Source organism: Balaenoptera physalus, assembly GCF_965194825.1.
Source record: "Balaenoptera physalus genome assembly, chromosome: 5".
NCBI classification, from domain to species: Eukaryota; Metazoa; Chordata; class Mammalia; order Artiodactyla; family Balaenopteridae; genus Balaenoptera; species Balaenoptera physalus.
The window spans coordinates 30,121,039-30,193,127 of NC_138884.1; the positions used below are offsets into that span (position 1 = coordinate 30,121,039).

The 72,089-nt window shown below is 38.7% G+C and overlaps 1 protein-coding gene across 1 annotated transcript; it reads right to left on the minus strand.

Annotated features, from left to right (window-relative positions):
- Nucleotides 1-1,015: 1,015 nt before the first annotated feature.
- On the minus strand, nt 1,016-28,176 carry GYPA (glycophorin A (MNS blood group)). The gene is made up of 6 exons (XM_082463492.1): nt 28,115-28,176; nt 24,759-24,824; nt 9,880-9,975; nt 7,865-7,903; nt 6,001-6,086; nt 1,016-4,522 (listed from the first exon to the last, which is right to left on the minus strand). Exons 1-6 carry the CDS (start codon nt 28,149-28,151, stop codon nt 4,454-4,456), a joined length of 393 nt encoding a protein of 130 aa, XP_082319618.1. The 5' UTR covers nt 28,152-28,176; the 3' UTR covers nt 1,016-4,453.
- Between the last annotated feature and the right edge of the window lie 43,913 nt (nt 28,177-72,089).

Here is a 72,089-nt window from a genome sequence, read left to right on the forward strand (position 1 = left end):
CCATGTCTTTATATATATGTACATATGTGTACGTATGTATATATGTATGTATGTATGCATGATGCAAGGCATTTCCAAGCACAAGCTTTATTAGTGTGACTAAACATCATCATCATTAGTGTAATACATACCTTGCCTGTTCAGCAATGAAGGAAATAATAGCATTTCGCTGTCCTCTTAATTTATTCAAAACAATGAAAATAGACTTGGAAGTTTAGAATGAGAAGAGAACTTAGATTTTATCTAGATGTTACAAGCCTTTCATTTGACAGCACAATCATTAAAATACAAAAGAATAGAATGTTAGTCTTAAAGAATTGTGGACGAAGCCAACTAAAGTTTTGGATAAGAATTCCAAGTTACTTAATTATAAAAGTTATGCTAACACACAAAAACAAGCATGAAAGAAAATATTTGTCACTGGACTCATTACAATGAAATTTTCATCCTGAAATTGTACAACTTTGGAAGGTATACAATTTATTGGTTTTTTTACATGCTCATTTTTCACTTGACCAAAATTTACATGTTTATTTTTCACTTGACTGAAGTCTTGTCTTTGAGTTCTTCCAAAACTTGGCTTGGTGAACAGATTCTCATCGATTACTATACTGTAGAAGGATTATAGAGAAAAACAAAACAAAACAGTAGTATAAAACATAGTTATATTTAAATACAACAGGAAATTAATGCATACAAAAATTTCAGGATTCTATAGTCTATCAGAGTTGTCCTGGAATACAATTGTTAAGAAATGAAAGGCATTTCTTTTCATATTAGCTCTATTAGAGTTATGTGAAATGAAAAAAAATTTCTTAGGAAATCTATTCTAAAAACCTTAGGTAAGGAACAAACATAATCACTCTGTTTCTAGTTTCTGCAGAGATGAGCAACTAACAGAGAACTTGTGTAGGGGTAGAATAGAGTGGGAAGGCCGTAAATGATATGTGAGTTGAATTACAGATGTGTGTTTGAATTTAAGACAAGTAGTCTTAAAGTAGCACACACATCTTAAATCTCTTTTAGGAATAATTTTTTTTTTCTTAGACATAAGCAAGGGCAAGTCTGTACAGAAACTCACTGCTAAATTCCTCTCTGATTCTAGCATGTGAAAGAAGGGCTGATCTCCTGCACCAAATCTGACATTCCAACTTTGTTGGCTGGTAGGTTGGATTTATGTTACTTCCGGAGACTGTGTGAAAGGGATGGGACGAACTTTTGCTGTTATGGAAGCAGAGCATTCTTCACAGTTTCCTTCTATTGGGGAATTATAAGAACTGTGCAGCTCAAAATTCTCCCATAAGAAATGGGCTGGCAGGGGTCACATGTGGCCGCCACTGTGGGCAGCTAACTCAGATTCACTTATTCTCATTTCCCACCAACCATTCATCGTGTGCAAGTTCAAGGAGGTTAAAGCAATTCATTCTTTATACCCTAACATCTCTAGTTCTCATTGAGATGGTACGATCACTCTAATCTCTTATTGCCTTTGACTTGTAAGTTACTTTAGAGCAGTATTCTACAAAAATAGGGCTAAAGCATTTTTTTGGAATCTTATGTGTTTCCCAAAATTTCCTGTGAGGTGTGGGGATCAGATTTTATCACCTATTTTGTTAGAGCAGACAGGTAGCTAGATAAGAGAAGAGAAAGGGAAGCACAGGCCAAATGGTAGGAAACCATACAGCTTGTAAACAAGGGGGTCTTTGGGCAGACAAAAACCCCCAGGACTGACAGGAAACCACACATTTTGTGGTAACAAGTGTCCAGGAGGCAGACAAAGAAAGGTGGGAAAAGTCAGGAATCTCCAGTGTCCAAATGTAACCTTTTGCTTATTTTGCCCTCATTACAATAAAATTAGCCTTGCAGATAAAAAGTTGCCATCATGCACCGATGCTGTGACACTTCTGATCAAGGCTAAATAAGGACAAAAATCTCTCCTCTCCTTGGAAAGGTGGAGCTGGGATGAAAATCAGGAAATACAACTCCAAACTTTTCCCTCCCCAGTGAATATTCTGCCCATTCATTTTTGCACCCCATATAACCGGCTTGCTAAAGGAATTCAGGGCAGCTACTCACCTGAGTCTGCCCGCTCTCCCCTTGATAGCATACTATCGCTTAATAAATCCTCACTTTATTTTCTTGACCTCCGTGTCTCGTATCTGAATTCTTTCTGCGATGAGACAAGAACCTACTCTCCAGTAACAATTTCATTAACTTACTAAGACACATTTAATAACTTCATTTGCACAAATATGGGGAAATGAATTGAGCCTAAATCTGATTCATCTGACTTCCCACTGCCTTTACAAATATTTGAGAAATGAATGGCGACCTGAGGCATTAATCTTGCTAATGTGGAAATGCACCCAATTCCTTGACTACACCATATCCTGTCTTCTTTTATGCTTTTGCTCAAGCTCCCCTTTTGCTTAAAACTGACTTTCCCCCAGAAATGTCTCTCTGTCCCCTAAGACTGCCCTCTGGTAATTTCATTTCCAGAAGCCTTTGCTACCTGCCCCGGTCTTTTTTGGATGCTAACGCCTCTGCTATCTTAAAATTTGTTGCCTGCAATGACCACAGTCTGTTTCCCCAACTAGTTTCTCAGCTTCTAGAGGACAGAGATTCCTATTTGTATATCCAATGCGAGTGCGGTGCCCAGCCCACCGTAAGCATGTGTTAAATGACTAACAAGGATATATTAATGCACTTTGATGGATTAAATTGTCCCAAACTTTTGTGGGCTATTCCACAGAGAGGCTCAAGATTGTATGGGAAAAAAAAAAAAAAAAAAAAGCAGACAAAACCCTAAACACTAAATTTGTCACCAAAATAAATCAGTAGTTAAAAGCATATAGAAATTTAGGTAACAACAACAAAAAAGGTTTTGACTGGTAAATTCTCCATTTTAAAAACAGCTTCAAAACATTTTTTTGAAACAATGCAGAATGTAGATAAAATAAATACTTAATGCCTATTTGTTCTAGCTGCAAGTCCTATAACGAAGTAACCTTAGTAAGTGAAGTGAATCTGGTACATGACTCAAAACTTTTGTTGTTTTAAGTATCTGCAGATTGGGTTTTATTAATCCTGTTAGCTGAGAATTACATGTAGGCCATTCAGCCTACCGAGCATGCATTTCCTAGGACTAAACAATTATATAACGATCATCGTTAAGCTTTAAGAAGCTATAAGATAATGTGATGAGGCTAGTTGTGCATACAGGTTATGTGGCTGGGGGTAGAAGTTTAAAACTCTCTATTTTTTGTGACCCCAAAGTCCTAGCAAGTCCTTTGAAGATAGGTGCTAGGTCTAGGGTTAAAACTGGAATCTAGAAATTTACAGCCCTTGTTAATTATGGGACAAACGTCAATTGATTTTGTAGAAGGCAGAATCAGTTCCCTTTTGCTTGAGCATTTAAAGCCCATTCCACAGAGACTTGTTCTTGGTGGACATCTCCCCAAATAGATGTCACTTGGATTTATGTCTGAGGCAAATTTTAATAGAACTATATACTCAATTAGTGAGATTATACAGCAGGCCATATTTAATAAAATTGGCTAGGTATTTAAACACATAGTAGAGGCAGCAACTACTACACAGCTCTCATGAATTGCTCTCATGCTGGTATAGATGCTCCAGAATTGTTAGAGTTTACTTTTTTTTCTTTTCTGCAAGAGAGTACTAATATCTGGATGTTTTTAAATGTAAAAATCTCACACTTTTTAAGGTTGGCATGAGCGCTCTTTTTGGAAGACACTGGGTGAGTCAATACTATTCTGGGTGAGCAAGATACACCCGCTATTTTCCCCATGTTTGTGTACCCCTTCGCACCTGGGAGTGGAAATGAGAACAGAGCCAAGTGACTGGCCATTTGTGCAGAAGTCATTTGGAAATGGAGCCTGCAATATTTATAATAGCTACCAGGTACTTACTATGGCCAAGCACTGTTCTAGGTGCTGTACTTGTGCTGGTTCATTTAATCCTCATGAAACTCTATGAGATGAATGCCATCATCATGTCCATGTTAAATTATCTCCACATTCACTATCACTATCTCCACATGAATAGCTGGCTCAGGGTTACACAGCTGATAAGTGTTGGAGTATGTATTCAAATCCAGGTCTGGCTCCAGATACAGGACTATTAAACTATACCCGCTGGAAGGTCTCCTATACACAACTTTGCAGTTTGGAAAATAAGAAGTACACAAAATAACTTGGTTTTTACTTTACTTATCGTATTTGTTTTACTTTTTTCTTTTTTAAAGATGCATTATGCCTAAGGGAGAATTTCATTATGCTGCAGATAAACATTCACAAAAGAAATTTTTACAGAGGCGGCATTGATAAAATAGAATATAAATGAATCCTAATTGGGTGCACCCTTCCCAACTCAGAAAGAAGTAAGTCATTAATTTACTTCCCTTTCAAGAATGCAAAAGGCAATAAAAATATTAGCACCAACCTGTTTCTCCTATTTTTACAGAAGTTAAAGGATCGCTTGTTCCAAGAGTTGGATTTCTCTATGAATAAAAACCAGAAGAATGTTAATACCACAGTTTTATAAACTTAGACACAATAAAGAAAAATACCTCAGATTAAAAATATATATTTTTTGGCTAAAGTTTGTTTTCTTTTGATTAAACTTCACTTTGCAGAGTTCTTTTGCGGGAGAAGTCGTTATTCTGTAGATATTTACAAACTTTGATTTAAATTTGTATTTCTAAATAGTATTTGTTATTTCTATAAGTGAATTATTACCCCAAACGTTGGCTCTGTCATATTTCCCTGCTGTAATGAAAAGCTGAAATGGAAATTTTTAAAAAAGAGATAAGTTCTTTTAGTCATATTAACCATGACCCAGTTCTTCTATATCCATATAGAAGATTTTCTCTGAATTTTGCCAACTAAGTATGTCATTGACTTTTTCAGATTTTAGATCATCAACCAAGAGAGAAGACAACTAAGTTTAAGTTTGCCATCTATGCCCAAACCCAAGGAGATGACTTTTCCCCCAACATTTAAACTGCAAACGAGGGGTCATCTCCCACTCAAGTCATTACAAAATCTCTCACATTAGAGTAGATACTCTCAATTACTTTACTTTTATTTAGAGAAGATACGTTGACATGGAGTAATGCTAATTAATCATAGATTTGGATGATTATCAAAATCACCTAATAAAAATAGTTAAAAAAGAAAAGGGCAAAGGAACTTTATGTAGATTTACTGTCAATCTTGTTATAGCCCTGCCATTGCAATATTGTTATCTATCTAAACAAGCCTTTTTAAAAGAATATATAGTGTTTATAGTATGGAGATCACAAAGAGAGGTAAAAAATAGAGTGTGAATAAGAACTCAATTGTACCATTCTTTTGTGACTAGGGACTTAATGATCTATGATTATAGTTCCAATTACTAGCATTATAATCACACACACGAATGTTGTGTCCCAACTGTCTTATAAAGAAAGTTACAGTAAAGGTTGTGTGCTTTGGAATCTGTCATACAGACTCAAAATTAACTTTAGGGGTGAAAAAAAAAATCACTCATGCTGGAAAATTCATAGGTGGAGTTTGAAAAATCTGTCTCAAGAAATATGAGAATAAAAAAAAGCAAACGTTTTAAACATGCTTAAATATATCATGTTATTTTAAATATTTTTCATACACAAATTAAACTAGATACTATAATTAGAAATTTGACTATTTCATCCATATCCATCAAAATGTATTAAATCAAGTTAGACAAAAACTTTGGAGGATCTTTCATTGGAAAAGGGGGATAGATTTATATTTGGGGTTTCTTTATAGGGCAAGTGCAAAAAAAAAAAAAAAAAAATTCTGTTAGAGTAATGCAGTGACTTCTATGTGTCCGGTTGAAAAAGATGAGTTTTACCCAGTTTTGTTTCTCTTTGAGTTTAGTTGAACGCAAAGGACTAAACCCTCCTAGAGCTCTTGACACCAGCATTTACAGCAAAATTAAAAACTGAGTCCTCACCTTTATCAGCAGGCCAATAAGCTTAGCACTTATGAGGATAATTCCAATGATAACAGCCATCACAGAAAAAATAATGACTGTTATTACTATGAGAGAAAAATAAAGCAGCAAATTACAAAAGTGTGAAGTAAATGACATAGCAATTGAAAAGTAAAGCAGGTAAAATCAGGGTAATATCACTTTGTCTTTTTTATAGAAAGTACATTAATAAACTTTTATGTATATTTTATGTTTTCAAAAATTAGGTTTTTCACAGTAACCACATGGGAAACTGGGACTTTGAGTGGTAAAATCTTTTGTCCAAGATCACACAACTAACGACAGTACCAAGACCCAGGGGTTTCAACTCCAAGTCCGGTGGAGTTTACAGGACCTCAGAGGTATAATTACGGGTAAGAGTTATGTGGACCTTCTACCCAATAAGGGAAAAACCACAGACTTTTTCATAGTTTCAATGATACGGGAGAAAATAACGTCTTGATGTATAAAAGAGTATTGGACAGAACATAGAATCAAAAATTTGGAAGGAAACTGGTATAATCACGTTATAAAAGGAAAAGAAGTCTAATGAGTTCAAGTTATACTAGGTGAGATAACTAGTTAGAAGTAGACTGGTAACTACTATCCAGCTCACCTATATTCTAAGCCTCTGTTCCCTCCACAGTATCCTTATATGTAGTCTATAATAAAATCACTAAAAATCTTTTTCAAATCTTTTACACATTGGGAGTGAAACAGAATTTAATTTAGAGGTACTCTCACATATTCACGGCATATTTGCAGTGCTTCCAAATGAAGTAAATAGAACTGAGGGCAAGACATTCAGGGAAAAGAGCATATTTATTTGGCTAGTTTATATTTAAAAGCCTTATTACTGGTAAAAAAGTAAAAGTAGCTTTTCCTGTCGCTGGTATTGTCCAGCCTTCTTCTCCACTTAGCTTTAATTTATGAGATAGTGACTCAGTTATACAATCCATTTTTCTGGTGTGAAGTATGGACACAGGCCAAGTGGGAAGGGAGGCCTAGAGATGCAGAATAGTAAATAAGCACATAAATGAACCAGAGCCAAAGCGACAGCAGCACGTAAGTGGGGAAGCGACAGTCCCCAGATAGAGAGGATTGGGAAGATAGCTACAAATTGGTAGCACAGGGCCCAGAACGAATCTGGATGGAGACACGAATGGTCTGTATTTATTCTGGATTGGTGCCAATTAAGTAGATGATTTTTAAGCCGCTTGCTTTCTTTATAGTAGGGAGGGGAGAAGTTCCATTGTTTTATAAGCTCTTAAACTTTTCTCAAGTACCCATAGTTACTTAGAAAGCTAAAAAATATCTAACTTAAAAGAAAAATGATGATCAAATTACGTATTGCTGTTTCCAAAATGTTTAAGGAAATTACAGATGCTTATTTTAATTTTGAAAAGAGCATATTTTGTTTGCCTTTACAATTTTGTCTGACTAAAGTCAATAACATATACTCTCTTGTTTTTAAAATAAACTAGTGGTTACCAGTGGGGAGAAGGAAGGAGGACGGTCAATATTGGGGTAGGAGAGTAAGAGGTACAAACTATCATGTATAAAATAAGCTACCAGGAAATACTGTACAGCACAGGGAATATAGCCAATATTTTACAATAACTATAAATGGAGTATGACTTTTAAAAATTGTGAATCACTACGTAGTACACCTGTAACTTATATAATATTGTACAGCAACTATACTTAAATTTAAAAAAACAGCAAAAAAAGAAAGAAAATAAACATAAAAAATAAAATTGACGCTTCTATTTTCATAGGCATTTAAAACTAGCAAAACAAAATTTAAAATGGAATGATCATCATTCCACTTCAAATATTAACATACCTGGCTGTGAGAAATTGTGTGGATATCTTTGTCTTGTGGCTAAAAGGACAACGTTTCAAAATAAAGTTAGAAAACATAAGGCATGTTTTAAAAATACCATTTTGGAGTCAGACTGTCTAGTGGATTTCTTTTTCTTAACTGTGCTTAGAGAGCTAATGTTCAACTTTCAGCAGTGAGCTAGTAAAATGTATGAGGCAATGCCAGTCTTAACATTAGTAATTCCAATATCTACTTTCAACTACCTAACAAGTTTTCATGAATCAGAAATTAGTAAACCATCTCATGAACTAAAGGGATGGGTATGAAAAAGTGTTGGAAGAACCATCCGTGGACTTCCACAGGAAGCAGTGCATTTTTAAAAAACGTAAAAACGGTGATCGGAAAGGAGACATATTAAGCCATCATCCGGCATGGACATCAGTCCAACCCCAAAAGAGGCCACGTTGCTCTCAATTTTCCAGATTTATGCCACAGCCACCATGAGGATCCAAACCCTTACTGTGTCTCAGCTGAGTTTTTGCCAGCAGTCCCACTGGATTCCCTTTCTGTAGAAGTTTCTAATACGGTTGCTTTAAGGCTCCGCTAGAGTTAACCTCCTCCTTATCAGTCCACAACTAATATTTCTTTTTCTGCTGTCTCCAAATGTCATTTCATGTCAAGAAGCTGCCTTACTACTGTAGCCACACAATTTTCTTGAATTTAAATATTACCAATAACATATCACACTATGTTGTATGACATACAAATCAAGGACTTGGTTATATGTGGTCATTCTTTAGCACTTATGCGTAAAGGTTAACTGGGCTTGTCTTCTCTATCTTTGTGGCAGTGGATAGTTGTGGCTGGTGTATGAGCTCTGGAATAAAACAGATAGGGTTTCAGTCATCTGTATGCCTCTTACTCATTGTGTGGCCTTGATGAGTTACTTAGTTTCTCTGTGCTTCAGTATTGTCTTGGCAAATGAAGATTATAATACCCATCTCTTTGAGTTCCTATGAGGATAAGACCAGCTAATGCATGAAAACACTTAGTACAGTGCCCCACCCACCATGCCATTCATTATTTATAGGATTCAAGGCATGTAGCACTATGTGTGTCTGGAGTTGGCCCATCAGTGCTTTCTGGTTTGACACTAAAATGTTGGCTTCAGACTGCAATCACTTTGAAAATTAGATTATTTAATTGGGCCCAGAAGCCTAATAATTAGTTCCAAGCACTCAGCCTAATTTTCCTCTCTTGCTCTCTGTCCTTCTCAAAATCCACTGTTTCCATTTATCTCAGTGTATTTTTTCAATGTTTCTATTAGCTAATGATCCGGTAGCCACGCTAAGTCTTCTTTGAGGCTTTGTTTTAAATCCAGAGGACCCTGCCTAAACCCCACCTACAAAAGACCCTCTCCCCTTCTACTTTCAACCTGCTCTTGTAAAGTCATCTTCTTCTCCCTAGAAAAATAACCAGAGAGAGAGTGAATGCCACCTGACCGTTCTTATCTCAGCACCCAGATGGCTTCTATTTTACTGGGCGCTTATGATGTGTCAGGCTCTGAGTCAAGCAATTTTACACACATTTTTAAATTTAATCCTTAGAGAACACTGTGAGATAAGTATAATGAGCCCCATTTTAAAATTAAGAAGACAGAGGTCCTTTGGGGAACTCAGGGTTCAACTCACTCAGGGTCAGCACCTGGGACAGGGCCAAGCCCTTGGCTGAGTCCAGCTGGGTTTAACCCCAAGCCCCCCTCACCACTGCACTACTGGATCCCTTTTATCTGGCCCACTATTTCATGGTCACATTCGTTGTTTATGTGTTTTGCTAGATTGTTTTAATTTTTTTAACCTACAGTATTTTTTCAGTGTGACATTCCAGAAGTGAGAATTCCTCTGTGGGAGGGACTCTGTCACCTTTGCTTCCATTTCTCAGTCTTTGTCACAGTTTCCCCACAGTGGTAGGTCCCATTAAACAGAGTTGCACCATAACTATGACTCCAGAGCAACTGTTTTAAAATATGAACAAACCTTCTTCCTTTATTGTAGTAGGTACAGGCCTACTAGGAGGGGTTGTCTTTGGACCACTAGGAGCGGTTGATGTTGAGCCGTTGGTGGAAAACGAAGCTGTGCAAAAGAGAAATTAAGAAAGGAATCAAGAATGAGGTGATGAGTGGACCAGAGAGCGCGTCACAAAAGACAGATTTATCCCACATCTCTCCCAGTGGCAGCTCCAGAATTTGTACATCACAGGGCCTTACAGAGTAGGAAAGTGAGCCTTGATTTCCTCACCTGTAAAATGATAATACCTGCCTCAGAGTGACAGCGTGAGGACTAAGTTAGTTAAATACATACATGTGTGTGTATTCACACACACATCAGTTAGTACAGTACTTGGCATGTAATGAACGTTACATTCAGGTTGGCTATTATTATTGTTCTTATAAGGGGGGCGACTTGAAGTTGCGTTTGCATACCATTTTACATAACTTTGGAAAACTGTCCATGTTAAAGAAAGATGGAGACTCATGGCAATTATACAAAGACCGAAGTTCTGCCCCATGCCTCCATCTTCCCAGTACAATCCTATTTCCCCAGTAAAAACTAAAACAAAGACACTATTAAATTTAGTTTTCTTCTAGCTTGATAGAGGATGAGTCACTTCTAAGGTTCTCCATCCATTCTCTCTTTCAAAAGTAGAATTTCCGAGCTCTAATAGAATTGCAGGAAATGCTGGCTCCGATCTAAGATTACTGGCTAAGGATCCAGATGACCAAGTGATGTAATGAATTCTAGGTCATGGTTATTCTTTACCCCAAACATACATGCACACAAATATAAGTACAGAACATGTATTCTCATGTATCTTTTAAGATCTCATTGAATACATAATAAATTGGTTTTTATAATTAAGCAATTATCCATTTATTTTAAAATAAGTTTTATAAATTTATAAATTCTTTTATGAAGTTTTATTAATTAAATAAGATTTTTTATTGTAAAAGCAATATAGATTGAATAAATTAAAGTTGGGAAATACAAGAAAGGGCAAAGAAAAATACAAAAGTCTTCTATCATTCCACCACCGAGAGACAGATACTTTAAACATCTTGGTATATAATCATCTGAACTTTTAGCTATTGCATCTAAATATGGAATAATTGTGTTTAAATATGTAAATAGCATTTAAAACATATATACCATGAACATATGCCCTATATTTTGAATACTCTTCTATTACAAGATTTTTAATGGCTGCATAGTATTCCATTGTATGAATACTGTAGTTTACTTATGAATCTCTGACTTTGAACATTCATATTACTTTTACTCTTATGAGAGTTAATACCATTCTGAGATAAACATCAGTGCACTAAACTCTGCAGAGGTATCTCCGCTCATTCTTCTGAGACATTTTAGTGAGGGAACTGGTACCCAAGTATGATGGTATGGGGGTGGAAGGACCCCTGCAGACACTTCTCAGGACAGCATCACCCTAGCTTCTCAGCTAAGTGCTCAAGGTTTCCTGGAGAATCCACAAAGAACTGAAAATGCCTTTGGCACTTCTGCTCAGTCTACTGAAAGACAGATTTCCAAGACCTGCCTCTTTCTACCAGCTGCCAGCTACTCAGTTCACCCTCAAATTGTTCAGACAAGAACCTAAACTGTCTGAAATATTTTCTCCTCTCCTATAAATCCTATTTTCACCTTGTTCCTTGACTTGTCATACTGCTTGATTCATTACTTGTATGTAAACAATTGCCACACAAATTAGACAAATGGTGTGACAAATAACTTGTATCTCTAAGTTATCCTTCAACATTCAGGGATGATGGTGTAAAAGATAATATAAGAAGAAGAGTGTTTTTTAAATTGTTGTGTACTTGATTTTAAATGTTGTAAGTATACAGCAAAGGAATTCAGTTACACATATACCCATATATCTATTCTTTTTCAGATTCTTTTCCATTATAGGTTATTACAAGATATTGAATATAGCTGCCTGTGCTATACAGTAGGTCCTTGTTGTTCATCTATTTTGTATATAGTAGTGTGTATCTGTTAAGAACAAGTGTTTTTAAATAATAACCAGATGATAGGAATCTTGAGGTTTCATAAACTACTCAGATTAAAATTATGGAAAGAAATATTTTCATTAAGAATTAATGAAAGTATGTAAAAATTATAAAAAAGGATACGTAATGAACAAAAATCATCTATCTCTCTTAGTTAGTGTTACATCTCCTTTACTTTAGTGTTACATCTTTCAGTTAGTGGGCTCCTAGATCCCAGGGCTGGCACATTTTGAATTCCTCAGCACTAGAACAGGGCTCTGTACATAATAGGTATTCAGTGAAATACTAACAATTGTAAATGTTTGGCCAGTTTCTTTTCTGGTTTAAAATTTTTTCTTCCGGTTTTATTGAGATATAATTGACATACAGCAATGTATTGTTTCGCCAATTTCTTACAAAGAAACACATAAGTGAGTTTCCAGATTGCATCTAAAATGAACATAACAATGAATTAAACAAGTCACATGGCAAAGTGGCATGCACAGAATGAGTGTAAGGATAGTGGAAGCCTGCATCTACAGAAGACCAACAAAATATTTTTGATATTTCGATCACACACAATTTTACAACTAGAAGAAAAGAAATCCAGAAGTGAAAAAGCAAAACCATACCAAATTTAAAGTTTTTAAGTGGTAAATGAGTTAAAAAGTTAAAAGTTTAACTGAAGCCATCTAGGAGTTTTGACTGAGTGCAAAGATGGCCCTCCTCCAGGCTTCCTGACTGTCTGAGTCAGGATTTGCAGGGGTTAGTTAGGGAGGTGTGTTCTGTCTCTGGGACAGTGCCCCCTCCTGTTTGTGAACACCCTCAAGACCCTGCATGACCCAGCCCCCCCATCTCCCCATCCTCATTGCTTGCCATTCCAATTTCCTCTTGTGGTCCAGCCATGCTGGACATCTCTTGCTTCCTTAAATGAGCCATACTCTTCTCCATGCTCAGACCTTTGTGCCTATTCTTCCCTTTGCCTGAAATATCCTCTCGTGGCCCTAACTTGCCTAGTTATCTGCTCTTCAGGTCCCAGTTCAAGGCCATTTTCTTTCTTTCTCTTTTTTTAAAACTTTTAATTTTATATTGGAGTATAGTTGATTAACAATGTTGTGGTAGTTTCATGTGTACAGCAAAGTGATTCAGTTATACATATACATGTATCTATTCTTTTTCAAACTGTTTTCCCATTTAGGTTGTTGCATAATATTGGGAGATCTTCTCTGATCTCCCCTACTTAGATTTAGACTAAAAACTCCACAAAGTTCCCAGTGCTTGGCATGGTGTGGTAAAGCTCAATGAAATCTTACGATAGACTGTTAGAATCCAGATGTGTTCTATAGGCCTTGATGGTGTGGATAAGAAAGTCGCCTGCCATATCAGTTAACAAAGGATATTGCAGCCATCAAGCCGTCAGCCACTGCAGCTGCCCCAGATTGTGCACCCTGAGGGGATTCAGGATGGAGAAAAGCGGGCTACTGGCCCTAGACAGTTAAGGTACAGATCAAAGGAATGATTTCAATAAGCCCTGACTCTTGCATCTTCCCACACATGGAAAAGCACTAAATTTATTAACTTGAGGTGTCTGGTTTTCTTTAATTAACAGTAATCTTTTGATACTCCGACTACTTGGTTTTTATTGTAAAACTCCTACATATCTTGGCTCTTCCTTTACCTCTTCGGAGCAGTCCCTCAGGGCAACCTGAAAGGCTGTCTTCTGGGCTTAAGTCCTCAGAAATTCCGCCCAATAAGGCATAAGTCTCAACTTTTAGGTTGTGCATTTTTTTCAGCCGACAATGGTTCCTAGGCACCTTGGGTGTTTATTCACTTGTTCGTTTATTTACAAGAGTGCGTAGGCATGTCTCTTTTGTACTAGGAACACAATGAATTAATAAATAATTCATGGTCTTTCCGTCAAGGAAATTCCGGCTTAGTCAAGAGAGATAAAATTTTAATCTAAGTGTAATGAAGTATTTTAGGGGATGGTGAAGTGAGGGCACAGGAGACAGTGGTCAGTTCTATCTGAAAAAGGAGGAGGTGGAAAGACCTCATGGAGGGGTTTTCTGAACCCACCTTGAACGAAGTCTAGGGTTTCACCCGGCCAACCATGTGGACATTTAGGTACAGAGTCAGCAGGGTCCGCGATGCCCTGGCCCTTGAGACATCCTGGCAGTTTGGAGGAACTACAAGAATCTATGTGGCTACAGCATATGGTGTGAGAAGCAGTGAAGGCAGTGAAGTGCCATTTGTTGTGGGCCATGGCATGGAATTTCCATGGGCCAAGGCAGTTGGAAAGACGATGAAGGGTTTGAACCAGACTTTCATTTGGGGAAGATCTCCATCCATGGCATGAAGGATGATGTGGGAAAAACAAACAAAAAAACCATGCCCAGAACTCTTCAGAAGAGGATCCCATCTTGTGTTCAATAGTGGTCAAGATATGCAGTCCTTTTGAAAGCAGGGCACTCCTCCTTACAGAGGGTCCTTATCACTTGTTGGCATTGCCTTTGGTGGAGAAGGCCTATAGATTAAGGGCTTAAAGGGACAGAAAATTACAGCAAAAAAAGAATATGACAAAGACCTAACAGTAGGATCTCATGTCTCTTAAAACTGGCACTTTCATGCTTCTAATTTTAAACAAAGTGAGAGAAGGGGAAAACAGAATTTGCTAGGGATAATCAAAGTCTGTAACATTTTTGCTATCAAAATGAGAGAATGCTTAAGGAGAGAGAGATCATTAAAATTAGTTTTGAACTTTAGCAAAACAGTTTTAACCCTCTAGCAAAGAGATAGACTTCTTTCTTCTCTACCAGCTACTCCTCAAGGGAAAGGACCATTTGGTGGAAATTTTGTTCTGAAGAAGCAGAGGCTGAAGTCCCAAGCCTCTAAATTGTAGTCAGAACTCAGGAATATCTAACATTGAAGGCAACAAGTTGTTGAGAGGAACAAAGTCCTTGAGGCAATTTCCAAAAATTGCACATGCTTTATCCAAGTTCCATTGGTGAGTGTCACGTGCTATAAAAACTGATTGGTGGCCAAATGGATTTGAGGCTGAAATTGTCCATGTATGTTCTTAGAAATAGCTGCTTTAATTCTCCAGGTTCAGTTTCTCTGATACAATTTCTTACCAAAGTCACCTAAAACCACCAGCACAGTAAATAAATAAATACTAACTTGCAGTCAGTAAATAAATGACCTAAGAAGAACTTGATAAAAAATGTTTTTTAACATCATTGCCTTAACAATCTAATTTCTGTAGCTGATCTGTGAAATGACCTTTGTCATAGTTATTCTTCCATTTTCTGAAAAAAATAGATAAACTTATAAGTGTTTCGATACGAATACCTGTGCTTGGTTAGTGGTACGAGAAGGGTTCAGAGACCTCAAAGTCCAGAGTCCACAATCAGTGTCAGCTTGAAAGAACACGGGCTCTGATCACACAGACAAACTTTTAATTAAATTTTATTCTAACATAGATTCACATGGAACAATTTAAAGAATTTTATCCATCACCTCAAATTAAATAAACCAGCCCCTGATTGGAAAATGTCACTTAGGAGAAACAAAAGAAATATCTCTTTATACATCCTCAGATGCTTGAGCTGCTTTCAAAATTCAAGAGAAGGAACCCCAAATCCCATAAAACATATCTCCAACAACCACCAAGAATGTTCTAGTGCTACATCGATAGCAATAGAGCTCTCATTTATCTGACTCCCCCAGGTTCCTAAGGCCCTAATTGGCTAATAGGTAACCGGGGATATATTTAGTCATGCGAAGTTGCAAACTTTCTACGAATAAGCAGATTTTAAACAGGGCTTTTTACAACCTAATCTTCAGTTGGGCCAACTAGGTAGAAAGATTCCAAGGAAATTTGTAACCACTAAGCAACAGACACGGTTTGCCTGAACCTCATAGAGGCTGGATTACAGGAAGGGCTTCTTTCCTGCTTCTTTTTCTCTTGTGCTCTAGGTCCCTCCATTTCTGTTGCTAAATCAGCTTTCAATGTTTGCCTTGTTCGCTGAATAAAGGTCAATTTAAATATTGTCCTAATTAATTCAGAATGTACTTTTACATTTTACCTTACAAAGTCTCTTGGATCATTTAATCCAACTTCCTTACTTTATAGATAAGAAATTTGAAAATTAAATGATTAGCTCAGTTTAACACAACAGGTAAGGGACAAAACTGAGAACAAAGTCTGCTGCTTTCCTATAATATTCCCACTTTCCAGATCTCTGCCTGGTTGAGATCTTGCCAGCAAGATTTCTTTGATGTTTTAGCATATTAGCTGGTGAACACTGGGGTGCATTGTACACACAAAAAAAGGCAACTAAAGTCCTTAAGACTTCCAGACATTCTAAGGGCCAGAACTGTTACAATAATCACGTAGTCTTCATCGTGATGATTTTTTCACACCAATATATTGTACTACTTCCATTATATCTCTTAGCCCTCAGTGTCCTCTTGCTATAGCCACTAAGAAAAACTGTTTTCTGCTCTAGCAATACTGACCTGAGAGTCTTTTCCTTAATCCCTTTACTTCTTTTGCAGGAACACGTCCAGACTATACCTGAAAAATTCCCCCTCTTTCCCCAAGAGAAGCATATTTACCTTGTGGTATCATGGAAGACGTTCCAGCATCTGGCCACCCAGGAACAGATGGGTCTTGGGCCATCACTGCACATTTCCTTAGCTGCACTGAGCTCTGAAAACTTACTCTGAAGTTCTTGCCCCGTGCCTACTTGCAACGTATCACTGGCTGAAGCTTGAAGGATGGGTAGAGTATTCGGTAGAAATGTGGAGGAGGAGGAATTAAGGTAAAGAAATAACGTGGGCTAAAATACGGAGAAAGAAAGAGTACAAGGTGCATTTATGTGGAGGCTCGGGGGCAGCTAGCAGGCCAAGGTTGGCAAACCTCTCAGACTGACAATAGTTTAACGTTCAAGTGGCGAATTAGCACAAAATGGAATAGAAGGGTAGGTTTAGCAGGGCCTCAATCTCCTAGTTAAAAACAATTTTTTCATTCTCCAGGTATTGAGATGGCGTTTGCTTTGGTACTTTGCACAAAGTACGTATTAGCGACTTGAATGGAATCACTTTATTTTAGATTTAGGAAGGAAGGAGTGAATGAATGAATATACCACCCAGAATATTAAACATTCCAAATTTGCACGGTGGTGTCATCTCATAGTTGCATGACGTCGGAATTGTTCTGGAACATTCACCCCTTTTGTCTCTTATCCTCACTGCTCTGACCTCACGGTTGGTCATGAAAACCGTGTCTGGGTGTTGCAGGAGGGACATGACAGGGCCCCTGACACTGTTCCTAGTGTGTGGAGGAGGTGGGGTGACTTGTGGGCTAGGGACACAGTTGGGAACGGAGGTCGTGTCTCCCGGCACTCTGCTCTGGGCTCCAGCCACTAAACCACACGGCTCTCCCAAACAGCTGAACTTGCTCCCATGGAATGTCATCAGAAAGAAGGTAAAATGCAACGTTGGACAAACACCCTCCAGTTTTGCTCTCTGCCCAAACTTCCAGCCGGCGAGCTCCTGTCAGGATGTGATAAAGTCATCTTACGCAGCTGTCGGTTTTAGTTTGGTTCCCTCCTGACTTGCAGTTGATAGAAGTCTTATCTCACAAAAGCAAACTCTTACAAGGCTACACCCCACCTATGAAATGCCTTCAATAGTTTCCAAGTCAGAAAAGGAAATTTCCTAAGTGCTACAGTTTTCTGGCATTGTGATGACCATGAAAACTGATAGATAATGTATTTGTGGAAGTTCTGCCCAGCTCATTTGTGGTAAAACTGGGGAAAAAACTCACATCTGCTGGCTTCCAACTCAATGTCCTTCTGCCAGGCTTCTTTGTTTTCTACAGAAGGAACGTACAAACAGAGCTCTTGCCTATTCCAAAAGATGTTTGGAGAAGGCTATTGCCACGAAGCAATATTTTAAAAGAAATACTCAGTTTTGCCCTTGAACCAAAGGATTGACAAACTCAATTTGGGTCAACTTGTGATAATATAGTTAGATGTCCCTCTTGTCTCTTGTTATTCATTTTTCTGTTTTGGAAAGGTTTTAGTAAGCCCAAGTAAGCCAGTTACAATTTAGAAAAATTGAACTTTCTAAAGGATAAAGTGGTTGATGGGATAACATTTGAGCTTAGTGTTTTGAATAGCCCTCAAAATTTTGTGCATTCTCTGGTTAATAGCTCTTAAAGAAGGACACAGCATGTCCACTGGTGAAATTAGTGGGCCAGATGTCAAAAGCAATGACCCAGTTTCTGCTCACCTGCAGAGTGGCCTGCTTTGGCAGTTCCCAGCAGCCAACGGGTCGCACCTCTGCCTTCCTGAACTTGGTGGAGAACAGCTTCTCCCTGAGTCTGCCTTGGAGCTGCTATGGCTTAGGAGGACAGCGGTTTCCCCCATGGAACCTTGAACTTCATAGCCTGTTTCTGTCCCGCCCAGCTTCTGGTCACCCTCATTGCTCCAAACTATTACTGAGCCAGCAAATAAGAGAGAGAAAAACCAGCCCATAATCCCAGCCATTGTGCATTCTTCAGCCTGGATAGATAGAAAGCAAGGGATATTTCTGTTCATCATTCCAGGGCAAAAGGAGATCAGGATTCTGGTCCTGGCTTTGCCACCAATTGGTTGGGGATCTGAGTAAGTCACTGAACTTTTTTGGGCCTCAGTGTCTCGTTTCTAATATGAGAGTGAAGGAACAGATGTCCTCTAAGGTACTTCATTATTCCAAAATCATAGACATTCATATGTCTGAGATAGTAATATTTATAATCAACACATATATTTGCTACATAATAGGCATTCTCTCTTCAAAACAATTACCTGAGAGCATGTTATTATATATTAATCATTATGTGTAGAGGAGAAAAACAAAGATCAGAAACATCATCTAATTATTAGCCTAAGATCATGCAGCTGATAAATGGTGGAGCTGGAGTTTGAATTCCTGTCTACTTGACTGCAGAACTGTCTGCCAAGGTCTACCCTAATCTATGAAAAATAAAAAGAATGAGGACACCAAATAAGTTTCGTTAAGAGAAGGTGAAATTCTCACCAAATTAGGCAACTAACTCTCAAGCAAGCCTTCCCTTGCAGCAAATCAGGGTTAACTGAAAAGATGCAAAAATAATAATTCACCTTGTGCAGAAGCTGAGGGTAGGAGGGTTATTCCTCTAACATACAGTGACAGAGTGACCTGTCGTGTCGGATCCAGGTTACGGAAGGCCAGATGTTTCTGGTTGGTAACAATTTGTTAACTGAAATCTCACTTTTTCCAGCGAAGTGTCTTCCAGCCCAGTTACTCTTGCTTATCATAAATCCTCAGAACTAAAGGAGATTTCACATACTTTAGAGGCGTCAGCTTTATTTTAAGATATTGGCATTTCGGTAGCTAAACTCCCTATACATATTAGGTTAGGGGTTAAAGGAAGTTAGACTGGATGAGAAAAATTCTAATTAAAAATGAAAACTTTACCCCAAAGTTCTCACGCCACCGAGACTTCCTGTCACTGGCTGGACAGCCATGAATAGGAACGGTAGAGATTAGATCAGTATCCTCACTCTTGACTGCATATTAGAATCATCTGTGGTACCCAGACATTGGAGTCTAATGTGTTGCCTGCAGCAAGAACCCTTGTCCCAGTCTAGATAAACACGTAGAAACTTCATTTTCTTAATCTTTAAGATCTTTTCTTACATTTTCAAAGGTTCTTATGTCACCCTTACCTTGTGTTGCACGGATTCATAAAATGATTGGATATTAGCCTGATTTGCTTGAGAAAGAATAACATTCACAGTTTTCCATATTAAATGATGGTATTTCTTGGGGTTTTGTCTTAGGAAACCCCATCTCCCCGACATTTGATTTCACTGTAATGCACTTCCCAAGGGTAAGTTCCTCAGTGTGTGAAACAGACAAAGTGGAATGGCTCTGGTGGAAACCTGGGTTCCAGGCCTGGAACCTCATACCCCATGTCCACAGCCACCTGGGAGCTTCCGCAAGGAACTCCACAGGCACTCAGCTGGAGAATCCTCAGCCTAAAACTGAGTTTTCAAATTTCAGATTGGGATCCCTTAGTGCAAGAGTTGGTAAACTTTTTTCTGTAAAGGGGTAAAGAAAAAACATTTTAGGCTTTGCAGGTCAGTCTCTGTTACAGCTCTATAATTCTGTTTTTACAGGGCAAAAGCAGCCACCGACAATATCTCAGCCAATGTATAAATGAGTGAGTACAGCTGTGTTCCAGTAATTATTTATGGACACTCAAATTTAAATTTCATATAATATCCACATGTCACAAAATATTCTTTTGGTTTTTTAAAGCACTTAAGAATGTAAAAATCATTCTTAATTTTCAGGCTATACAAAAGCAGGTGGTGTATTGGATTTGGCTCATGGGCTATAGTTTGTTGGCCCCGGCATTAGTGTATTTGGAATCTCTGGATGTGGAACTCACTCATCAATACTTTTTAGAGTCCCTCAAATGATTCCAACATGTAGTCAAGATAGTGAATTCCTGCTATAAGGGGCCATGAAATCAGTTTACTCAGTTGTCACTGGCATTAAAAAAATTAAATTGTATAAAATAGAAGAGAGTACATGAAAGTGCATCACACATTGTAAGGACAGTTATGATTTTGTGAAAGTTTGTTTCATACATACATATGTTTATGTGTTTGTCTCTGTGTACAATGAGTTGCAATTTACATTCACTATGTGTTAATCGTCCTTGAATATGTCTTGTTGATTGATACACCTGGCTATACCCTATCTGAATACCTGGCCTCCAGAGGGGCTAAGGGAATCAATAGCCCTTGTCACAATTGAAATCCACTTAAGGCGCCCACGAGCAATTGGCCAGTTAGCTTCATACTCTAGCAGCCTTATCCGGCTTATATAAGGTCTGTAAAAGCAGTTAGAGTTTCTATGCGTGCTGCACCATTAAAATGGTTTGGGGGTTCTGAGAGGAGCGAATGCTTTCAAAAGCATAAAGTTAGCCAATGGGATGATTTGAAGGTAGGATGGATACCTTCAAAACATATAAAAGGTTATGGACAAATACACCATAGACTGTGTATCAAAAGATCAGAAATAAGAAAAACATTTAATAAAGAAAATATGGAATAAAAATAACAAAAAAAGTTACTAAAAGTCAGTTGTGAATTCATAAACACATATGGATTAAATTTCTGTATTAAAAGACAACAACCTTTAGACTGAGTCAAGATAGACAAGAAAACAAAAAACAAAAAACAAAAACCCCAATAAATATACACTAGATCACAAGGAATACAAATAAAACAAAAGAATGTGAAATGTAAATAAAAATGCAAAGGTATATTAGAAAAATAAAAATAAATAAAACCAGAAATCACCATGTTAATATTAGACAAAGTAAAATTAAAGGCAAAAACAATAAAAAGACAGAGAATTAATTTATATTGTTAGGGCTTCCCTGGTGGTGCAGTGGTTAAGAATCCGCCTGCCAGTGCAGGGGACACAGGGTTCGAGCGCTGGTCCAGGAAGATCCCACATGCTGCGGAGCAACTAAGCCCGTGCGCCGCAACTACTGAGCCTGCGCTCTAGAGCCCGTGCCCTGCAACTACTGAAGTCCATGCGCCTAGAACTCGAGCTCCACAACAAGAGAAGCCACTGCAGTGAGAAGCCTGCACACCGCAACGAAGTGTAGTCCCCACTCGCTGCAACTAGAGAAAGCCTGCACACAGCAACAAAGACCCAACACAGCCAAAAATAAATAAATAAATTAATTAATTTAAAAATTTTTTTATATTGTTAAAGGATACATTGCACAATGATTCTTAAATAAATATAAACTGATCAAACCATTATCTGCTCAAAAACCTATAACGTTTTCATATGCTCAAAAACAGAGCAAAACGAAATATAAAGCAAAAGAAGAAATTGGCAGAATTACAACAGCAGTGAGAAAATATTACAGTTTTCTCCAAGTGTGATAAGTCAAGGAAGCAAAAAAGAAAAACACTGAGAGAATCTGAAAATTATCTGCCTTGCAATCACAAGTGATTGATGTGTACTTCTTTTGGTAATAAATCAATGAGCATAAACTTTATCACATGTTCCCATATACCCATATATTCATTCTGAAGTGACATTGCTGAATTGCTTGACAAGATATTTTGAGATCTGTACCTGACAGAACAGGGAGGGTACCAAGAGGCAAATTTGTGCCATGTTTCTACTGGTAAGGCGCAATGTCATTGCCATGATCCATCTTCCCAGTTGCCTTCAACAGATGCACTATGTTCACATTTTGTGCTTTGGGTTTATTTCCTTTCCTTTCAATTTTTAAATATCATCATGACAGAGAAATAAGTGGCAATATAAAAGGGAAAGCCCTAGATAAAAAGTTATCTAGTCCAGATAAAAAGGAGTAGAAGGTTAACATCATAGTCATAAAATTAGGGTTCATTAGCTGCACCAAAAGGAGAAGACAGACTACCAGCCTTCATTATAGGCTTCATTTTAGTGAAAGCACGAGCAGAACACTGAGTGACAATGCCACAAGAGTAAGTAAGGGCCAAGCTCGGAACATCAATGTGTATGACAAATAAGGCAATATCATATATGGATTAAATGCACAGACTCTAGACCCTGAATGCCTGGGTTCAAACTAATTTCACTAACTACTGGCTGAGACCTTGGGCAGCTGATTTAATCACTCTGTGCCTTTGTTCATAATTTATGAAATAGGGATAATAATTGTCTATCATATGGAGTTATTGACTAAGATAAATGAGTTAAATATATACATATATATTTATATAAATGTTTACAAAAACAGAAAAACTGATCTTAAAATTCATATGGAATTGCTAAGGACCCCAAATTGCCAAAATCATCTTGAAAAAGTACAAAGATGGATGACTTACATTTCACAATTTCAAAACTTACTACAAAGAAACAGTAATCAAAACAGTGTGGCACTGCTCTAAGGATCAATGGAATAGAATTGAGAGTCTAGAAGTAAACTCATATATTTGTGATAATTGATTTTCAGCAAGGGTGCCAAGACCATTAAAAGGGGAAAGATCTAAAATATCAAGGGAGATAAGGCTGTACACAAGCTGAGGCCAGAACTCTCCTCCTGCATTTTGTACTGGGGGTTGGTATGGTGCTTGGGGACTGAAGGAAGACTGTACAATGTTTTGTGACTTGGGGCTTGCAGTGTTTTTGGAGTCATTTACTTTTCTGAAACAGACATGGGTCAGAACACTGCGTGACTCCCAAGATGTGGTAGAAGTCTCTCAGTGAATAAAGCATCCTAAGGTTCTATATGCTGCCACTTTCCAGATACTCTTAGCTACTAAAGTGTGGCAGCTGGGGGCTTGGAGATGAGTTATTGTATCATAACAGAAACAAGCCCTGTAAAAAACAGAAAATGGACCTTTTCCAAAGAAGACATACATATGGACAACAGGCACATGAAAAGATGCTCAACATTGCTAAACATCAGAGAAATGCAAATCAAAACCACAATGAAATATCACCTCACACCTGTCAGAATGGCTATCATCAAAAAATCTACAAATAACAAAATGTTGGCAAGGATGTGGAGAAAAAGGAACCCTTGTACACTGCTGGTGGGAATGTAAATTGGTGCAGCCATTATGGAAAATAGTATGGAGATTCTCCAAAAACTAAAAATAGAACCACCATATGATCTGGCAATTCCACTCCTGGGTATATATGGAAAGAAAATGAAAACACTAATTTCAAAAAATATATGAACCCCAATGTTCATAGCAGCACTATTTACAATAGTCAAGACATGGAGGCAACCTAAGTGTCCATCACAGATGAATTGGTAAAGAAGAAGCAGTACACACACACACAGACACAGGAATATTACTCAGTCATAAAAAAGAATGAACCTCTGCCATTTGCAACAACATGGATGGACCTAAAAGGTATTATACTTGTGAAATAAATCAGAGAAGGACAAATATTGTATGTTATCACTTATAATGTGGAATCTAAAAAATAAAACGAATGACTATAACAAAACAGAAATAGAGTCACAGATATAGACAACAAACTAGTGGTTACCAGTGGGGAGAGGGAAGGGGGTAGGGGCAAAATAGAGGTAGGGAATTAAGAGGTACAAACTACTATGTATAAAATAAATAAGCTACAAGAATATATTGTACAGCACAGGGAATATAGTCAATATTTTATAATAGATTTAAATGGAGTATAATCTATAAAAATATTGAATCACTATGTTGTACACTTGAAACTAATATAATACTGTAAATCAATTATATTTTAATTTAAAAAAAAAAACAGAAAATGGGAAAATAGTAACCATGGGTTATCTCATACGTTTACTGTCAATTTTTGCTCTTTTGTCTGTCAGATCCCTGAAATCAATTTCAGTATACATCACAACCAAGTTTATTTGAGTAGTAATAAGCACGATGAAATGAATAGCTGGTGTCTAGGTTTTCCTCTGTTAATGTTTGTCAGCATTGCTTAATGATAGAGACATCTTAGAAAGCAAAGATTGTGTGTGTTCAGTTTAATTTAAAAAGCTTTTTAAAACTTTTCCTAATTATATTTTATGATTCTTTTCACAGAGAATTTAGAAAGTATGAAAAAGCAGAAGAAAATGACAACCAATCCCAACACCCAGAGATAACCCTGGAATATTTCTTTTCAGTATTGTTGCTTTAGTTTTAATTTAGTTCATTTATCACAGAAAACCACACAGGTATGTATTAAATATATAGATATGATAATAATGGCTGGAAATCTATTGCCCGTCTGCTTTTGTTGGTAACTTACCTGATGGTGTAGTTGTGACATTTATTCCTGGAGTAGTTGTGGCGACAGCTTTAGTAAAAATATAACCTATAAAGACATTTGAGAAAATTATTTAAAATGTGCTTCCCCAATAGGTCCATAGATGTTTTCAGTCATCCTCTAGGGACCAAAGTAAAAAGAAATTCATCACAAGAATGTTAAATTCAACTTCCCAATTTAAAATCAGTGTAAGTCAATTTTGAGATACTGTCTCCTCTTCCCCCTCTTAGAAATCCTTCTCCAGGAGTTCATAGTGAGAGTGTTCATTTCTTTCTGAAAATTTCACATCAAACTAGAGATTTATAGATTTGGTAGCTAGCCTAACAGATCATCTCAGGCTGACCTTTGAGGTATCACTGAAGTTTAGAGATGAAAGGGATTTTAGATGCCATCTAGTCTGTGTTTTATTTAAGAGGCAGGAGGAAACTGAGGCCCATGGGGGTCAATTGATTCTCCACAGTTAAACTAACCTGCAGCAAAATTCTGGTCATTTGTCATTTCTGCAACTATTATTAATTGAGTGCCTACTATCTGCCTAGCAGTGTGGAGGGTGCATAAATGAAGCACAGGTTTGACTTTTAAGAAATTTAGAGTGCTGTGGTCCCTGAAACCCAGTTCAGAACTCATTCCCGTAACAATTAAATGGAGAGAAAGGGTCTCCTCTTGGATCACTGAAGAAAAAGGAGAAGCCTTGTTTCTTTGCTTAGTCATTCTAATGGTGTGTCTGCAGGCGTGTGTGGTAAGGTGCACATGGATAATCACGGTCCAGAGACACAGAGCTCTCTCCAAGGGCTTCTTAACATCAGGACCCGATTTTCAAACCAAAGTTTTGGCTTTTCCTCGAACACACTCTGTCTTCTCCTGCCTTAGAACTTTCGCCCTTCGTGTCCCCTCCACCTCTGATGCCCTTCCCCAGATTTTGCAAGGTTGGCCTCTTCTCATTGTTCAGCTCTCATCAGAAATGTCACGAACTCAGAGAAAAATTTCCTGCTCCTCTTCTCTACAGCAGCCTTCTGCACTGCGTTCATCACCTTCCCTGGTTTAATTCTCTGGGCGCTATTTTTCACTGTCTTTTCTTCTTTTAATAATTTACTTGTTCTGCTGAACGTCTGTGTCCCCCTCCCCATCTGCCCCCACCTGCCCTGAACGCCAACTCTGGAGGCTCATTTATCTCCCTGCCGTGGCCTCGGTGTTTGTCACCTGACACATAATTACTGAATGAACAAATGAGTGAATGAATTCAGGGATTGGGAATCAAATCATTTCGAAAACACTTACCTCCATTGGGAGGATGATATCTGATACTCTTAGAATTTGAAGTTTTGGCTTTACCCTTAAGATTACTGGAGAAAGCAAATAAGTTTTTTTCCCCCCCATTTCCTCACACTTTTCACGTTCTCCTCTTCAACTAATGAATAAGAGGGAGAAATTTTTTCCAGCGTCTTTCTATTATTCTATAAAGTCGTCACATCAAGAGAGTTTCTTTGGAGCAGCGGTCGCCAACCTTTTTGGCACCAGGGACCAGTTTCGTGGAAGACCATTTTTCCACGGACCAGGGGGTGGGGGTGGGGGTGGGGGATGGCTCAGGCAGTGATGCGAGTGATGGGGAGCGGCTGTAAATACAGATGAAGCTTCACTCCCTCGCCCGCCTTTCACCTCCTGCTGTGCGGTCCGGTTCCTAACGGGCTGGTTGGGGATCCCTGCTTTGGAGGATTCCAGAAGATGCAAAGATGATGACAGCCTTGGCCCTGGAGACCAAGGCAGCCTTTGGAGTCACTTGAACTAGCTGACCTCATGAAGCCTCATTTAAGGCCTTACTGCACTACCTGCTTGAGCACTTGTAAAATGAATTTCTTTCTTTTCCAGGAATCCTTCCCAAATATTCTGCCCCTCCCCTCCCCCAAATGGGTAATGTGCCTGATTCGACTGAGTAACCCCACTTTGCCCTCTGGAACCACTCAATGAATACCTCTTGTCTCTGCTGTGTAAGAGCTCTACAAATGTTTGAATATATTTAAATATTGTGCCACATTCCTTCCACGTGTTTTCTTTTCTTCAAGCTAAATGTTTTCATTCCTTGCCACTTAAAAAAATTAGAGCAACTTTGTTAGTCTTCTGTTTTCCTGGAATTTTCCCATTCTCCATCACTTCTCAGAAATCACCATCCCATACCCAGGTTTGTTTCCTAGTTTATAACTATTATCATAGCTAAATACTTATCTACTACTTTACTATGTGCCAGGCACTGAAGTAAGGACATTACAGTAATTAGTTTGTTTAGTCCTTAGGCGCTTACTAGGAGGCAGGTACCAACATTGTCTGCATTTTACAGACATGGATGCTGAAGCCAAGAGAGGGTAAGTAATTTGCCTTAATGTTCCCCAGCTTTCAGATGTGAAGCCAGGTTTGAAGCTAGTTCTGTCTTTCATGCCCGTGCTTTAACCATGACACTACTGTATCCCCTGATGTATCTTAGAAAGTGCTGGATCCCTTCCCCATCTCCTAGAGCGCCCGGTAGATCCTTGATGCTTGCTGTAACTCGAATTACAACCACGTTTGAGGGGCTAAACACACTTCAAGTCATTGCCTGCTCCTTATCTATGTGCCGGGCACCAGTATTTCTGGCACATAAACACTCCATTTGAGAAGACGTTAACCATAACACTCTCGGGAAGAGGCCAAAAGTAATGCTAATTTGATACCACTTCATAATACGCCTATGTTATTTCTTTTTTTAATGAATGGATTTCGATTTCTCCCCAAACCACATAACCCCTTAGCCAATAAGAGTTCTTTCTTTTTTTTGTTTTTTCCGCCTTACACCTCAGTAATGGACCACAATGTGAGAAATAACTCCCCCATGGATTCAGGGTTCATGCTTGTGGCTTGTACATTTTTGGCAGGAGAAGGAGAAAATCATAATTTTTTGGAAGACTTTTTTGAAATATGAAGACCGTATATCCACTATCACCTTCACGAATGACTTTCTAACTTGGAAGTTAAACTCGTGAAAACGCCAGTAAAGCAACACATTCCTTCACACAGAGATGTTTCTCAGTGTATTTGATAAAATTCTTTTAATTCTGGCTAGGCTTAGGATTGAAGCATGCTTCTCATCCTGGAACTGTGCTGTGATCGATTCACAATTACTGGGCCCCCTGGAGCCATTTCTTCCACGGAGTCCCAATAAGAATCCATCCTCCAGACTGGGATCTGAGATACTACTCATTTAGGTATTCGTTTAAGTCAGATAGGACTAAAATGGGATAGTTTACCTTTGCATGTATAATCCTATATCCCATATAACAGCACCCTGCGAAAAAAAAAATTCCACTTACCTGACAATAGTAGTACAAAGATCATTTTTCCGTGCATCCTGAGATCATGAGCTCGCTTGCCAAGGTCAGTGCAAGAAATCCGCCAAGGAAGACTGGTGTGACATCTGTGGCCTCAGCCTGCACTCTGTTATCTTTCAGGCCCACCTTCTCCAGGCATCAGGTGATAGGCCGGGTGGCATTTTTAAATGATGCAAAGTTGTGAACCGTCTGTCCATAAAGATAACGTGGGTATCTGCTTAACCAGGATTATTAAAGTGTTCAGTCAAGTCTTCACTTCAGGGAACTGGCAGCTACATGTTACATTTACTTTGCATAAATTCAGTGGGCTTGGTAAGGTGGTAGCAGTCAGGAGTCACCCAATTGGACAAACAAGAAATAGACTGTGAAGGCCTGAGACTAGGGTCTGAGCCAGGCTGAGGTCACTATAATAGAGCTAGGAAAATTCTCATTTTTAATGCGGAGTTTCTTGTGGGCCAGGGAGAAAATGACTTCTTACACGAAGTAAATGTATTGGAGAACTGGAATCACCACCGGCGGGCTCTGAGGTTTGAAAAAACTCTCCAACCCATGGCAAGTCATACAGCAATGTAAGAATACATGCGATGCAAGAAATCTTTAATTCAAAATAGAGTTTGAATGGAACAGCTAAGGCCCACACAGAAGCAGCGAGGTGAGTTTCCCTCCAAACACACCTCACGAAGGAAGCATAAATGGATGATGAAACAATAAATGTGAACACTCAAAAATAAAACAGACAAACACAAAACTTTGTTGTGAAGCAGGTTAAAATGAGAAGTATGGCCATCCGAGGAAGGTCAGTTTTAAAGGGAGGCGGAATTAGATCTGAAACAGCTCAAAAGAAGGTGTTTGGTCCATGACTCTTCATGAATTATGGTTTTCTCAGGGTATATGCCCAGTAGTGGGATTGCTGGGTCGTATGGTAATTCTATTTTTAGTTTTTTAAGGAACCTCCATACTGTTCTCCATAGTGGCTGTACCAATTTACATTCCCACCAACAGTGCAAGAGTGTTCCCTTTTCTCCACACCCTCTCCAGCATTTATTGTTTCTAGATTTTTTGATGATGGCCATTCTGACCGGTGTGAGATGATACCTCATTGTAGTTTTGATTTGTATTTCTCTAATGATTAATGATGTTGAGCATTCTTTCATGTGTTTGTTGGCAATCTGTATATCTTCTTTGGAGGAATGTCTATTTAGGTCTTCTGCCCACTTTTGGATTGGGTTGTTTGTTTTTTTGTTGTTGAGCTGCATGAGCTGCTTGTAAATTTTGGAGATTAATCCTTTGTCAGTTGCTTCATTTGCAAATATTTTCTCCCATTCTGAGGGTTGTCTTTTTGTCTTGTTTATGGTTTCCTTTGCTGTGCAAAAGCTTTTAAGTTTCATTAGGTCCCATTTGTTTATTTTTGTTTTTATTTCCATTTCTCTATGAGGTGGGTCAAAAAGGATCTTGCTGTGATTTATGTCATAGAGTGTTCTGCCTATGTTTTCCTCTAAGAGTTTGATAGTGTCTGGCCTTACATTTAGGTCTTTAATCTATTTTGAAAAAAAGAAAGTGTTTAGATACTCTACCTCAAACACCTCACTTCCTCTAAGAGTCTGTGCAAATCTTTCCTGCTTGGACCAGAAAATCAATTTGCTAAGTCAGCAACTTATTAAATAGATTCTACTTCTATTTTTACCCAAAGATGGTTTTAAAAAAATATTAATGAAACTGATATTTGCAGCTTCAGGAAACTGAGCCACCGAGAAAAATATTTACTGGGGAAAAGGTGGAGATAAGTATCTGTTAACATCCCAATCTCCCTGAGATTGAGGGATAGATGGGGAGCTGAGATGCAGACATGGAGAAGGCTGAGGGGCATAGAGTGGCACTCTGAGGGACAGTGCAAAATCTGAAAGCCCTGGAATCCTGGAGCCCCTCTGAAGGCCCCACCGATGCATGCAAGACAATTGCAGCAAAATTTACAAATAATTCATAGTAACCAATATTTAGCAAACCAATGACTTGCTTAAATTCAGTATTTGCTGCCGGGGGAATATCAGGTTGGGTTGCAGAAATTGTTCTCAACAGAGAGCCAAGTAAAGGAGTTTTTTTGGATATTAATATGAGCAATAAAGATTATTTCACACGACTATATTTTTAAGGGGAAAGCAATTAGCATGAGCCTTGAAAATGCTATGTCTCTTTGAAAATCGGTAAATAAATTAGTTACTATCCTCACAAGGGACTATTAGGCAGCTGTTAAAATCATGTTTTCAAAAATATTTGATATGGAGACTTGGGATAAAATAGGTAAGTGGAAAACAGCAAGCTCGGAAACTGTATATGCAGAAATAAAATCCTGTTTGATTCTTTTTTTCCTCTGTGCTGTGTTACTTCTGCCTGGAACATGCTGATGCTCTTCTCACATGACCTACTTCTATTCTGCTTAGGCTCTCGATTTAATAGTTCTTCCTCCAGGAAGTCTTCCCTGACTTCCAACATCTGCGTCAGGGGTCCCTGCTCTGTACTCATACTGTACCCTCTTCCTCCCTTTTTACAGGACTTACCATATTGTGTTGCAATCATTTTTGTGTCCCCAGTGGACTCTAAGTTCTAAGCAGGCATGCCCTGCCTGTGGCTATCTTATTTACCACTGAGTGTTTGGGGCACAGTTGATAATAAATACTTGTCAAATCAATAAATGACAAATGAATATTGCAGTGCAGAAGAAAGTAACTTCTCTCAGGCAGTCTTGGGGAGCAGAAGCTGCTCTCTATATGTACACATAAATATATACATATGTATACATATATATATAGAGAGAGATAGATGATAGATAGATAGATATTCCCTATAGCATACCTTTAGCTTCAGGTTTCCCCCTGTATGGAGATCCCGAATAAGGCAGGAAGGAGAAAAGGAAGCTCAGCCTAAAATCCAATTTCTTACCTTCTTCAGCCTGGGCTGATTGGCCTCCAAGAACACTTTTCTTCATGAGAGACCTCATGCTTTCCTGGAGAATCACTTCATTCATCAGTCTTGAAGCTCCTGCAGTACTTACACATACTGGTTCATTTGTTATCCTGCACGACCCCTTTTCTTGTATCTGTAGGTCCTGTGATCTTTGTTCTAGTTCCAGCATCTGGCAGAACACCCTACAGAGGCTGAGGGGCAGTCAGGAAATTGTCCTCAGTACTGGCGACTGGATGACATATGTAGCCCCCTACGTGAACCTGAGGCCACAGGACAGGAATGGATGCTTTGCTCTTGGTCACTTGAAAGGACTAGATAGCTCCTAATGACATGAGGAGCGGGAAATGACCTTGGATCAAGGATGGGTCTGCAGCTTCCTTCAGGCAGACACGTTGACCCTGTGTGATCTGATTAAAGATAGACAAAAGCTGTAGGGCTTTCAGTGTAGTAACTGGAGGTCGGACCCAGCATTACACCACAGGGTGTGTGGAAGCAGAACTGTATGGTGCCCTCTAGTGGTGCATCCGCATAATGGAAGGAAAAATGTGAAATCTGAAAATGAAACAGAAAAAAACACAGGACGTCACCTTATGCTTTTCCCTTTCTGGCATTTGCCCAATTTTCTTTATATTCTTACTGAGACACATGTGCAGGATCACCAACAAACCCTACCTGTGAGATATTTCGTGGAAAGGTGTCAGAGAAATCTACCTATCTTTTGAGAATTTTGAGTTTATACCTTCAAACATGGAAACCTTATCCCATTTCTAGGTATATTATGTCCTTGGGCTATTTTTTCGTATTGTCATTAGTCAAGGAGAAAGATGAATTATAATGTTGCAAATGAGGAAAGTCAAACTCGATCTATTAAGCTAGCTCAGACTTGTTTCATGACAAGGAACTGTTACTTTTTGTCAATTACTTATGCCCCAACTATTTCAGGATCACATGATTCCTGAAGATGGTTGCTGGCTAGTCTGATCTGCCTATGGAGAAGTCGGCTTTTTATGGAGGTTGAGGAAAGTTGAGACACGGTGCTTGCACTATTGGCCTCTTGGTATCTTGTCACCTTAGGAATCTCCAGCCTGCTTTGCCAGGGTTGTTCAACTTCTTTCCTCGACCTTCTTTTCTCTTATCATTTCAAAATTAAAATAAAACAAACACAAATTTAGACAAATCTGACACTCAAAATAACCCTGTTACAGAGGCAGAACAGATATTATCATTCTTCTCTTACACATGAGAAAACTAAGGGGTGGATAAGAAATTGCAAATGTATCCTTGATTTGATTTGACCCTAAGGGTTTTTTAAAACATATTGATTTAGTTGTCAATATTTATTTATTTTTAACATTTTTATTGGAGTATAATTGCTTTACAATGTTGTGTTAGTTTTTGCTGTATAACAAAGTGAATCAGCTCTATGTATACATATATCTCCATATGCCCTCCCTCTTGCGTCTCCCTCCCACCCTCCCTATCCCACCCCTCTAAGTGGTCACAAAACACCGAGCTGATCTCCCTGTGCTATGTGGCTGCTTCCCACTAGCTATCTATTTTACATTTGGTAGTGCATATATGTCAATGCCACTCTCTCACTTTGTTCCAGCTTCCCCCTCCCCCTCCCCATGTCCTCAAGTCCATCCTCTACATCCTCTACGTATTTATTCCTGTCCTGCCCCTAGGTTCATCAGAACCACTTTTTTTTTTTTTTTGGTTTCCATATACATGTGTTAGCATACAGTATTTGTTTTTCTCTTTCTGACTTACTTCACTCTGTATGACAGATTCTAGGTCCATCCACCTCACTACAAATAACTCAATTTCATTTCTTTTATGGCTGAGTAATATTCCATTGTATATATGTGCCAAATCTTCTTTATCCATTCATCTGTTGATGGACACCTAGGTTGCTTCCATGTCCTGGCTATTGTAAATGGAGCTGCAATGAACATTGTGGTACATGACTATTTTTGAATTATGGTTTTCTCAGGGTATATGGCCAGTAGTGGGATTGCTGGGTCATATGGTAGTTCTATTTTTAGTTTTTTAAGGAACCTCCATACTGTTCTCCATACTGGCTGTATCAATTTACACTCCCACCAACAGTGCAAGAGGGTTCCCTTTTCTCTACAACTTCTCCAACATTTATTGTTTGTAGATTTTTTGATGAAGGCCATTCTGACTGGGGTGAGGTGATACCTCATTGTAGTTTTGATTTGCATTTATCCAATGATTAGTGATATTGAGCATCCTTTCATGTGTTTGTTGGCAACCTGTATATCTTCTTTGGATAAATGTCTATTTAGGTCTTCTGCCCATTTTTGGATTGGGTTGTATGTTTTTTTGATATTGAGTTGCATGAGCTGCTTGTATACTTTGGAGATTAATCCTTCATCGTTGTTTTGTTTGCAAATATTTTCTCCCATTCTGAGGGTTGTCTTTTTGTCTTGTTTATGGTTTCCTTTGCTGTGCAAAAGCTTTTAAGTTTCCTTAGGTCCCATTTGTTTATTTTTGTTTTTATTTCCATTTCTCTAGTAGGTGGGTCAAAAACAATCCTGCTGTGATTTATGTCATAGAGTGTTCTGCCTGTGTTCTCCTCTAAGAGTTTTATAGTGGCTGGTCTTACATTTAGGTCTTTAATCCATTTTGAGTTTATTTTTGTTTATGGTGTTAGGAAGTGTTCTAATTTCATTCTTTTACATGTAGCTGTCCAGTTTTCCCAGTACCACTTATTGAAGAGGCTGTCTTTTCTCCTTTGTATATTCTTGCCTCCTTTATCAAACATAAGGTGACCATATGTGCATGGGTTTATCTCTGGGCTTTCTATCCTGTTCCATGGATCTATATTTCTGTTTTTGTGCCAGTACCATACTGTCTTGATTACTGTAGCTTTGTAGTACAGTCTGAAGTCAGAGAGCCTGATTCCTCCAGTTCCATTTTTGTTTCTCAAGATTGCTTTGGCTATTCGGGGTCTTTTGTGTTTCCATAAAAATTGTGAAATTTTTTTGTTCTAGTTCAGTGAAAAATGCCATTGGTAGTTTGATAGGGATTGCACTGAATCTGTAGATTGCTTTGGGTAGTATAGTCATTTTCACAATGTTAATTCTTCCAATCCAAGAACATGATATATCTCTCCATCTGTTTGTATCATCTTTAATTTCTTTCATTAGTGTCTTATAGTTTTCTGCATATAGGTCTTTTGTCTCCATAGGTAGGTTTATTCCTAGGTATTTTATTCTTTTTGTTGCAATGGTAAATGGGAGTGTTTCCTTAATTTCTCTTTAAGATTTTTCATCATTAGTGTATAGGAATGCAAGAGATTTCTGTGCATTAATTTTGTATCCTGCAACTTTACCAAATTCATTGATTAGCTCTAGTAGTTTTCTGGTAGCATCTTTAGGATTCTCTATGTACAGTATCATGTCATCTGCAAACAGTGACATCTTTACTTCTTCTTTTCCAATTTGGATTCCTTTTATTTCTTTTTCTTCTCTGATTGCTGTGACTAAAACTTACAAACCTACGTTGAATAATAATGGTGAGGGTAGGCATCCTTGTCTTGCTCCTGATTGTAGAGGAAATGGTTTCATTTTTTCACCATTGAGAGCAATGTTGGCTGTGGGTTTGTCATATATGGGCTTTATTATGTTAAGTTCTCTCTATAGCTACTTTCTGGAGGGTTTTTTTTATCATAAATGGGTGTTGAATTTTGCCAAAAGCTTTCTCTGCATCTATTGAGATGATCATATGGTTTTTATTCTTCAGTTTGTTAATATGGTGTATCACATTGATTCATTTGTGTATATTGAAGAATCCTTGCATTCCTGGGATAAACCCCACTTGATCATGGTGTATCATCCTTTTAATGTGCTGTTGGATTCTGTTTGCTAGTATTTTGTTGAATATTTTTGCATCTATGTTCATCAGTGATATTGACCTGTAGTTTTCTTTCTTTGTGACATCTTTTTCTGGTTCTGGTATCAGGGTGATGGTGGCTTTGTAGAATGAGTTTTGGGAGTGTTCCTCCCTCTGCTATATTTTGGAAGAGTTTCAGAAGGATAGGTTTTAGCTCTTCTCTAAATGTTTGATAGAATTCGCCTGTGAAGCCATGTGGTCCTGGGCTTTTGTTTGTTGGAAGATTTTTAATCACAGTTTCAGTTTCAGTGCTTCAGGCTTAGGAGGTTGTGATTTTCTAAGAATTTGTCATTTTCTTCCAGGTTGTCTGCTTTATTGGCATACAGTTGCTTGTAGTAATCTCTGATGATTCTTTGTATTCCTGCAGGGTCAGTTGTTACTTCTCCTTTTCAGTTTCTAATTCTGTTGATTTGAGTCTTCTGCCTTTTTTCCTGATGAGTCTGGCTAGTGGTTTATCAATTTTTATCTTCTCAAAGAGCCAGCTTTTAGTTTTATTGATCTTTGCTATTGTATCCTTCATTTCTTTTTCATTTATTTCTGATCTGATCTTTATGATTTCTTTCCTTCTGCTAACTTTGGGAGTTTTTTGTTCTTCTTTCTCTAATTGCTTTAGATGTAAGATTAGGTTGTTTATTTGAGATTTTTCTTGTTTCTTGAGGAAGGATTGTTTTGCTATAAACTTCCCCCTTAGAACTGCTTTTGCTGCATCCCATAGGTTTTGGGTCATCGTGTTTTCATTATCATTTGTTTCTAGGTATTTTTTGATTTCCTCTTTGATTTCTTCAGTGATCTCTTGGTTATTTAGTAGCGTATTGTTTAGCCTCCAGGTGTTTGTATTTTTTACAGAACTTTTCCTGTAATTGATATCTAGTCTCATCTTGTTGTGGTCAGGAAAGATACTTGATATGATTTCAACTTTCCTAAATTTACCAAGGCTTGATAAGTGACCCAAGATATGATCTATCTTGGAGAATGTTCCATGAGCACTTGAGAAGAAAGTGTATTCTTGTTTTCTTGGATGGAATATCCTATAAATATCTAAATCCATCTTGTTTAATGTGTCATTTAAAGCTTGTGTTTCCTTATTTATTTTCATTTTGGATGATCTGTCCATTGGTGAAAGTGGGGTGTTAAAGTCCCCTACTATGCTTGTGTTAGTGTCAATTTCCCCTTTTAGGGCTGTTAGCATTTGCCTTATGTATTGAGGTGCTCCTATGTTGGGTGCATAAATATTTACAATTGTTATATCTTCTTCTTGGATTGATCCCTTGATCATTATGTAATGTCCTTCTTTGTCTCTTGTAATAGTGTTTATTTTAGTCTATTTTGTCTGATATGAGAATTGCTACTCCAACTTTCTTTTGATTTCCATTTGTCTGGAATATCTTTTTCCATCCCCTCATTTTCAGTCTGTATGTGTCCCTAGGTCTGAAGTGGGTCTCTTGTAGACAGCATATATATGGGTCTTGTTTTTGCATCCATTCAGCCAGTCTATGTCTTTTGGTTGGAGCATTTATCCATTTACATTTAAGGTAATTATCGATATGTATGTTCCTATTACCATTTTCTTAATTGTTTTGGGTTTGTTTTTGTAGGTCTTTTCTTTCTCTTGTGTTTCCCGCCTAGAGAAGTTCCTTTAGCATTTGTTGTAAAGCTGGTTTGGTGGTGCTGAATTCTCTTATCTTTTGCTTGTCTGTAAAGGTTTTAATTTCTCTTGCGAATCTGAATGAGATCTCTGCTTGGTAGAGTAATCTTGGTTGTAGGTTTTGTCCTTTCATCACTTTAAATATGTCTTGCTACTCCCTTCTGGTTTGCAGAGTTTCTGCTGAAAGATCAGCTGTTAACCTTATGGGTTTTCCCTGGTATGTTATTTGTTGCTTTTCCCTTGCTGTTTTTTAATATTTTTCCTTTGTATTTAATTTTTGATAGTTTGATTAATATGTGTCTTGTCATTTTTCTCCTTGGATTTATCCTGTATGGGACTCTCTGTGCTTCCTGGACTTGATCGACTGTTTCCTTTCCCATGTTAGGGAAGTTTTCAACTATAATCTCTTCAAATATTTTCTCAGTCCCTTTCTTTTCCTCTTCTTCTTCTGGGACCCCTATAATTTGAATGTTGGTGCATTTAATGTTGTCCCAGAGGTCTCTGAGACTGTCCTCAATTCTTTTCATTCTTTTTTCTTTATTCTGCTCTGCAGTAGTTATTTCCACTATTTTATATTCCAGGTCACTTATCTGTTCTTCTGCCTCGTTTTTCTGCTATTGATTCCTTCTCGAGAATTTTAAATTTCATTTATTGTGCTGTTCGCCATTGTTGTTTGCTCTTTAGTTCTTCTATGTCCTTGTTAAACGTTTCTTGTATTTTCTCCATTCTATTTCCAAGATTTTGGATCATCTTTACTATCATTACTCTGCATTCTTTTTCAGGTAGACTGCTTATTCTCTCTTCATTTGTTTGGTCTAGTGGGTTTTTACCTTGCTCCTTCATCTGCTGCATATTTCTCTGTCTTCCCATTTTGCTTAACTTACTGTGTTTGGGGTCTCCTTTTCACAGGCTGCAGGTTCGTAGTTCCCGTTGTTTTTGGTGTCTGCCCCCAGTGGGTAAGGTTTGTTCAGTGGGTTGTGTAGGTTTCCTCGTGGAGGGGTCTGGTGCCTGTGTTCTGGTGGGTGGGGCTGGATCTTGTCTTTCTGGTGGGCAGGACTGCATCCGGTGCTGTGTTTTGGGGTGTCTGTGAACTTATTATGATTCTAGGCAGCCTCTCTGCTAATGGGTGGGGTTGTGGTCCTGCCTCGCTAGTAGTTTGGCATGGGGCATCCAGCACTGGAGCTTGCTGGCCGTTGGGTGGAGCTGGGTCTTAGCATTGAGACGGAGATCTCTGGGAAAACTCTTGCTGATTGATATTACATGGGGCCAGGAGGTCTCTGGTGGTCCAATGTCCTGAACTAGTCTCTCCCACCACAGAGGCTCAGGCCTGACACCAGGCTGGAGCACCAAGACCCTGTCAGCCACACGGCTCAGAAGGATATGGAGAAAGAAAGAAAGATAAATAAATAAATAAATAAAATTTTAAAAAATTTTAAATTATTAAAATTAAAAATTAAAAAAGTAATATAAAAAGAGAGAGCAACCAAACCAATAAGCAAATCCACCAATGATAACAAGTGCTAAAAACTATACTAAGATAAACATAAAAGTCAGAAACAAGTCAGTTACAGACAGCAAACCCCAAGTCTACAGTTGATCCCAACGTCCACCGTGTCAATTTTGGGTTGATTTGTTGTCTATTCAGGTATTCCACAGGTACAGTGTGGCTCAAGTTGATTGTGGGGATTTAATCCACTGCTCCTGAGGCTGCTCAGAGTAATTTCCCTTTCTCTTCTTTTTTTGCACAGCTCCTTGGTTTCAGCTTTGGTTTTGGCCCCACCTCTGCATGTAGGTCGCCCTCTGGCGTCTGTTCTTCGCCCAGACAGGAGGGGGTTAACGCAGTGGCTGATTAGGGGGCTCTGGCTCACTCAGGCCGGGGAGAGGGAGGAATACGGTAGTTATAATTGGAATGCCGGGCAAGCCTGCAGTGGCAGAGGCTGGCGTGATGTTCCACCAGCCTGAGGTGCACCGTGTGTTCTCCCAGGGAAGTTGTCCCTGGATCTCAGGACCCTGGCAGTGGCAGGCTGCACAGGCTCCCGGGAGGGGCGGTGTGGATCGTGACCTGTGCTTGCACACAGGCTTCTTCGTGGCCGCAGCGGCAGCCTTAGCATTTCATGCCCGTCTCTGGGGTCCGCGCTGATAGCTGCGGCTCACGCCCGTCTCTCGAGCTCGTTTAGGCGGTGCTCTGCCTTCTGTGGGCAGACAGGGAAGGAATCCCCTCTCCTCACACACCCCAAAACAATAGTCTCTTGCCTCTTAGGCAGGTCCAGACTTTTTCCTGGACTCCCTCCCGGCTAGCTGTGGTGCGCTAACCCCTTCAGGCTGTGTTCACGCCGCCAACCCCAGTCCTCTCCCTGGGATCTGACCGAAGCCCGAGCCTCAGCTCCCAGCCCCGCCCGCCCCGGCGGCTGAGCAGACAAGCCTCTCGGGCTGGTGAGTGCTGGTCGGCGCCGAGCCTCTGTGTGGGAATCTCTCCGCTTTGCCCTCCGCACCTCTGTGGCTGCGCTCTCCTCCGTGGCTCTGAAGCTTCCCCCCTCCGCCACCCGCAGTCTCCGCCCGCGAAGGGACTTCCTAGTGCGTGGAAACCTTTCCTCCTTCACAGCTCCCTCCCACTGGTGCAGGTCCGTCCCTATTCTTTTGTCTCTGTTTTTTCTTTTTTCTTTTGCCCTACAGAGGTATGTGGGGAGTTTCTTGTCTTTTGGGAAGTCTGAGGTCTTCTGCCAGTGTTCAGTAGGTGTTCTGTAGGAGTTGTTCCACATGTAGATGTATTTTTGATGTATTTGTTGGGAGGAAGGTGATCTCCACGTCTTACTCCTCCGCCATCTTGAAGGTCCCCAGTTGCCAATATTTAAAAGGAGGTATACTTTAATTAGAACCTGAAAAGCAATTGATCTATGAATACGTATAACTAAATCACTTTTCTGTACACCTGAAGCTGACACAACATTGTAAATCAACTATACTCCAATAGAAAATTAAAAATTAAAAAAAAATAAAAGGAGGTATATTTCAATTAAACATCAGGAGGGGATTTAATTAAAAATCTCGTCCCTCTGAAAGCACAGGAAGATCTGTCAAGGGTGAGCTTGCAGTCCCACATGGTGGTGGTCCACTGGAGCTGTCCCTCGGGACAGGTAGGCTTTCTTGACTTAGCCAAGCCTTCTGCCTGATGCTTGCCGCTGTCAGCTTAGACGGAGCTCTCCTCTGATAAAACCTCAAAACCTCAGCATCTCACAGCAACATTGCTTCATTTCCTATTCACAGTCCTGTTTGTCTGTGTTGATTCCAGGTTCCAGGATCCATACTGAAGGAGCAGCCCCCATTTGGAATTCTTGTTGAAGAGGGGAAAGAAAAATGGCCAAATGGGGCAATAGCTTTTAATGCTTTGCCTCAGACATGGCATATGCCATTTTGGCTCACATTCTATTGGCAAATCACAGGCCAAGCTGACAGCAACGGGGCAAGGAAGTACATTTCCTCCAAAGGAAAATCCTGTAAGTTGTATGGCAATGGTGAGGATATAGAAAACACTTATATGGAGGGCAGTGAATAACTGAGAACAATAATACAATCAACCACATTCATTTATACTCTCTGCCTTGCTCCTGTCTGCATTTAAGTTTGCAAATCCAATTTAGATAGTTAGGAGACCTCTTCAAGGTCTTCTAGAGATGAGATTTAACCAGGTCCCTGTTTCCTTTCTTTACAATTTTAATGTCATGTGCTGTTTTGGAGGTATGCTCAGTCACGCCCTAGAAGTCAGAAACTCTCATCACTACGTGATTAGTAGGCAGTAAACAATGGCTCCAGGTTGCTCTAATCCCATGTGTTATCCCCCTGGAATCAGGTATCATGCATCATCTTTCCATTAAGGATTAACAGGTCCATTGTGTTCTATATCCATATAACTGTCCAATAAATGATTAGTGAGCTCCTACCAAGTGCTGGAGATACAACCTTCTGTAATTCAAGTTCTCCTCCAGGAACTTACAGCCTACCTGAGGGACAAACAAGTAACGAGGCAAGTGAATTATGGAGTGCCCAGGATATATAATCGTGAGCAAAGGGCACTCTGGGAGCACATAAGAGAGGCCCACTCAAACATAGTGTTCTGGAAAGGCTTTCCAGAGCAAGCGAGGAAACCTAGAGAATGAATAACCAGGTCAAGGGAGAAGATGGCACATTCCAGGCAGAGAAAACAGCATAAGTAATGGTCTGGAGTTGAGAGACAGCACTGTAGTAGTTTGCACAACTGTTTGAAAGTCCAAGGACGACACACACACAAACTTGCACATTTGCACTTTTCAATGTCTAGGAGGTCAATTCACTCTGCCCTTTACCTATGTAAACATGAATTTGACCCTGGTTCTCTACATGAAGACATACTAGGAGAAGCATATCAACAAAAGATAAAGAACAAATCTATAGTAATTTCTTGTATTTATATTTTATTGAGATGTAACACACAAATTTTAAGGGTGCAATGTGATGGATACACATGCACACACACATATACATACATACACACATGTGTGTGAGTGTGAGGATGAGTGTGTGTGTGTGTGTGTGTGTGTGTGTGTAACCGCCAGTCAGATCAAGATATAGAACATTTTCAACACTCCCATTATTTTCTTTCTTGCTCGTTCCGGTCAATACCTATCCTGCATTGAGGTAATCACGACTCTGTCTTCTAACACTGTTGATTGGTTTTATCTGTTCCTGAACTTCGTAAAAATTGAATGACACGTTAGAACTCTTTTGTGTCTGGATTCTTCCCTCTTTAACATAAAGTCTGAGAGATTCACTCAGGTTGATTTTGCATGGAAAAGTAGATCTTTCATTTATAGTACAGTGGTTATCCAACTGATTCAGCACCCTTTATTGAAAAGACCATCTCTTCCCAAGGTATGGTTTCTTCATTGAGGGTAGTATGAATTTTTGTCCTCTGACTGCTTTTAAGGTTTTCTCTTTGTCTTAGATTTTCAGGAGTTTGATTATGAGATGTCTGTGTGTAATTTTCTTTGGGATCTGAGCTTCTTAAATGTATGAGTTGGTATCTTTAGCAGTTTTGGAAAATCTTGACCATTACCTTTCAAATATTGGCTCTCTCTTCCTTCTGAGATATTGATCATGCATACATTAGACTTTTTAACTTTTTAGACTTTTTAGACTCACACATATGGGTTTTTTTTAACCCATACCTTCTTTTCTTACTGTGCTTCAGTTTGAATTCTATCTAATGACCTTTAATAATCCCTCATCTACGATGTCTAGTCTGCTGTTAAATTTAGTCCTAGATATAGTCCTATATCATGAGTTCTTTGATGCTGCTTTCACATTTTTAATTTAGAATGCACACAATTCTTTTTTATAGGTTCCAATTCATGGTTGAAATTCTAATTATTTTCATTTGTTCTGTGTACCTTTTTCTCTGAGTCCTAGAACATAATAATCATAGTTATTCTAACGTCCTTGTTTGTTGACTGCAGTATCTGGACATCTGTAGTTCAAATTTTATTTTATTTATTTATTTTCATTATGATAAAATATGTGTAACATAAAAGTTATCACTTTAGTAATTTTTAAGTCTACATTTGAATGGCGTAAGTAGGTGCATTCACATTGTTACAATCATCAGCTCTTATTTTCTAAATATTATTTGCCACATTTTCCTGTCTCTTTTCATGCCTAATAATAATTTTTATTCTTTTGTGCAGGACATTGACCTTAACTTTTAAGCTTCCCATCCATGCAGCTTCCATGGAGATGTCTCAAGGAAGAGATTCATCATGGTGTGTTGCAAGCCCCTTCCCTCTGGTAGGAGTTTGTTCTGTTTTTCCAGTTTAGCTCCCCAGACTCCTGTGCCATTCTAGAACTCAGCAAGTGTCCTGTGGGAGAAAACAAGCCTTGTAGTTGGGCCCCTCTTGCTCTTAGTCTGTTACGCCAACCTGATTAACCGCCAAATGCTCTGATAGTTTTTTCTCTCCTTCCACAACCTAATGTCCCCATAGAAGAAATCAACAAATAAGTAAATTCCCTCAGTGAAAAAAAAGTTCTTCTATGTGACAATGTGACCTCCTATTACCTCTCATATCTGCGCCTGATTATGATACCTCTAACAGAATCTTCCTGATGATATTCCCACATTTTCCCCAATATGCCAAATTTGAAGGAGTCGTTGTAGCACATGTTTCAAGCGTCAATGAGCAAATAGCTCATTGAAGGATCGCTTTTAGTGACAGACTTCCGATTTCTTAAAAACTAACCCAGAAACAGGTGGTATTTTATAAAATTCTGGGATTGTAGATCCCAATATCTCTTCCATTTTCCCTTTCTTGGCCTCACTCTTAGGGTCAGAGGACAGAAACTGAGTGGTTTGCTGTAGCAGCAAATATAGGTGAGCTTCTCTAGGCCCTGAGAGCCAGCTGAATCCAAAACAATAGATTTATTCTCAGGTTATAATACCATGGGATGCCTACTACCTTGTTACTCCATTGGCTCTGTTATTCTTGCTTCTGACCAGTCCATGATATTAATGAAAAGTTATTGAATGTTAACCAATTATCAGGCTAATTACTGTACGAATTACTTCTTGTGGGTAATGTGTTAACCCTCATCATGATTCTGTGCAGTAAATATCGTTCCCCTAGCATGTGGTAGAGCCAGGATTTGAATACAAGCAGTCTCTCACCAGGTCCCAGGTTTATATTCAATACTACACTCCCTTCTGCTATGCCAGATCACATAGTGAAAATCAATTAGCACCGTCTGGAGGGGCAGGGACAGGGCAAACACTAAGATAAGGACATTGTTTCTTAGTTGCACACAGGAGTAGGTGAAGAGCCTTTATGTAGAGACCACTCTGTGCTCTGAGACAGGTGCATACTGTTCAGAGGAGTAAACTTGACTCATTATGGCTGGGGAGTAGAGTGTGAGCAGTAAGGATGGTGGCAAGAGATATGGCTAAAGACTGTGGTTGGTGAGACCATAAACTATGTTAGGGTTTGGGGTTTTATCCTGTGGACAACTGGTAAACCATTGAAAGCTGTACAGCAGTGTGATGCCATACTGTCCCAGAATGGAGAACAGATCTTTGGGAGGTAATACTGCTGTCAAGGAGAACAGGAAGAAGGTCTTAGCAGACAATGATGTGAGAGTAAAGCCAGATGATTGAGTAAGGCAGCTGTTATGGAGTAAGTTGAACTGATTCAACAACTGTTTAGAACTTCAGGTTGAACGGTCTTGTGTTGAATTGGATAAGGGAGATGAGAAAGGCAGGCTAAAGGTTGCTTCCAACCTTTCCAGCTTACATGACTGGGTAAAGCGTGGTCCTATTTACGGAGATGGGACGTGCTGGAGGCAAACCAGGTTCATGAGGGAAGATCATGAGTTTCATTTGGGAATACTGAATTTGAGATTTCTCTGGAAGATCTTAGTGGAGAGGTCAAATAGGAAGATGGATGATTGAATCTATTATTTGCCACTTTCCATTGACCATTACCTTTCAAATATTGGTATGGAAGGTATGGGTTAAAAAAAAGGTAATGGCACTCAGAAGAGGAATCTGGACTGGAGACAGAGGTGCTGCTATTGTCAGCTTGTAAACGGAGAGAATGGAGGTAATGATGGACAGAAGACAAAGGAAAGTTTATAATGTCTTCAGGCTGGATGGACAGTTCCCAGAATGTCTCTAAGCCTCGCCTTGGTAACTAGAGACATGGATGGGATCTTGGCCATATTGTCTCAACTAAGTTCTGCGTTCCTGTAGCATCCAGCTGGAGCCTTATAAAAGATACCATTAGTCCAGAATTCAGAGGTGGGCTCACAGTAGACATATATTTTATTATGTGATGATTAATTTTGACAATGGCTGATGAGCTCATACATGGACAAGTGATACCGCTTGAGCCCATCTGATTCCCCACTGGAGAATATTTTCTTGAGAAACACAGAAGACTGGGAGTTAGAAATTAAGCTGTATTAGCAATGGAATTCTCGGGTGAATAGCGACCAGAATTTCCTGAGCTCCACTGAACTGCATGTGTTCCCACCCTTTGTGACGTCTGGAGTCTGTGAGGTAGCCCAAAGTTCTTCCAAGAAATTCTCTCATTCTATGAAGCTATTTTGAAGTGGTTTGGGATACTTGTAACCAAAAGAGTCTTAATTAGGACAGGCCTTGATGTGTCTAATTAGGGAATCATTAATAGAATAAAGCAAAGGCTGATGCTGAGCTGAGCTGGCCGGGGACCAAGACACGTCTCCATGATGGGTGGGAAGACAGCAGTGATTGCACTCCTGGAAGGTATTACAGATTGCTGAGCTGCAGAGGACTAAAGGGCCCTTTTGTGCATGGCTGATCATGTGGGGATGTTTAGCACAATCCAAATATGCCCCTTAGTCCTGTCATGACACTCCCATAAGTGAGATGTGAGCCTGCACTGTCTCTTCCAGATTCCAGACAAACCCTGCTGACTTTTTATTTTCATTTTTTTTTACTATCTGTCTAGTGCAGAAGGGATTCAATTACCCTTTAGTCTTAAAAATATGCCAAAGGATGGCATTGGCCTTCTGTGGCTTGGAGCAAGCTTGTATTGCACAAATCTGTTTCTCATTTATGTGCTTCAGCCAAATCGCCAGGGTTGTTTTTCTTTCCCTCATAGAATGTGGCCATACAGAAGGCCAGCATCTTTTTTTATTTGGGTGTTCTACTCAGATCCTGGACAGAGTAGGGAAAAAGAAGAAATTACTGGAAAATTTTGATGTCTATCTTTACAGGACAAAAAAAAAAAAACCTCAGAATAAAAACTGAGGGTAGAAGCCATTTTTAAATACACTGTTAAGTTTCATATTTCTATTTATAATATAAATAAAATTACTATAGATTAAAAAATACTGTTAATTTCTGTTACTAGCCTCATGTCTTATCAGTGTGTATGATTTAACCAATGAGTCATATGGGAATATTTCTTATGCACTGCCTTCAATATGAAAACTGTGACTGGCACTAATGGAGTTTAAAAGAATGTACAAGAAAATGTTATGTTGTAAGAAAGAAAATAAGGTTTCAGTCGTGTAATACTTCAATAGCTTCGAGAGCGATTTAGGGATTTAACTGTTTAAATCTGGTAGATTATAATAGTTCTGCAAAATGCCATAGCTAGTAAAAAATTAGGACCCAGAAATAACCTAAAAGGTATTCCTTAAAAAGACACAAGACTTTAAAAAAAGGATACAAATGAACTTATTTACAAAACAGAATTAGACTCACAGACATAGATAACAAACTTATGGTTACTAAAGGGGAAAGGGGGTGGGGGAGGGATAAATTAGGAATTTGGGATTAACAGATACACATTACTATATATAAAAGAGATAAACAACAAGGACCTACTGTATAGCACAGGGAACTATATTCAATATCTTGTAATAACCTATAATGGAAAAGAAACTGAAAAAGAATACATTTATATATATGTGTGTGTATATATATATATATATATGTATATATATATATATATATGTATAACTGAATCACTTTGCTGTACACCTGAAACATTGTAAATCAACTATATGTCAACAACAACAAAAAGACACAAGACTGTCAATGAGACACCTAATTGACACCATTACTTGTATGGGAAGATGTTAAAGTACAAAATAAATGTCTCATTTTGATAGTATGTATCATTCAGTAAAGAAAAATGACTTTGGCTCTATATAGAGTCTTTGCCTTGGGTGAGCAGGGTTAAGATACCTAGGTATATCTCTCATGGTGTTTTGGGTAGAGGGACTCAAACACAGAATGTGTTTTGAGCTGGTTCTTTCTAGCCGGGCTCAGAAGAGACTATATTTAGTACCTTTTTTTCTGGATCTGCTGAGCTACTCTTTTTGTTTTGTTTTTTTTCATTTTTGTTTTTTACATTTTTCTTTACTGAAGGATACATTAGCCAGCATTGGTTTATTTTGCTTGAAGTCATGTAACTCTAACAGAATAGAAGAAGGCACACACCATCAGAGAGAAGTAGCCTGAAATTCAGAATCTGTATGCCACACCTGGGACCCAGGATGCACAGATGCAGCCTGGATCTTCTAATCAAGGCACCAGTAGCTTTGTGGCATCTGTATCTTCATGCTGGGAGAAGGCCAAGGACCCAGCCTGAGAAACCCCTCTCTCTGTGGATGTTGGGCTTCAGCTGTTGTTATTTAATCTTGGGGAAAAGTCAGAGTGGCTATTTGTAGGTAGTGAGAGGCCAGCAGCGCCTGGAGAGCATGGCTTGAGAGCAAGGGCAAGTTGGCTGGACCTTGTAACACATCCTTCAACTTCACCAAGTGATGCTTCTACTGCAAGGACCTGGTACACATCCATTGCTCTGAAGAAGTGCCCCTCGATTTTTCTAGCTCATGCTACCCATCCCTTCCATCTTTTCTCAGTTTTTAAAAAAATTTATTTATTTATTTATTTATTTTTGGCTGCATTGGGTCTTCGTTGCTGTGCGTGGGCTTTCTCTAGTTGCGGCGAGCAAGGACTACCCTTCGTTGCAGTGCGCAGGCTTCTCATTGCGGTGGCTTCTCTTGTTGTGGAGTACAGGCTCTAGCGCACGGGCTTCAGTAGTTGTGGCATGCGGTCTCCGTAGTTGTGGCTCATGGGCTCTAGAGCACAGGCTCAGTAGTTGTGGCGCATAGGCTTAGTTGCTCTGTGGCATGTGGGATCTTCCCGGACCAGGGCTCAAACCCGTGTCCCCAGCATTGGCAGGCGGATTCTTAACCACTGCGCCACCAAGGAAGTCCCTCTTTTCTCAGTTTTAATCAACCCAGAAGACTGATTGATTTTTACTTTCTGTAATTTGTATTAAGAAACAAAGGGCACATGAATATGTTTTATTAAAAACGACACAGCCCCCTGATAGCCTAATACATTCTCCTGGGAGAGAGAGGGTATGAATATAGTATAGGTCTTTGACAGTGTAAACTCAAGCAGTATGGCCAGGAAATGTAATTTATACATTTGGAAAGTATTTCACAAGGTGTTACCCTTACTCTGATCATTGCAAAAGAAATTCTGTTCTCCCCTCTTACCTTTCTTCTACAGAATTTACCCAACCTTATTTATCTTATACAGAGAAGAAAAAGAGAACTTTGTATTTACCCTGAGAATGCAAAAACCATTAAAACAAATTAAGCCCTCAGCAAACACTTCCCAAATATAACCTTCAGCTGATAGCTGGTGAACAGATACCTTGTGTAAAAGTTGAGGCTTTTGCTGATGTGGGAACCATATGTTTACATGTGTTTACTAAATAGAGCTCCTCAGAACCTGATAACTCTCTACTTATTCCTTTTTTCCAAGTGGCATAACCTTGCACCAGTGGACATACGCTATTAGCTCACACATAGCGTTTTGGGTTATTCTTGGTTCCTTCTTTGGCCGAAGGCCCTTCAAGGAATGCCTGGGTGGCTGGTCTATACACAGACCTCCTGCCAAGGAGTTCCCAGCTCACCACATGCGCCCTTGGACAGCACTACTGTAGTGTTTAGGTGACCATTTCTTTCTTAGAATTATCTGGGAATTGGATACTAAGTATGGAAAACCATTCTGTTTTGAACATTTTTTAAACCAGAAATTTCATGTCTAAGACTTTATCTTAATGCTGAAAGAGATCAGAGAATTAGCTCCAGGGATAATAGAAAAAAAATTGAAAACAACCTAAATAGCCAGTAATAGGGAAATGCTTAAACAAAATATAATGAAATATTGTGATCAGTTAAAATCATGTGTAGAGGGATATTTAAAGACATGGAAAGATATTCACAATATACTGTTAAAAAATACGAGTTGTGAAATAGTATATTACCAGGTTAGTATGTTGTAAAAAATATAAATTGCAAATAATTGTCCTGTGTGATCACTTTGTGGAGAATTACCTACTTTTGTGTATTGCTGGGAGCCTGTTTGTAAATGTATAGAAACAAAACTGCAAAGAATATACCCTCAAATAAGGAGATTTCCCCCCTCCTTTTGCTTATTAAATATTCTACCGTGAGAATACATTGCTGTTTGCTACTAAAAAATCAGTTATTTTATTTAAAGAATGAGTAGAAAAATTGCAAAACAAATATACATTTCCTGACTTTGGAAGATCCCTCTTTTCTAAAAGGAAAATAAAACTGGTAAATTTGTTCTCTGTTTTGATCACTAGAGGTCACCAAAGTCATAAAGATTAGTAGTCTTTTTTTTTTTCTTTCCGTTTTCATTTTGAGTCACAGAGGGATGTTTCTGGCCTCTCCTGTTAGGCAGTTTTGAAGCATTTACTGTAAGACCTCTTGCTACTTAGACTTAAGGAGAGTAAACTGTTTGGACTAGTTTTTTTCTAACATTAAATATTCCCTGAAACAGACAGCCATCTATCTATGGGACTATTCGAAACAGATGGGTGTTTCTAGAGAATGTGATTTATTTCCTCCTCTGATATGAAAGGGCCTCTTGGCTGATACCTGCTGAATGTGAGTTCTGAGCCATATTGTTGAGACAGAACCACAGAACGCCAGCAGCAGGCATACACTGTTTCAGATGAAACACCATGGACCATTTCAAGGAAGAAACGTTGTGCCTTTACTGGTAACATGTGTGGTGTAGGAGGGTTTCAATGAAGCAGAACATTCAAGAACACCCATGGCATCTTTTGAATAACAGACCACACTACCTTTTCACATGGTAATGATCCTGCATTTTTTTGAATTCAACATAAGCCCAAATCCCTAAAATTACAGAGAGGCAGGGAAGATTCAAAAACTACATTGGAATCCTGCAAACACTCAAGGAAACTGTCTCACTCCAAAGGCTTCACTGAGCAGAGAAAGGAAAATGTACTAACGAATTTCAATGTTCTCAGCATGGTTCCATTTCAGGAAGGCAGAATTCATATTAAAGGCTGAGGTTTCTGTAATTAAACAAGATGCAGCATGTGGAAGGTATATGCTTGTCAGGAGTTATATACAGTGCACAAGGATGCAATCGGTGAGAAGACTCTCATATTTTCAACGTTTCAATTACCAAGAGAGAAATGAGTTACCTGGTCATGCAGATGAGTTGGTGTCTGAATCGGTCTCCTGGAAAAACTAAGCAAACCATTCTTTTCCCTGAGAACTCCCAGCGCTTACATACCTGACAAATCCAAGGACAGGTCTTTGGTACAGCCATAAACTAAGAGACTTCAAGCCAATATCAACGTGACACATTTTGCAGGCAGGCTTATTCCTTATTCTGTGGACCTCATTTGACTTTGATCTTGGTTAACTTTGAAGTATCCAAGGTTCCCACTTTCCATAAGTTGTTTTTTTTTTTTTTTTAAGTTAAATCAGACAGGCGGGCAAAGGAAATCTAAACCTTAAAAGAAGTGAAAACAACGAGACACATTCAGTTATATATTTTCACTACTTTGTTTAAAGTAGCACATTGCTGTACTTAAAACACTTCACATCATTGAGTTATTTATTAAGTTGTAAATAAAAGTCACATTTTCCACTGTATCTTAGGAGACACATTTAAAAACATGTTGTTGGGAACCTGTTGTATGATTCGTGGGAGAGGTTTAGTTAAATGCAAAACTACAGGCTGTAGTTCATGATGCCCTAGAAAATATTACCATGAAAGAGCTGTTAATTTACAGGAAATATTTATATAGAAATTCTAATATTGGAGATCTTATATCTGTAAGCTGGTCTTTTATGGAATTTCACAGAGCACGTATTCTAAAGTCTACTAGAAACTCAGGTTTGCATTTGTATTTATCAAGTGATCCAGACCCATACCTCAAAACACTCATTAATTTTGTTTCACTCTTATTATGCTTCAGATATATGGGACTATTTTTCTTATTTTCATAAAGGCAATTATATTTGATAATGAAGGAGCTATACACAATCACACACATATACACGCATTTGTGTGTGTGTGTGTGTGTATAAACCATATTTGTATAAACAATCATTTGGCACAAAATCAGTTATGCGTTGTTTATAAAATTTGTCTTAGAGGGTATTAAGAGAGAAAATTTCTTTTTGAGAGATTTTAAAATTCAGCCCACCCAGGTACTATTTATTATCTCTTCTGGGATACCTTACTCATTTAGTCATCCTTCTTTGTGTAAATCACAAAGTGGAACTTTGGTCTATCAAAGAAAGCAGAAAATTTATGTTATACCAGGTCATTAGCCGAGTGTCCTGAGGACATTTCATGTTACTATTACAGTTCTATTCCAGCAAGTAGCAAAAAGTCTGAGTCACCGTTTGGCCATCTAGAAGAGCTAAATTCTCTTTTGGGTAAGTCAGGTCTTGCCAAAGTGCAAATCTCATCCTTATTGTTCATATAATCTGAACAGAGATACACATAAGAACTTGGTACAATTGAGTTACCCCTGGGCTTGAGAAACATTTTGAAGTGTAATGAAAACTTCGTATATCTAGAAGCAAGAGGTCTCATTCCTGGACATAGGAAGGAAAGCCAGGAAGGAATTAATTTACTTGTCTATAAATCAGAAGTTTAGGGAAGAAACGTCAAAGAAGAGAATTTAGAGATATAATGGTGATGTGGATAAAGACGGATAAGTCTCTCTACTCATTCTCCTAGAGAAAAATTGTTTATGGAATAAGATATAAAGTAGACGCTAATACCTCCATGGCTTTGACTGTGCTCTTTGGGAGGAAACTGGGGACCACCTTAGTAGTCTGGGATGTCAGAAACAGCGCAGGGGCAGGCACCAGATTTTGGGTCTCAGTACTCTCAGTTTGAATCCTAAAGCTGTGTGGTGCTACATAAGTATTTAACCTCTTTGAACCTCAATTCCTTCATCTCCAAAATGGGACTAATACATGCCTTGAAGGACTGTTGTGAAGATTAAGGGAGAGTCTAAATGTAAAACACCAACATAACGCCTAGCTTGTGATAAATGTTTAAGAAAAGGAAAATGTTTGTTTCCTTCCACCAAAAGTTGTTGTAGGGTTAAGTGACTTAATATTTATAAAAGTGATTTGTAAACTACAAAGTGCTAATCACACATCAGTCTTTTTTTTTTTTTTAACAGATTTTTTTTTAACATCTTTATTGGAGTAGAATTGCTTTACAATGGTGTGTTAGTTTCTGCTTTATAACAAAGTGAATCAGTTTTACATATACATATGTTCCCATATCTCTTCCCTCTTGCATCTCCCTCCCTCCCACCCTCCCTATCCCACCCCTCTAGGTGGTCACAAAGCACCGACCTGATCTCCCTGTGCTATGCAGCTGCTTCCCACTAGCTATCTATTTCACGTTTGGTAGTGTATATATGTCCATGCCACTCTCTTACTTTGTCACATCTTACCCTTCCCCCTCCCCATATCCTCAAGTCCATTCTCTAGTAGGTCTGTGTCTTTATTCCCGTCTTGCCACTAGGTTCTTCATGACCTTTTTTATTTTTTCCCCTTAGATTCCATATATATGTGTTAGCATACTGTATTTGTTTTTCTCTTTCTGACTTACTTCACTCTGTATGACACACTCTAACTCCATCCACCTCACTACAAATAACTCCATTTCGTTTCTTTTTATGGCTGAGTAATATTCCATTGTATATAACACATCAGTCTTTATAAATGTTACTTTAAACCTGTATTTAATACACACTTAGTTCTTTTGGGAAACTTCAGGCAACACATATATGGCCTAGAACTGATATAGGAATTCTGCCAGATAATCCAAAGCCAAATTTTAGAGAGTATTCATTTCCTCCCAAGAAAAAGCATACAATGATATAACAAAGAACTAACTTTATTACTTGGAATGACTACTATTTCTTGTCTTCTGAATGCCAAAATACTCCAAGGGTAGGTAAGAAAATACATAGGGTAGGAGTGGACAGGGCAAGAGAAAGACAAGAAGGAAAACAGGGGCAGTGGAACATTCTACCATGGGATGATTGAATATGGCTTGTAATCCTAATTACTTTAGGGAATGGAAAACCATTTAAAAATGTAGTTTATTTTGAAAGACACATTTATTTGACACTTACAAGTAGATAGATATCACAAAATAGGTCTGAGAAACGCTGATTGGGCATTTCTCTTGTTGGGCTCAAGAGAGACTTCCTAGGAACAGGAGGTTATTCTGGAAGTTCCCGTGTGTGTGTGTGTGTGTGTGTGTGTGTGTGTGTGTGTGTGTATGTGTAGGAAAAGCTTAAGTTGTGCAAGTCAAGTCATGAGTGCTTCCTGGCAAAAGCTGATGCCACTTGAGAGTTAGACCCTGAGAATGTAGTGCCCTGGGAGAAATACTGTATACCCCTCGGGGGGGGGCACTAAAAATAGAAACTGAATGTTTAAGTCACTAGAGCACAGAGTATATACAGGCCTCTCCTGTGAGCAGGAAGCAATTGGAATTCATTAAATCCAAGTTAATACTCTGTGGGGATGTTTCTTCATAAATCAGGGTCCTAATGTACAGAGACTTGTTCAAAGTCTTAGAAGATATCTTAGAAGAATCAAGGTCTTAGGTCAATCTGATATGGAATTACTAGGCAACGAGTCACAGGAGAAGAAACAGCATTAAGGCAGAGAGCTGGCTTTGGAGTTAAACCAGCCGGACACTGCCCCTTACTTTGTGACTTTGGTCAACTTGCTCAACTACAAGCTTCAAGGTTTTTATTTAGAAGATGACGATAATAATAATAAGTACATTATGGCACCGGTGTGAGGAGGAAATGAGAAAATGTGTGTACAGATTTTAGCACTGCGTCCAGCAAATAACAGGTAGATATGACTATGAAAAACTATTATTCATAAAATACTGACAAGAATACACTATCATGGGGATAGGGCCCTCCAACCAAGGGCCCTTTGTGGAAATATGTGAGGAATGTAGGGGCTGTCCTGAAGAATGTTCTGTGCTAATTTTAACTGAAAGTGAAAAATGACTGCTTAGATAACAAGAACCAAACAAAATGAGAATCTAATTCTAATATATCCTTTGAATGTCTCTTTAGATAGTAGTTACATTAAACTAAGTAGAAACAGCCTCACCCTAGAAGATGCATCTCTTGAACTTGGAAATTGTCTTTGTGCCCGTAGAAATGAAAGCATACATTTGTTTTTAGATCTGGGGAAGGCATCATTTAAAAATATATTTTATTATATATTAGTCAGCTAGAGGAGCTACATTAAAAATGCTATGTTCTAGTAAGTATCTGCAAAATACATTCAAACTTGTACTTGATCTGCATTTAGTTCTTTTTGATCACTTTGGCCAACAAAATAGATGGCCCAGAATAGACCTGGAAATTCTACCAGATAATCCAAAGCCAAATGAACTGCATTCATTTTTTTTTTGCAAGAAAAATTTTACAATCATTAACAAAAGTTCACTTTATTATTTGGAACAACGACCATCTTCTTCTGAACATTAATATGCTCCAGTGTAGGTACCTGTTGAAAGACAGGGGGGAAATGATGCATCATGTTCAACGTGTTCCTTTTCCTCATTGTCTGCACTTTGGCGCTGCCTGCAGTCTGTGCCAAATCAATTGTGAAATCTACCTGGAGGGGTGTGGGGAGTTCCCAAAGAAGACAAAACAAAGCCCCAACTAGAGTGAATGTTCTGAGAGAGGTGGAAGAAGGAATGATTCTCACTCAGGGTAGATTTTTGTCTTGACACCACTGAGATTTGCATCTGCAATCCCCAAACCCTCTTGTTCATTAACATGGTCATTGAAGGCCATGCCTTGTTACAGTCAGCAGGTATAATTTGTTCAGGTGTTTTTGTGTGTGTGTGTGTGTGAAAATAAGTATATTCTTTTATACATAAAATATTAGCATTATAGTGTTCCATAATGCAGTCATAAAAGTAGAAGGTGATAGTAAGAGAGTATAGCTGAATAAAATCAAAATTTATCTGGCGGTCCAGTGGTTGACTCCGCATTTCCAATGCATGGGATGCAAGTTCAATCCCTGGTCGGGGAACTAAGATCCCACATGCCATGCGATGCGGCCAAGAAAATATTAAAAAAAAAAAATCAAATTATCACAGTGTTTCCAAGAGTCACCAATTCATTATCACAAAGTAGAGCCATGGCTAAGAAAAGATTGAAAATCAGGATGGGAAGAACAGTCTGGGAAAGAGCTGAACAAGGTTTGCAATAAGGCAGTAGCCGTGGGGCTGGAAAGGAGAGGGAGGTGTAAAGAGAAGGGGGTAGAGTGTATGTAAGGGGTGAGATAGAGGGAATAGTCTAAGATGCCTCTCCGGCGTCTGGATTGGTAGACTGCGAGGATGGTGAAGCTATTCCCTGAGATCAGAAAAAACAGAAAGAGAGCAAGTATGGTGGAAAAGATAATGTGTTTGCATTGGATAGTTGAATCATCAGATATAACCAAATAGCAAATGGATCTTAAGACCTTATTTTCTAGAAGAGCATTTAAAATAAAAGGCGATTAAATATAAAGCTAGATTATACATCAACAATACTTGGTGCTCTAAACCAGTACAATTCAGTCACGCCACAGATCTGCCTTTTGTGAGTCAATAAAATTTAAATGGATTAGACTACTCATTAGTACAATCAATTTGGAAAATATTATATAAATATCAAGAGAATTGAAAATATTAATTTTTTATTTAATACTTTTATTTCTAGGAGTCTGTTCTAAGAAACTAATCACAGATACAGACAATTGCAAAAAGATGTAGACTGCAATAATTAATGGAGCAAAAAATTGAGATCAACCTGAGAATCCAGTAATAGTAAATTAAATCATGATACATCTATAGGGCAGAATATTAGGTAGCCATTACAAATAGTTTTCTTGAAGACTCTAAAACTGTGGATGCATTCGTTTTCTCTAGCTACACCACAAATCACACCAAAACATATTAGCTTAATACAACAGGCATATGTTACCTCACCCAATTTCCCAGGATTGGCTGGGAAGTGGCTTCTCTGGTGGTTCTGGCTCAGGGTGCCTTGTGAGATCTCAGTTGGGCTGTTGGCCAGGGCTATAGTATTCTCAAGGCTTGACTGGGGCTGGAGAAGCCTTTTCTAAGCTCATGCATGTGGTTATTGGCAGGCTTTCTGGGTGTTGGCTGGGGGGCCTCAGTTCCTCACCTGTCATAAGGTTGTTCACAATATGGCAGCGAGTTTCCCCCAGAGTGAGAGAGAGAGAGAGAGAGGCAGCGAGAGGCAGCCAGCCCAATGTGAAAGCTGAAGTCACGTATAACTTAATTTCCAAAATGACATTCCTCCGCTTCTGTCATGTGCTGTTGACGGCACAGACAAATCTTGGTGTAAGGAGCGGGGACGACACAAGGGTGTGCCTAGCAGGAGGTAAGGATCAATGAGGAACACCTTGGAGACTGACTGCCACAGTAGGACAATGCTGATGATAAAAATAACTGAGCAAATAAAGAATATTAGAGAGACCTTAATTACTCAAAAAATGAGAAAGTCAACAACGTGAAGATGTCAGAATATTAACTATGTATCTCTCTGTTGCAGGACTACAACAGTTTGTTTTATTTTCTTCTTTATAGTTGGATATTTCACAAAATTTTTATAATTAGCATGTATTTCATTTATTATAGTTTTCATAAATGCTAGAAAACCTCAGAAAATATGTTGAGCTTTTAATGCTATTATTTTTACATGGACTCAAAGTTGTTCCAATAAAGCACAAGTCATTGACTAAAAAAAAAATACTGATGTATTCTACTAACTTAGTACAACTAGTTAAGCTTAGGATCAAGAGATTATACTTTGATTTCTTTTTGAACAGCTCCATATATTTCCTAGAATATTTTGTAGAAATTCAAATGTAATAACTGGCTCCTAGGTTGATAACCATTAAGATGTTTTTGATTTTCAGTTTTCCCACTTTATCAAAGGTACCATGTACCTAGGCTAGACAATCGCTAAGGAAACTTTTAATTCTGAAATTCTTTGATTTATAGCAGCTGTTTGTTAAAAACTTAATAAGTACAAGACATAGAAGTTTCTTAGCCAACTGTACTACAGTCCAAGATTCATGAGGAATTTGAAGGTGTTTTTTGGAAAGAAAAGTTGAGGCAAATGTTTATTTTTTTTACTTGCACCATGAAATCTAGGCCTTGTCCCAACACACCAGAGGCTGGCATTTGGAGATGTAAAGGAATACAGAAATTTTCTGCAGCATTTACAGAGTTTCAGTAGCTCCTGCATGGAGTGGGGCATATTTGTGGACTCATTTAGTCCTGAGAAGTGTCTGCAGATACCCCAACAAATGTCTTTCTTGGAGTTTTAATGTTTACTGGTACATCCTTCTGCAGGATATCCGCTCTGCTTGTCTTCCTGCATGAGAGAGTACAGATGTTCCTGAAAGCATCTTTGCATGGATGTACTTGAAGCAAGATGCTGAGAGAAGGGGGTGAAGCTTGGAGGGAGGTGTTGGAGAGAGGAAGGCAGGGCTTTCCAGGCTATGGTCACATAAGCTTTTCTCTAGGAAATGGATGCACTTTTTTTATGAGAATGAGCTCTTGCTGTTACAGAGGCCAGAGATGTTCTAGTACAATTTCAATTTTTCAAAATTCAAATATCCCCATTTTGATGACACTCTTGGATGTTCTGTTTGTCTCACTGAGGTCCTGAGATTGCACTTTAATGTGTTTCAGTTGGTGAGTGTTCTAAAAAATGAAATTACTGAAACATTTATCAGTGTCTGAGAAATAGTAGTCCTGGAGATAGAATAGGGAGGTCCAAAGAAAAAGGAAGACTTGATTTGACTCCAAGCAAGTAAACTGAATGAGTGATTACAAAATCTAGTCAAAAGAACTCTATAAACATATCTTAAAGTGCTACTCATATGATAAAGCTACTGCCCCTGAAAAAAGGGGATTCACAACAAGGACTCTAAGGTTTAGGTGACCACATATGCAAATAAATAGTTAAATGTTTAATAACCCATGGTGTATTGTACTCTTGAGTGTGACAAGGTGCTTCCTTGAAGATGGAAAGTACTGAGATCTGCCCCAGGGAGCTGCAGACTTACTAGAGGGGCAGAAATGCCTTGAGGATATTGCTGTCAAAAAGTCAAAGAGACAAATTTAGAAGTCCATGTATACACTGTGATGACAAACACATTCTAGAAAAAGGGGGGACTGAACTCTCAAAATGGCATGGAAAGCAAGGCACACAAAGTAATTCAAACTGTAGTTTGTGGGCTAATACCCACCTGTTCCACTGGAAGTACAGTAGGGCTTCTAGACACGTGTTTGTGCTAAACCAAACCAAATCAGTGTACCAATGAATGCAGAAACTACTTGGCCATGGTCAAGTCACAAGGCAGATGGAGAATCCATAAAGATGGGTCTGAGAAAAAAAAAACCTGCTGATCTCATCTTTCCCCAACACTTTTCCAAAGGACAATGGCCTGCCCTAGAGCTTAAAAGAAATGAATGAATAATGAACACAGAGAGAATAAGATGGGGAGGAGGCCCACTTAGAAGTCTGACCTTCACACTGTGGTGTACAGCCATGAACTTCTGGTTTCTCCCAACCAAGTCCTTAACTGTATTAAACATGGCACAAATCCTAAAGGAGGTGTCCACAGAGGGACGGATGACGATACTAAAGTCCATCTCCTTATAGAATGACTATCAGGTTCTCCTTCCTCTTATCCTCATTATTGTGAAGCAAGGCCAGTTCTCTGAGATGAGAAAAGAATTTCAGAACTTACAAAATGGAAAAGGCATGAAAGTTGCCCAGCTTGAGGAAGAAAGGAAAGAGGGAAAAGAGATGATCTCCTGCTCACCACCCCCAGGACTACGTGTCAAACGAGGAGTAATTAATATTTAATGCGTGTTTGCAATGTGCTGTATAGCAGGAATAACTTATGTGCATTATTTCATATATACCTTGTCATAATTCAATGAGATCGGTCTCCTTGTTTTGCTAATGAAAAAAGTCAGAGGATCAAGCATGTCAATGATTTGCAAAAAGTAATACCAGCTATAAGTGGCAGACTCCATTTTTGAACCATACCATTTTACTCCAAAGTCCATCCTTTTTCCCCTCCTCAATGTTTCTTTCCTAAGCAAAATTAATGCACTGCATAAATTAACCCATGCAGCACTGCTGAGATGGAATCGGCTATCCGCTGTTCTTTGGGAAAGTCAAGTTTGCTTTTATAAGACGTTACAAAAAAACCTGAATGAACTTTTTGGCCAACCCAACACCTGAGGGTCTTGCTTTTCCCTCAGGTGTCCTTAAGAGTCACCTCCTCACTTCATTCTGTTCTCTGCTCAGCTGTCACCTCCCTGAAGACATCTTCCCTTCTGTCATTCTCAGTCACCTATCCTCCCAACTTTTCTTCACAACACTTATCCCAATTTGACATTATACATCTCTTTGTGCATATGCTTATTTTTTGACTCTTACATTAGAATGTATGCTTCATGGAGGCAGAAACTTTGTTTTGTTTACTGCTATGTCCATAGAACCTAGATCTGGAATTTAAGAGATGTCCTATACATATAGAGAACAGACTGGTGGTTGCCAAAGGGGGAGGGGGTTGGGGGAGGGATGAAGTGGGAGGCTAGGGTTAGCAGATGTAAGCTTTTATATACAGAATGGATAAACAAGGCCCTACTGTACAGCACGGAGAACTATATTCAATATCGTATGATAAACCATAATGGAAAAGAATGTAAAGAAAAAAGAATGTATACGTATGTATAGCTGAATCACTTTGCTGTACGGCAGTAATTAACACAGCATTGTAAATCAACTGTACTTCAATTTAAAAAATAATAAAATGCATAGGTGACGTTGAAAAAATAAAACCAAGTAAGAAACTAAAAAGAAAAAGAGAGATGTCCTATACATACTTGTTTGCTCAATGAATTCATAAGTGTATTGTTGTGAATATTTCTTAAGCAGAGGAGAAAAATCGTAACCAGCCTCAAGTCTGTTATGCTAACCTCTACCCTTCCCTCCTCCACTTTCCTTCCAAATCTGACTGAAAAATCAACCCTCAGTTTTCCTATTCACCTGTCTTATGGTCAAATTCACGACCAATGTAGGTGAAGACAGTTGTGGCACAGACAGCCACATCCACCAACACCCATGTTTCCTCTTCCTCGATGAGGCATTATTGCTTACAGGGGCTGCTCAGCCAAGAACTGTAGTTCCCCAAACCTTCTCCTTGCATCTTGGGACAGCCATACAATTAGTTTTCAATGATGGAACATGAACAGAAGTTCTTTCAGAGTTGGCTTTATTAGTAACAAGTATGCCTTCTACACTTTTCCCCTTTTCTCCAGCTCAGTGTGGATAATGGTGATAAGGTCCTAGGGGTGGTGGAGCCAAGAGATGGAAGGAGTCCGGGTCTCTGAATCATGGTGTGGAGGAAAATCACCCACTACCCCTAGGCAGAGCGCCAACATTTCAGATGAGTGAAAATAAACTTCTATTAGATTAAGTCACTGCAAAGTTAGGGTTTGCTTCAATATCTGTGTTATCAATATTTATAAATTGCTGAGTAAAATTTTAGGGAACAAGGATTTGGTGGAACTCTTGAAACAGTTTTGCAGTCATTTTGGACTAGAAGAAATGTCAAAGATACTTCTTGTTCTCTAATTTTCAATGTCTAGTTTTACAGTACTCTTAAAAGAGGATTCTCTTAAGAGAAACCCATACAACTCTTTTGCCTTTTGATGTATAAATTGGTCCCTACTTATCCATTCAAAAAGCCAAGTAGAAGAATTTGTGGATAAAGACTTTTACAGATAGTAGGGAATCTCTTATCGGGCCAAACCAACGCTGTCTCCATGATATTGTGTCTTGTGCTTTCGGGGGTTGAGAACATATGAATGCCTTTCCCTGAAATGTTACTGAGATCACTGGACAGCTATTTGGGATGCCCCCCTGGAACCAGGTTGTCAGGGTAAATAAAGATAGTGTAGTCGATGCTCTTCACAATTTGTTTTGCTGCTACTTCTGTCATAAGCCTTGAAAAGAAGTGTATTAATTTTCTGATATGCATGTCTTGCCTTTTACTGAAAGGAATTATTACTCATCTTTACGCAGATTCAGTAGGTCCGCTGAGAAAGCATTTGGTCGATTGCCTGCATTAAGGTGTGAAGGGCTCTTTATGGGACAATGGTGTTCTCCTGGTCTCCTTACCAAGTTGTAGAGACAGGCAGAAAATATTTATAATCTAGCGCTGCTGCTTCTTTGTCACATGACTCACCACCAGGCTTACCCTTCCTACCTGGCTTGAAACAGCAGCTAGTAAATGAAGGATGAGCTAATTACACTAATCTACATAGGAGAGTTGGTACAATATTGTTTCCTAGAATTAGGCAAAGTTTGTTTAACGATGCTCTTTCATTAAGCAGATAAACAAAATAAAGGAAGGAAGGAAGGAGGGAATGAAGGAAAGAAGGATGAAAGAAGCTGGTTAGAGAAGAAATGAACTGGAAGTCCCTATGCTTGATTTTGTCAGCCATCAGGCTCATCTTTCAGGATTATTGCTTTGATCATATAGAAGTTGTATCACAACTGTTCTCCTAAGCAGTATGAACTAAAGACACAAAGACATTTTTAAAATTTCTTATTGATATAAAATACATATATTGAAATGTGTATTTACCTTAAGCATATTTCTTGATGAATTTTTCACAAACTGAACAGACCTGTGAAACTAACACCCAGATCAAAAACAAACATAACCAACCTCCGTAGAAACCCTCCCATGTTCCCTTCTAGTCATAAGATTAACCACTAGCCTGAATTCCAACAGCATAGCTTACTTTTCCCTCTTTTCATAATGTATACAAATGGAATCATACAACAGGTACTTTTTTGTACATTTTTGCTGAGTATTTTTTTGGTAAGATTTACCCTATTGTTGCATATACCTGTAGACCATTCATTCTCAGTGCTGTATAAAAGTCCATGGAGTAAATATGTCACAATTTATTTATACACTCTACCACTGATAGACATCTGGATAATATCCAGTTTGATTTGGGGCTATTACAAATAGCACTACTGTGAACATTCCAGTGAAGACTTTTGGCAAATTTAAGTATATTTTTGTGCTGAATATATATATATATATATATTATATATACATAGAGAGAGAGAGAGAGAGAGAGAAGAATTAGTTGACACTGCTAAACAGTTTTACAAGTGCTTGTATCAGTTCACACTACTACCAGCAGTGTATAAAGATCTGAGTTGCTTTTATCTTTGCCAGTTTTATCTTTGGAATTTTATGTCTTTATTGTTTTAGTCAGTCTGTAGGGTGTTTAATGGTATTATATTGTGGTCTAATTTGCATTTACTTGGTTACTAAGGAACCAAGTATATTTGAGTATATTTTCATAAATGTATTGGCCACTTGGATATCCCCTTTATGAAATATCTGTTCAAGTCTTTTAACCCACTTCTCTATTGAGTTGTCTGCATTTTTCTTATTTATTTGTAGGAGTTCATTATATGTTCTAGGTAATTATCTTTTCCCACCCTGTGGGTTGCCCTTTGACACTCTTAATGTTGTCCTCTGATGAACAGAAGCTCTTAATTTTATTTTATTTCATTAAACTTTTTTTATTGAAGTATTGTTGATTTACAATATTATATTATATATACAGTGTATACAGGTACACTGTTTATATATACCACATCTTCTTTATCCATTCATCTGTTGATGGGCACTTAAGTTGCTTCCATATCTTGGCTATTGTAAATAGTGCTCTTATGAACATTGGGGTGCATGAATCTTTTTGAATGAGTGTTTTCATTTTTCCAGATATATACCCAGGAGTGGAATTGCTGGATCATATGGTAGCTCTATTTTTAGTTTTTTGAGGAACCTCCATACTGTTTCCCTCAGTGACTGCACCAATTTACATTCCCACCAACAGTGTACGAGGCTTCCCTTTTCTCCACATCCTCACCAGCATTTGTTAATTGTAGACTTTTTGATGAGAACCATTCTGACAGGAGTGAGGTGATATCTCATTGTGGTTTTGATTTGCATTTCTCTATTAATTAGCAATGTAGAACATCTTTTCTTGAGCCTGTTGACCATCTGTCTTCTTTTGAAAAACGTCGGTTCAGGTCTTCTGCCCATTTTTTGATTGGGTTGTTTGTTTTTTTATATTGAGTTGTCTGAATAAATTATTGTCATATTATTAAACATTTTATAACCTCAAAATGCTGTTTTCTGGTGGACCAGCTTTAGGATCAAAGCTGACTCTATTATGGTCTGGGCAGAGTTTAAGCAGCGGACACGGTTTCTAAAAATTTGTCTTCCAGTCTGATGTCAAGGGTCGTGCAGCTGTGGTGTCCTTCACGTCGAGGAGGCCCCAGGTTCATCATCTACGTATGCTGCCTCCTCTAGTCTCTGGAGAAAGGGCCCATTACCCTAAATACTACTTGTGCCCATTTTATGTTCCCATTACAGTTAATTACAGAAAAACGGTATTATACAACAAAGTGCTATAAAAAAACAAACAAACAAAATAGTCACAGGAAATACCTCCAAGAATCGTATAGGACTAAAAATAAGAGATCGCGATGTTACACTTCCAGACATGGAAAGATTTGTTTTACGAACCATTAGGTGTTTGTATATTTGGCTAAATCGTCGGCCACTCAACCGTGGATCCAGTCTTCTTCATCTTTATTGGCCTTCATGGTTCCTAGCACATCGCTGCACATGTAGTCCACGCACAATGTATACTTGTGGACTTTGATTTTTGAAAATGTAAAGTGTGACTTTAACAGATGTTATCTGTTCTTCATTTTCTATGCGCTTGGAGCTTGGAAAATGGATCTTTTAGTAGTAACCGTTTCTCTCTGGATGTGTTCTTCTCCTTAAAAAAAAAAAAGTGATAAAAAGAAAGGAAAACACACTCAAACATTAAAACGTTTTAAAGTCCCAAATCTCCCCTCTAGGAATGTGTAAACAGATAACTTAAGGACCGCCTCCTCTCATGGGTTAAATTTTCTCTCAATGTGATCTTGTTTTATTTTGAAATGCAAATATTTTTAAAAGGATACATCGTAAGCAACTGGAAAATTGGTTTTAAGCACATGTGATATAAGATTTCACAAATGTTTAGGATCATGGTGTTATTTCCATGACTACGAGATTTCATAAACACGTCATATAGCAACTATTTATGGTTTAGTATCTTTCTGCATCACTGAGGTGGCTCATTAAACAAAGGGTATTTTCTATCCATGACTGTAGACAGCTATGTTTGGTTGTATTTTAAATGAACATTTTACACATAGATCTGTGCAAAATGTAAAAATTTCCCCCTCAGGGTATATATCTGCTGTAAGCGCATATGGAATGAGCACTGTTTAATCCCACGAACCTGCAGCCAGCTCTACATAGGTAAACTGATATCACACGCAGAATCAATTATTTTTCCTGTGCTGCGTTTAGAATACTTGCTGCTCCAACTACCGAATTAATAGACATTTCATTGACTCTTCAACCTAGGACAATATTAATTTTGTTGACTTATCCTTAACATACAGTCGAATTAAAACTATAGAGGAAAATCTCTTTTTCTTATTAGACTGCTGGAAAAAAAAGCTCTCTCATATTCAGTGATATCTGTTTCTCATTTGTCTTCGGGGAAAGGGATGCCAAAGGGTTGCCTTGTTTCCCCCTTCAGACATTCAGAACCTCACCAAACTGCCGTCAAACCAGGATACACACACCAGCATGGGATTTTTTTTGTCCTCGGGATCATAGTCAATAAATTTGATTAGTTTGTAAAGCACTCCAAGCCACCAGCCCACAGAGCAGGTTGAGCCAATACCTTCCCTCACTCCCTGTTCCTTCTAGACCACCAGGGCTCTGGTTTGTATTTTTAAACTTGGGTTAAATTGTGGCATAACCACAAACCATTGTATGCTATTAACAGTGGGGTTCCAATGAATGACTGACAAACAAAATCTTAGCACACAAACTCTACTCCGCTCAATGGTAAACACATGTTATTAATGAAACGTTTCTAACGGGCCCAGGCAGTTTGAAGTCTGTCTTGACTGACGATACCATATTTTGCTATCTGGGCTAAACAAACAAAGTAAAACTTTTAAAAATAGTATGCTAGAAGAATATGTTTTGGTGCATCACAAAGGTATCATTTGCTGCTCTGGATTCTGAATTTAACTTCCCCTCCTCCAAACCTAACTTAGAGTGTCATATTTCTCCGGGGTTCAAAGACAGTGGATAGTTCCTGTATCTTTCTTAAGAAGATCTGGATGGTGTTATTCAACCAAGGGTATTACATGGGTCACTGCAGGGAGATCCAGGTGAATATCGTTTTATGTGCAGTTCCAAGGCTCAGAATCTAGTTGCTCAGAGAAAATGACTCCTGTGAGGTAGGATGCTAAATAAAGATCAGATCTGATTCATCCTTTGCTTCCTCTAAGTTCACGAGGTAGGTGAGTGGAGACTTTGTTCTGTGTATTTGATATTTTCCTTTATCAGTAACACTGGCTACTTAGTATGTAGGTATCCATGAAAATAGACAGTGAGACTTTTGTGTCATTTTTCCAAACTCCTGTTTAACATAAAGGGTTAGCAAACCCCAAACCAAATAAAACAACACTGGCATCGGATTTGAGATGTCTTTGAAACATTCCAATGTTTTGGACCACCAAACTCGAACCCACGATGGTTGCATTTCGTTTTGATCAAATTGGGCAGTGCTTCCTCAAGCTGGTTTGCGTTTCTTTCCTTCAAATTTACCCTGACTCTGTTACAGTAACCAGAGAATTACAGAAGAACAATGTACTGTTAATCTGTTCTGCAGCATTCTTTTGAAAAGAAATTGTGTAATGAGGAAAGGAGGGAAGGACCCTAATTTCAGAGTGACACCAGTCAAAAGAGTTCCTAATGTCAAATGTTTCTAGGGATGGATTATCACTGTCTTTAACAACATCAGTGTAGCCAATCAAAGGTAAAAACTTTATACAAACAATATATTCATGCTGTAAATTATTCTTTTCCCTGAATTAACTGGGTTACTTTCCCTCCACTGAATTGACCAGGTTGAAAATTAAACTGAGTGAGTGTACCCTACAATGGTTTAAGGGCAATGTTGAAGAAGAAACGTGTAGGATCTGCACCGATGGACGAGTGCATCAGTGAGTAAGTCTAACCAAACCCCACTCACTCTTGACTTCTTTTCTGGTCTCTGTTCCATGATGCCTTATTCCCAACCGAGAGCACTGCCTCTGTTTTCTGCCTTCCACTTGCCCAGTTAGCTTGCCTGGGATCTGTGGGGTCTTTCTACTTGCCGCAGTGTCCTTACTGTTGAATTTTCTCTGCAGGATGGCATAGACAGGAGCATGGGGTTCCCGGCACCATCGTTTTGGTGCCCAGGATTTTCCTCCTGCTCTCAGGTGGCCCATTAGGACCCTGACTTGCAAAGCAGACTGCCATCACTCTTCCAAACTAAAACCTTCCTACTTGCTATCACTTTCTCTAAAGCCCCTGCTGGTAGACTTGATCATCTAAGAATACTCAGGCCAAGGTGGTAATGATGAACTCAAACCCTCTGGGGGTGTGTATTTTAAAATAGAGTGCTTGGAAAGACCAAGCCTTAAAACACATTAATGAGTCGTAATTGGTAAACACTGAATATGATACTAAGAATAAAGGAAGGTTGCCAGTCATCCTCTACTGTCCTACCCCATGGCTGAATAACTGCCCTAATTATCTCTCTTTTTTTTTTTTTTTCCTAATTATCTCTTAAATGCTGCCTGGAGCCCATTTAATCTTCTCTACCTGAACGCTTGGCGTTCAGAGATTACACCTTATAGTCTATTTACTCACATTCCCATTTCTCAGGTAAAATAAAACAAAAAAGGGACTATTCTTTTATCTGTTTTATTGAAGAAGCTTGATCTATATTTATTTGATTTGACTAGTGGGAAGAGAAAAATGAATGATGCCTCTAACATATGTGTTATTATAGAGAAATAAAGAATTCTAGAATTTTATAGCTGGTAGGGACTCAAGGAACTAAAACCAGGAAAATTTAAATGATTAATAACAGAATGAAGACTGGGACCCAAACCTCTTTGGCTTTTCAATTCAGTATGCTTATATGGTATCATACATTGCAGTGAAAATTATATTGTGTAAATTTCTTAACTATATTATTTGTAACATATTTTACGTAAAAGTGCTTAAGTTACTGGTAACTTGATTGAATAGTATACTAATGACACACACGCATGCACACACACACATAAATCCTTGGGGAAATCAGAGACTTAACTTTAAGTATACTTTCAATTTGTTCTTTTAAATTTGATATTCTTACAAATTTCAGGATAAGCAAAACTATTTTGTCATCATCTCAGTATTAGGAAACCAGCCACAGTGAAACATCAACATCCATTCATCCTCGGTTTTTAAATTGGTGGGTGCTTGCTCATAAAATTAGATATGAATTCAAAGATTTAGGAGGCAATGATCCTGGGTGAGGCAAATGTTCCTTTCACGCGTGATTCTCAGATCTTCACCTAAAAGAGGCGCTACAGCATCACTGCCTATTTCATTCATTCATTCCTTTCCATAAGTATTTATGAAGTATTTATTATAAGCCAGGTATCGTGCTGGCTCTGAGCAATACACAAAGTGAAACAAAGCATTTCTGCCTGGGGCAGTGACCATTAAATCCTGACTATTATTTTTGTTCTCCTTTTTTTCAGGGCTCACAACTAGACTGCATTTTCCAGTCTCCGTTACCATATTCTGTCCAACAGAATGAAAGTAAAAGTGTTATGTGTTCCTTTCAGACCTGCCCCATAAATATATCCCTTGTGTGATTCCCTCATCTCTCCCTGTCCCATCAGCCACATAAATGAAGAGGACTCGAAGGACCTAGCAGAGAGAAGGGGATCACAAGAAGACAGGAGCCTGGGTTCCTGAGTGGCTGCATAGAACAGAGGTTCTTCCTACCGTCATCAACCTACATTGGGCTATGACTCAAACAAGAAGATACAGTTGTGAGAAAGGAGGAGAACATTCTAGAAAGGGGAAATAATAACACAGGGAAAGCATGGAATTCAGGAAGAGTATGGCCTGGACTAAAGAGGAGTTTAATGGGACCAGGGTTTTTAGTAAAGAGAATTATGAGACGGGTTGTTCATGTAAGTAGGGCCGAGTGTGATAGAAGTTTATGCCAAGGAGTTAGGAATTTAAGCTGACAACGCTGGCTCATTGATTGTACTTAATCAGGGAACTCATAATATTGATGATCAAACAATTGATGACAATGGAAGATTAACCTGAATTAGCCTTTTTGTGGGACAATAGGTGATGCCCGCTGGCACAAGGAGTGACAATGAATTTCAGCACACACACCTGAGTGTGTGGTTTTCTTAATTTTCTATAATTCAGCATAATTTCTGTCTTACACCCCTATTCTACAAGGATGACAAAAAATGATCAATAATTTTAGGGCTACCTCTTTACTTCAGAGTCGTGTATAGCTTTGCAGGGCTGACCTAGTACCAAGGTATCCATGCCCCCTCTGGGGCACTTCCACAGGCTCTGAAAGGTCTAGAAGTTCTAGCGTTTATTTCCATGCTATTTGGGGATATATAGGGTCCCTGCAGGGCACTTGTGCCAAAGAGAACAAGGCAACTCTGGGAGCCTATCTCTGGCCCTTTGTGCCTGGACATATCACAGTGTATCTTCACTGGGGACTTTTATCTTCCTAGATATGAACACATCTTCTAGATTTCTTCCTTTCTTTCTTTCTTTCTTTCTTTCTTTCTTTCTTTCTTTCTTTCTTTCTTTCTTTCTTTCTTTCTTTCTTTTTTTGCTTACTTACAGGTATTTTATTTGAAGAAACCAATTATAATGGCCCATAAAATGCTGTGAAATATAATGATCCCTCTGAAAGGAAGTTACAGCATCACTGGATTTGTAGAAGAGGAAGCAGGAAAGGTGCACATTTGGAGGTGAATATAACATAGTATAATCAACCCACATTAGAATGCAAGTTGGTGCAGCTGCTATGGAAAACAGTATGGAGGTTCCTCAGAAAACTAAAAATAGAACTGCCATATGATCCAGCAATCCCAATCCTGGGCATATATCTAAACCAAACTATGACTCAAAAAGACATATGCACCCCAATGTTCATAGCAGCCCCGTTTACAATAGCCAAGACATGGAAAAAACCTAAATGTCCATCGACAGATGAATGGATAAAGAAGATGTGGTACGTATATGCAGCGGAATACTACTCGGCCATAAAAAAGAATGAAATAATACCATTTGCAGCAACATGGATGCAACTTGAGATTATCATACTAAGTGAAGTAAGTCAGAAAGAGAAAGACAAATACCATATGATATCACTTATATGTGGAATCTAAAATATGGTACAAATGAACCTATCTAAAAAACAGCAACAGACTCACAGACATAGAGAACAGACTTGTGGCTGCCAAGGGGGAGGGGAGGATGGAGAGGGATGGGTTGGGAGATTGGGGTTAGTAGATGCAAACTATTACATTTAGAATGGAGAAACAACAAGGTCCACTGTATAGAGCGGCAAACATCCAATCTCCCGGGTTAAACCATAATGGAAAATAATATAAAAAAAGAATGTCTATATATGTATAACAGTCACTTCGCTATACAGCAGAAGTTAGCACAACATTGTAAATCAACTATACTTCAGTAAAAAAAATAAAATAAAATCAACCCACCTTAAATACCATAAAAGTGAGTAGAGTCAAACTGCAGCATTATTTATATATGATTGGAAAGGAAGGAAACATTACAGAGTTAAAGTTTTGTATGACGTGTGAATTTTGACTTGCTATGTTTAAGTTAGCAAAAAGCCTTAGAGTTTGTGTAAAATTACTGTGTGCCTTAATCCCATCCACCACTAGATCAAGACACTGAAACTGAGGATGATTCCTTCCTTATTTTATGGCTTTATTCTTGATATCCCTCTAAAAAAGAAACCAAAATGGTTGTGAAGAAGACTTGTATCTACAGAGTAATTACAAAGTACCAGAGTCACATCACAAGAAAAGACAGATTCTTCAGACCAATCTGAGAGGTTTATCTTCCATGGGGAGGTGCTCAGAGACAGGTAAACAATCTCCTCTGTTGCAATTACTATTGCTTCCTAATAAATTAGCTTAAAATTTAGCAGCTTCAACAACCTTTCGTTATCTCATAGAATTTGGTGCGTCAAGAGTTCAGACAGGGCACAGCAGATATGCTGGTGCTACTCCTTGTTGTCTAGTGCTCAGCTGGGGAGATTCAATGGCTGTGTGCTGGAATTATCTGAAGACTCATTCACTCACGTCTGGAGCCTGGGCTGGGATGACGTGAAGGTGAGGACCGCCGACTGGAGCTTCTACCATCTGTGTGTCTTGGCTTCCTCACAGCATGGCTGCCTTGGGTAGTCAGAATTCTTACATGGCAGTTCTTGGCACCAAGAGCCACTGTTGTAGAAAATAAGGTAGAAGCTGCATTACCTTTTATGGCCCAACCTTAGAAGTCACACAAGTCGCTCCTGCCATACCCTATGGGTTAAAGAAATCAGAAGGCCATACAGATTCAAGGCGAGGGGACATAGACCCTTACCTCTCAGTGGGAGAAGTCTCAAAGGATTTTAGAACCATGTTTGAAAACCACCCATCTATTTCTCATAGCTTATCTCTGACTTTCATTTCCCCTTTCAACCTGAGGATTTTGTTTATGGTTAGTCTGAGGCCCAGGGTGGGGTGGGAAATAAGGGATGAGGAATATTTGCTCTGACTCATGATGTCATCCTCAAAGTATTTTATCCACGCCGTGAGTCCTTTCCATTCACCGAGAGCCTGAATGTTTTGAAACTCAAAAGCCAAAAAAGAGGCAGAAAGAACACTCTGCCTTTTGCTGTCACATTCCTTCCCTGAGGTAGAAAGTCTTACAGATAAACGTAACTATCAGAAGGGGTGGAGGACCAGAGGGATTAGGGAAATACTGTGACGGGAAAAACCAGTTAATATTATTAAATGGAATTTTCTTTTATATATTTAACATTTAAATGTTATTCCACCAAACATGCAACAAAACAAAACAAATACACATAAATATCTTGCTCTTCTCTGATAATTTTGCTAAACAACCTCACTATTTCTGTTTGGAATGGCCTCTATCTACGGGTATTAATTTCTGTCTCTCTTTCTCCTTTATGTTATTTTTATTTTTAAATATTCTATAATTAAATAAAAAATTTTTTCCCCAATTTAATGGACCCAATATCCTGGAAATATTCTAGCAATTTTAAGGTATAGGAACCCCTACCCTTTGAAGTATATCAGAATCTATAGTGCAGTCTCTCGTGCTGACCTCACACCATATATAAGCAAATAGTCCAGCTCTTCATCCTCTTCACTACACAGATAAGAGATATAAACCTGTTTGGGCAAAGTGAGTTATCCAAGGATCAAAATTATTAGAATTCCCCATAAAAGCTCATTGACAGGCTAAGAACAATATGTAGAGGCCTCTTCTTGGGATCTTTCAAGTCAGGAACAAAAGCCTCTCCAGAGAAATAGGATGTTAATATTGATCAACACAGATGTTGTTAACAGTTGTGCAGGTGTTTAATTCTTGATTTCTGAGCTTCCCACTGGCCTGTAATGTTTGTGCTTTATGCCCACGTCTATTTCTGAATCGGTCACAGCAACTGGAGAGTTTGAATATATTAATCAGTCCCATTCTTGAAACTGGGATGGCAGGGGTGGGGCAACGGGGTAGCTTCCTGGAAGATACTTAGCTGCATGACACAGGGGTGCATAGCTGGGGACAATTAAGACTGTCATGGAGGAAGAAGTGGGGAATAGATACAACCAACCATATTCATTACAGAGAAAAAAATGGAAAAATTGAAGTATGTAGCCAATGGGTCAGTATCGAGGGCATGTGCTTATGAGCCTAATATTTATTCAAGAGATGGCTAAGTTTTGGTTCAAAGACTGAAGGAATAAGCATGTTGAGAGTGTTATTGATTGGATTCTATACAACATCAGGGTAAAGGGCAAAGCAGCCAGTGTAGACACCAAAGCAGCCAAAGAGCTGCCTGCCAGCTTGTAGAGATTACCAAGAGAAGGAGTGAATTTCCCGATTGTCAGCGTAGACAATACTAGACTCTTGTGAAAATGATGCTTGCCAGATCCTATGTCAGCAGAGAGGAGAAAAGTGTACCTGGTCTTAAAGATCCTAAAGATAGATTCCTATATCTTTTTGGTGTAAATACATATACATTGATGGCTACATACTTAAACCTATCTTAGACAACTTAGGCTTACAAATAGGTTTACAAACAAATAGACAAATGGTCTTTGAGAACTGAATGTGAGCTTTCATATATCTGGG

Excerpts from the sequence above, each read along its gene's own strand:
- GYPA (XM_082463492.1), bottom strand. The coding sequence starts at position 28,151 with ATGCACGGAAAAATGATCTTTGTACTACTATTGTCAG. Across the intron at positions 6,087-7,864 it reads ACACAATTTCTCACAGCCAG|TAATAACAGTCATTATTTTT; the intron begins GTATGTTAATAT and ends TTTCTCTCATAG. Across the intron at positions 4,523-6,000 it reads TTATTGGCCTGCTGATAAAG|AGAAATCCAACTCTTGGAAC; the intron begins GTGAGGACTCAG and ends TTTTATTCATAG.